We start from the raw sequence: 60948 nt of genomic DNA on the forward strand, positions 1-60948 counted from the left end.
ACTTCTGCTCTACAGTTGTGCTTAGGAGAGGATCTATTTGCTCTGAGAACTATGACCGCCTTTATTACTTGTTAAGTCCTTAGTAAATCATTATAAGGTGCAATGTGGAACCATAAAAGTACATTCATATATGGATCAGTCACTGATCATCACTCAGCACCTACTAGGTGCCAGGCACTTTACATACACTATTTAATTTACTTCTTAGAACAAACTTATTACCCCCATTTTACTGAACAGGGACTTGAACAGTTGGATAATTTGTGAAAGGTTAAACTCAAGTCTGACAATTCCAAAGCCTGGCCTCTTTCCACCATATCTAGAGTGAGAAACTAGAAGACGTTTCTGCTCCCAGCAGCTTCAAATCTAGGGCAACGAGAGGATCTTAAATAATTTGAAGTGAAGAAAAGTGGGGAGGTCACAGACCCTTGGAGGATATGAGTTCTCCTTCAGGGAAAAAAAAAAATGTGCATTTATACACAAACACACAAATTCTTATATACAGTTTCATGGGTTTACAGATCTCTTGTTTTGTAGACAAGAAAGGGAACATTGAGACCAAAAAAAAGGAGACAAAAATTTTTTTAAGCCAAATCATAAACATGTTCACAAACAGTTGAAATCGTTTGGAGGGAAAAAGAATTTATAAAATAAGCAGAGATGATTGGAGTAAAGGGGAAAAGGTCACAAAGGTCTGGTTTCAGAATATTGTATCCAGTTAAGTAATTCTTTAGTGTTTTGAAAGAAAAAGGAGACTTGATTGTTTCTTCAGTCCACTCCACCACTACTAAGAATTCAATAGCTTGGCTAGATTTTTAAAATATGGATTATTTCATGACCACTAAGCAGCCTGTGGCAGAGAGAACAAGGGCAAATAGAGAAAGCAATCAAAGGTGGGGTTTAGCGGCAACTCCCAAAAACTTACATGGCTAAGGCCGAAATTGAAATTCCAGCCTTTATGTGAAGGGCACATGCAGAGGCCAGGGTCATCCAGCATCACGGTTCCCATTTCACCTCCATGAATACATGTCCCCTAGATATCCTACCACTTGCAAATTCATCTCAATTTACGCACAGAACAAACAGTGTTATAATTGCTACTCAGTTTCTACAAAATCAGACAGAGACAGACAGGCGCTGAGAGCAGATACACCTTTGCATATCTTAGATACATACAGACTTAAAAGATATTTAGAGCTTAAAATCCAATATTCTGGTGCAATTTTATTCTTGGTGGCATTAAATTCAGCGAGAGGAGGTGGCTAAGAAATACAGGGTTATTTGGCCCGAGAGGAAGGACATGACATCTCGCCTGTCCTGGAAGAACAGCACCCTCTGGAACCACTGGATGAACTGATATGCACAATCATACCAAGTAGGAACCAGATTTTAGCATGAAATTCAAACATTCCTAATTTTTAAATGCCAACATTAAAGTAAATAAACATCACCACTACAAATGTTTTCTCTCATGAAGCCATAAGAGAACAGGAGAATCCAAGTGCAGTAAGAAAACAAAGCTGGCTCTTGTCAATGAAAAGTATAATTGTCCCATTTATTTGGAAGTGAAATCTTTATTATGGAGAGTCAGATTTTTAAAAAATTCCATATCGTAACCCCTTCAGTGAATTTCTCAACTCCTATTTTCATGAGGTTGTATTGTCATGAAGAGCTGAGAGTTCATTTGTCATTTTGCCTATCTCTTCAAAAATGCTGAATCCCCAGTGACTAAACTATATTTGACTTCAAAAAGAATACTATGTCCTGATAGCCGTATGTAATTCTAATCAAATCAAGTCACTGAGTTGTCCATGAATATAACATTTCGGTTAATTTTAATTATATATTAAATGTATATTAATTAAATAAATTAAAACACATAGTGGCCTGACTGTTGATGATGTTCAGTGATTTATGACAATAGAAAATAGTTAATTTTCACCTTTGTTGTCTAAACATCTTTGTATAAACAAAGTTTCTATACTTGAAAAGCCCCAAATTCATCAAGGAAAGCATCTTCTAAATCTTACTGCTGTAAGCTCATTTTCCTGAACTGTTATTATACATAATAAGAGCCTTGATTTAACAGCTCCTATAATAACACATTATAAATTTTACATTGGATGTGTTTTTTTACCTAAACTCTTGTGATGGCAAAACCATTTTTCTCAAAGCTGATTGGTTGTGCAGGTCTACACCAGTGCTTAAATGTGACCTTGCTATTCCAAGCCTTCTGACAAGAAGGAGTCTTTTTATTTTAAGCCTTTTTGGTACTGAACATGACATCTACATGAAGAACTTTTGTTTTATTATTAAGAAATAAATGTCTTGCTCCTTGAGATCTCCCTGGCTTCAGAAATTTGTAGTCATTTCCACTTTAGACCATTAAGAATATATTTCAAAGACAGGCTAACAAAGTTCAGGTAAAAGTTATTTTTTATGTATTGGAGCTTCTAACTGGCATTGGGTGAGTATTAGAGATTGTCAACATAAATAATGCAGTGCCAAATAGTGAACTTAATTCAGAGATGTTGGTTGACCTCCTTGTGGCATTTTTGATGTTGGTTGAATAATCATTATTTGAAGGCTGATCTTCTGCAAACTTTAAACTCCTTGGTTTACTTGGCGTATTTGTTTTTCTTAGATGTTTTCTTCCAACGTACTTAGATATCATTTAATACTGTGCTTTTGTACATTCCCCGCAGAGCAGCCAAGTTTTGTCAACCTTGCACTAGAAGTATCTCAAAATACAGTGCCTGGGTCATTTTCTCTCTGATGTAGCTCAGCCTGCTCTTAAAGCAACAAGAGAGAAGGCTTGACTTTGAAGACCCTTTAAGGAGGGTATGAATGGATAAAGTAATTAACATGACATATGCTGCCTTAAAGCTGAAGTTTTGCTATTCGTTTCACTTATTTGTTTCATTTCTATAGTTGAGTTTTTTCTCATGCCAAATCTGTATTTTTCTTAAAGGCTTATGAAAATTTTGGTGAAAAAATGTTGCTGCTTCCGTGCAGGCATGGAGCCTCTTTTCCTAAACTAGATAACTTGGTGAGTATTTTCATTCATATTTCCTAGTACATACAGGTCACATTTCAAACTAAATATTGTCAGAAAAACACTTGAGATGATAAAACACTATTTAAATATGTCGGAAGAAACACAGAGCATCGAGTTCATGAATGGGACGGAAGAACTAAGAACTTAGTCATTGTACTCCACAGCAATCGTTATGAGAGTTATTTTCAGTACAAAAAAATAACTAATTGTAGACTTTCATCCAATTATGAACTTTTAGAGATGGAAGGAATCTTAAAAGTCATCCAACATGATATATTAATTTCATAAAGGATAAAATGAGTGGCATTTTATAGTTGCAAAATAAAAGACCACATTACACCCTCCTACATAGGTGTGTAACATTAACAAGAATCTCAGTGATACATACTATAGATATTTAATGGATGATTAAGCAAGGGAGAAATTAGATGTCCAAAAGTTCCCCAAAATCTTGGGCCATAATCTTAGAAAGTAGATTTAGAAAGGAAAGCATTCACCAATATTCTCTTTATTAGCTTTCTTGTGTTGTTGTAGCCTATAATAAACACACAAGTTTAGTTGTTTTTCTTAATTCTCTACAATATTATGATTCTGAAAATCTTTAATTAGTAGGAAAGCCGTTTACATATTACTGCTTCTTTTGTTTAGTTACCCTCTCCCAATTTCTCTGATATATGAAAGGTAATTGATTACACCTACAATTTAGGGAAGTGCTGAAATGTCCTTTAGTTATATTGCTCCTACAGGAAACAAGCAGAAGGAAGAGCGTTGGCTCAAATCACTGCTAGATGCATTTCATGCCCAGAAAAAGGAAGAAGGAACAAAAGAAATGAGCAACTACTGGTGTCTGTGTGCTGGTTACTATGCCAGGAATTGTGTTGTATCTGACATACCATGAAAATAAATCATTCTGCTTAAAATCTTTATTTTCCTCCATTGTAAATGCAAATAGAATGGAGTGTTCTTAAGGAATTACCCAAGTAAATACTTCAGAATAAACCTTGTCCAAAGATGTAAATAAAAGCCTTAATTATACAAAGCTTGCATAATTAACTAGAGTGGGATAAATGAAACCCATGAAAACAATCTCCAAACTTTATATATGTCTTTAGTTTCAATATTTTCCTCAATATGTTTAATCAAAGTATCTAACAAAGAGATAAATTTATAAACAGATAAACAGTTTTCCTGTTTCTCTGACCAGCCCTTGAGCAGAAGTGATTTTTAAAAGAGATAAAATAATAATAATAACGATAATAATAAACAACAATAGAGGAAAGAAGAAAAGGATAGGATTTGGAATATTCCAGTTTAATTAGCCTCTATATAATGAAATGTCGTGTACAGCATCTTAGAAAGTAGCTCAAAGTACTGATTTTGGAGCGTGCTCTCACTGAAACTGAGATTATTCTGAATGGTGAATATAGTCAGACATTACTATGCTTTTCTAAATGAGCCTAGCAACCATCAGTATTCATATTTTTTGGGTAAACTCCTAATTTCTAATTTCCACATTCCAGTGCTATGCACCATCTTCCATCTTCTCAAGCACCAATGTTCTTTCTTTCTCTCACTCTCTCTCTATCTGATTTTTCTCTTCACTTTTTAATCTGACTCTTTTCGCCACTTAGAACAGTATCAGGTAGGGGCCGGCCCGGTGGCGCAAGCAGTTGAGGGCACGCTCCACTGCGGCGGCCCAGGGTTCACTGGTTCGGATCCCAGGCGCGCACCGACGCACTGCTTTGGCAGGCCATGCTGTGGCGGCGTCCCATGTAAGGTGGAGGAATATGGGCATGGATGTTAGCCCAGGGCCAGTCTTTCTCAGCAAAAAAGGAGGATTGGCAGATGTTAGCACAGAGCCGATCTCCTCACAAAAAAAATAAAGAACAGTACCAGGTAATAACTATCCAATAGTTTCTTAATGTAAAATAAAAATGACAGCAGAGGACCCATCACTGTCTATTTCTGTACGCTCCTTGACAAACAGGTGGGCCAGTGCCTAGATAAGTGCTGAGTGCCCTAAGCATAATTATTTCACAGTCCAAAATTAAATCCAGTTTTGTATTCCAGGTACCAAGTGGAAAAATGAAGATTCTCCTGGTCTTTCTAGGTCTGCTTGGTAATTCCATTGCTATGCCAGTGAGTACTAAAAAAATTTTTAGGACTTTTCTTTGTGTTCTATTGTTGCCTGGTTTGAAGACATTATTGGGCTTATTTCAATTGATGTTCTGAATTTGTCACTGATATTCTTTTCCTTCCAGATGCAAATACCCCGAATGCCTGGATTTAGCAGTAAAAGTGAGGAGGTATGTATGTTCAGTCTTTGGGGAGAAGTTTTCCGGAGCCCTGTCCTGAGAGTTCATAAAAAAAGTATAATATTGGAAAACTTTCTGATATATAAAATTTCTTAGGAAAGAGGTAGAGGGAGGAAGATTTGAAAGACTTAAATTCTCAAATCAAGGCAAAGTAGTAATTTCCCCAGCGTAATCCTACCTATGTACTACCGTAGTCCTTTTCAAGGTAAATGTAAATTTCTGTTAAAGTATAGTTAATGTTGTCTTCTTTGGTAAGTTTCCAAGCTAGAAAAGGTAGCCATTTGTACCAAGGTTGTCAGAAGGTAGACACTTAGGCATATAAATATCTTTTACATGATTCATACCCAGGAACATTAGCCAAATTCAATACACATCAGAAAGGAGAATCATTTTTTCACAGAATTATCACATTCTCAAACCTTGAACTTCGAAAGAGTAGGGTAGGGCCGGCCCCGTGGCTTAGCGGTTAAGTGCGCGCGCTCCGCTACTGGCGGCCCAGGTTCGGATCCTGGGTGCGCACCGACGCACTGCTTCTCCAGCCGTGCTGAGGCCGTGTCCCACATAACAGCAACTAGAAGGATGTGCAGCTATGACATACAACTATCTACTGGGGCTTTGGGGGGGCGGGGGGAATAAATAAATAAAATCTTAAAAAAAAAAAAAGAGTAGGGTAGAACATTCAAAAACTTCAAAGTACACAAGATCTTTATGGTCTATTTTGTGTTGATTCTTCTCAAAATAAAATTCTGACTTAGTTAAAGTGCTATAGAAGTTTTTTCAATTTCATACTTCTTTAAATTCATTCATAACTACTAAAAGACATTATGGCTATTGTACCTTAAAAATAAGAAATTCAACTTGTTTTTTATGGTTTGTGGATTGATTGAATAACAAATTTTTACTTTGTGTCACATTAATGGATTCCTTTGGTCACAGATGATGCGGTATGGTCAATTCAACTTTATGCACACAGCACATGTAAGTTCCACTTTATATTATTTCTGATGATTTCTTGTTTATATACGGATAATTACATTATAAGATTTGTCTTAGCTAATAGATGCCAATAGCTATCCACATGTTTTAATTACAATATAATCATTATAAGAGTTTCAAGGGAGAAAAATCATTTATTCTGTCCCCTTACACTGACTTTTCTTCTCATTCATTATTATTGTTATTTCATGTAAATAAAAATTATTTGTTTTTTTATAGACATTCTTTATATCCAAGAGAAATTGGTTCTGGGAAAATATTACACAAAACATATTGACAAATAACGAGAACAAAAATTAAGCATAGTAAATACTTGGGGGAGGGGGTAAATTTTATTTGGATTATCTTGAAAGATAATACAAAAATTATGAAATAAATTTTTCTCTTATTTAAATAAATTTACGTTATACTTACCACTATGTGCAATCCTTAGAACTAACTAATAATGAATCAAGTATCAGTTGGGTCTTTTGGCATAATTTTTCTGACAACATTGTGTGATAGTACAATAATGCTATATGTCACTTTTGACTTTTGTGATGTGATCGTGAGAACAATTTTGGGGGAAAAAATCAAGGACTTTATCAATTTTCTCTTAATCTTTTTCATTCAAGTCACTCTCTTTTAAAGCCTTTCACCCAAAATCATCATTATTGCCAATTTTCTCTTCTTCAACTATTGATTGGCCCAACTCTTTCAAACTCGCACTCTCGGTTTTAGTGACTTTGCCTGAGATTTGAAATTTTCACCAACTTAATTGTCATGAAACCCTGCATCTTAATGCAAGATTTGCAATTTCACCTTCTGTCGATCCACATGGCATTTACACTGTATTGTGTGTACATCATCCAAGAGACAGCAAGAGACTGATTAATGATGACTGAAGATAGACCAGTGTTAAACCAGAGAAGTTTGAATGGGAGCTGATGTTGTAAGCGGTCAATTCATAAATTAGCATTTTCAGATTACACCTACTTTTGCTTCCCTGACAACCTTGTAACTATGGAGATTCTGATAATAAAAATGGAATTAATGAGGACTCACCTGTAATCAAGAAGCACGGGCACCATGTAGGGTGTTTACACACACAGAATTTTTGCTCTTGCTCTCTCTCTTTTTTGTCTTGTGTTTTTTTAACACCTCACTCCCTTTGTCTTTTTTTTTTTTTTTTTTTTCTTTTTCTCCTGCTCATCCGGCCTGTAACAAGTCACGGGAATTTTGAATTTGACATCAACTCCTCTGCAACTTGACTTGTACACTTCTTACCTGAGTCAGGGCTGCAGAATTAGAAAATCATCAGCCAAATTCTTAAACTGAAATTTCTCACTTAATTCAGAGTTTTTCTTTGTTTGTGTGGTTTTCTAGAAGACTGAAATTTATTTCTATAAGACAACATTTAAAGAAATGCTAGATATTGAAGCTAAAGATCTTGAAGCTTTCATTGCTGAGTTAAGTTCCATAGGATTTTTAAGATCCTGGGCTGAGTTTTGGAGACTGACACTAGAGGGTGGGGAGAGCCAGAATCTCAGCCCTCATGTGATTTTACTGCTGTTTGCTGCCCTCACAGATGGCACAACTGGGACCCATGTATGGAAATGGCATGCAATTCCCTCAGCTCTTCCCACAGTACCAGATGCCCATGTGGCCTCAGCCACCACCCAACACAAGGCGCTGGAAGAAATCCTCATCTCCCTCAGGACAAAAACACCAGAGCAAGACTGATCCAGCCCCAGAGACCCAGAAACCCGACCAGCCTCAACCAGAAGAGTCACCACCAAAGCAGCATTTAAAGCAGCCTGCCGCAACTAAGCACGAAGAGGAAGCCCGGCCGCCTCCGGTGAGGATGCCCAGCAAAATTCCAAACCAGAGTCATAAATGGCCTCAGAGGGATTAGAAGTGCCATGCTACCGCCACATACACACGCACTTCCTCCACTTCCTCAATATGGGTACCTCTATGTACGAAATAGAATCTTTAGTTTTGACACTTTCTTCCAAGGTGATGTTGTCATCACCTATCCAAAACTGCCTGGTGACTCAATTCTTGCCTTGGTTTTTTTAAAAATTACCCAAATACTGTTGCCTTAAAGACGCTCCTTTTAAAATACAGAGGCAACATGGCATAGTAACAGGAGCACTAATGGAAGAGTCAGGGAACAAAGATTTAAGTTCTACCGCCAGCTCTTCTTAGTTGTATGATCTGGAGCAAGTCACTTTGCCTTTCTAGACTCCAGGTTCCCTGTGAGGAAACAAAGTGATCTCTAAGTCCCTTCCAGATCTATGCCTTAATGATCTAAAATATTGCCCTGAAAGGTAACACTGCTTCTAGTATTTCAGGATGACATAAGTGTAGTCCTGACTTAAAGCAAAAAGATGTGCAAATGGTTTCCCAAGATCTCATCCAGTGTGGAGCTTCTAAAATACATCCTTTTAGTTGATTAACATTTATTATTAGACGCTATTATAGATGCAGAGAATACAAAAGTGAGTGAAAAGACACTCCTGGATTTGAATGCTGGCTTCCATCATTTACCAGCTATGAGATTTTGGGCAAGTGACTTAACGTCACTGCACCTCAAAATCTTAAGTGAAGCAGGAATAATAGGAGCACATATCTTCTACAGTACATGAGGATTAAATGACTTTACCAATAGAAAATGCTCAGCACAGTACCTAGAACTTAAGTGTTCAATAATACTAATACTTTTTAATATTCTTATTATTATCATCTCTGCCCTAAAAAAAATCACAGTTTAATGCAAAGGAAGATGTAGACTCCAAGTTTCAAATAATTGTATTTAATAGGTTTGTTTCATTTTTCATTTATTCTTCTCACTTCACATCATCCTGATTCTTTCTTTCTCTCTAGGCATTCCCATCATTTGGCAATGGACTATTTCCCTATCAACAACCTCTGTGGCAAGTTCCACACGTGAGTTTTTTTTCTTTATGCTAGGAATGAAAAATAGTATTAGCATGTATATCTCAAACTAATATAAGTTCATACACTCTAAATGAAATGCCATATGCCAATCAGTAGAGAGTATGAAGCCAAGTCACCACATCAGTAATCATGTAGGATAAAAAGAATTTTTTAAATGAATTTTTAGTCAAGTTGGTGACATGAATGCAGTCTAAGTCACCAAACAACTACTAATAACTTAGTTAATGAATTGTTGTTAGAGGGTTGTGCTACTTCATTATTATTCCCCACTTCCCTAAGAGATTAGAGAACACACAGATTATCCTCATTCAATGTAATGGGGAAATTGGAACAAAATGGAGCTTGAAACTCATAAGATAAACTATGATTAGACTAAGATCTTTCAATCATATCTTATTATTTCCACCACAAATATTTGATTGTAAAGAATCATGCAAAAATAATATTTACAAGAATCCTTTAAAGTTTAAAATCATTAAAATAAAACATAATACAGTCATGCATGGCTTAGCGATGGGGACACATTCTGAGAAATGCATCGTTAGGCAATTTCATTGTTGTGTGAACATCATAGAGCATAGTTACACAAACCCAGATGGTACAGCCTGCTACACACCTAGGCTGTATGGTACTAATCCTATGGGACCGTGCAACAGGCAGTCCCTTGTTGACCAGAACGTCATCATTCAGCACATGACTGTATTGAAAAATTGCATCATAGGCATTAAAAATATGAATCGGAAAATAAGCTATTTGAACTAAAGAAAGATTAAAGACCAATTGCTGTTAAACTAACAAAAACAACAACAAGGAATATTTGATGACTCTGCATTCAGCTATGGCATTGGTTTTTCTTGTCTGCAACTCTATAACCAAGAAGGCTTCTTATCAACAAGGAACAATTCACTTCAAGAAGTAAGAGTTCCTCACCTTTATTTTCCCTTAAGAGCAACTTCCTTTTACTGGCCATATTGAACTAACGAAACTAAGGCAGTACCAGGTGAAGATTTAAAAAGCCGATAAGCAGGGCCGGCCCCGTGGCTTAGCGGTTAAGTGCAAGTGCTCCGCTACTGGCGACCCAGGTTCCGATCCCCGGCACACATTGAAGCACCACTTGTCCAGCCATGCTGAGGCGGCATCCCACATACAGCAACTAGAAGGATGTGCAACTATAACATACAACTATCTACTGGGGCTTTGGGGAATAAAAGGAGGAGGATTGGCAATAGATGTTAGCTCAGGGCTGGTCTTCCTCAGCAAAAAGTGGAGGATTGGCATGGGTGTTAGCTCAGGGCTGATCTTCCTCACACACACACACAAAAAATAAATAAACTGTTCTTTAAAAAAAAAGCCGATAAGCATAATTCTCATGCTGAAGTAACTGTTAATCTCATCTACATAGAACATCTTGAAGGTCTGTGAGAGTTGAACTGCTTTTCTAAACCCTCCCCTGAGCAGAAACTCAGCCTCCAAGTTTGAGTAGGAAAATGATCCTTGGTCAAACAAAAATGTTATAGTAATAATCCAGGATGTTTGGATCCTAATAGCTCTCTCTCTCTCTCTCTCTTTCCCTCTCTGTGTCTATATGTGTGTTACAGATAACAGGGGGTGGGGGTAATTGCTAGGAGATGCAGCTATCCATGGTATTTTGAGTAGGATAATCTAGGATCCGGCTGAAGCTTTTGTGTTTTCCAGTATTCACTGATGGATTATAATTATAGTCATAATTATTAATAGCTAGATTGTTAGAGCTAATGACTCAGAAGCTAAAAGCTAACAGTTCTAACACCCAGTCACTGACTTGAACTATTTTAAGACCACCTTCAGTCTTACAAACAAATAGCAGCATAGAAAGTGTCTTTCTCTTGTATTTACTGTGTTTTTCATCTTTCAGAGGCTACCACCAGGTTACGGACGTCCACCAGCCAGCAATGAAGAAGGCGGGGTAAGTAAAAGTAAAGCTACATTCTCCATTAGGAATTACAATCCGTTAGTCTCTGCTTTTTTTCATCCCTATCTAATAAAAAAGTTAATCCAACACATGAACCTGTAGCACCAGCACCCGTGATATAAGGGGGAAAAAAGTGAAACAAATCAAGCCGGAAACCTAAAATAAAATAAATGTGATACATCATTTCTCCTCTACATGTATTGAAATCGCTCTCTCTCTCTCGCTCTCAGAAGGCTAACCTAATAACCTTTGCTCCAGGTTGGTGCTGGACTCTAGACAGTGAGGGAGCAACTAGTAAAGAGAGGAGGAAGTAAAAGTATCTTAGAATGTTATCCCTAGAAGGAAATTAAGTAATCATCTAATTTCTTCATTGTGCAAATAAATTGAAGCCCAGAGAAGATAAATTACTATTCAATTTCACCTACTGAGTTAGTGGATAAACTAGACCCAGAAACCAAGTCTTCTGACACCCTGTCCAATGGCTTTTTTACCACACCACACTAGGAGAAGAGCCAAATGCATGTCACAGAGTGGTCTACTGTTAAAATATTCTAGCATGGTGTCATCAAAAAAGTCACAGCACCCCACCCCTGGAGCTTACTTCCTTTTTGTCCCTAAATATGTGATATGTCCTCAGTGAAATGTGGAAACCTGATAGCTCTGGAGGGCAAGGTGGCAGAAGAGGATAAGGAGGGAGTTAAAATAATGACGTTGAAAATTACTGTGTCAGTAACGGCATAAGGTACTTTCAAAAATATCATTGTGAAATAATCCCAAATAAAAATGATTCAGATAATTGTATGCAATTTAGAAACTGGCACTTCAAATTTTCACAAACATAACATAAGAAAGTGAAGCAGAATGACCCAGACAGTCAGCATAGGCATTAAGAAGTCTGTTTTCCACCTCCTGGGGACACTGCCTGATTTCCTGCATGATGTGGGAGACATCTCCTCACCCACTTGTCTTATCATCTCCATCCACAAATGGGGATAAAAATACTTTTTCTCGGGGCTGGCCCGGTGGCATAGTGGTCAAGTTCGTGCGCTCTGCTTCAGTGGCCTGGGGTTCACAGGTTCGGGGGATCCCAGGCGTGGACCTACGCACTGCTTATCAAGCCATGCTGCGGCAGGCATCCTGCATATAAAGTAGAGGAAAATGGGCACGGGTGTTAGCCCAGGGGGGCCAATCTTCCTCAGCAAAAAGAGGAGGATTGGCAACAGATGTTAGTTCAGGGCTAATCTTCCTCACCAAAACAAAACAAAACAAAAACACTTTTTCTCTAGGTTGTATTTGTGTTAAAAGAAAAAGTAAATGACCTAAATGCCACACAAATGCCTAACAAACATACTAACAGAGCTCATGATGATTAAATCATTTATTAAACAAAAATTTATTAAGCACTTCCCACTGTGTTAGGTACAGAGAAAACAAAGATGAAAAGAATGTTTTCACTCAAAACTTCATAGGGGAGAATCAAGTGGGAGAATCTCAGGAAAATAGGCAACTGAAATTCAATGGGATAATTGTTATAGCAGAAGTCTGTCCTGCTGTGGCCGCCTGTGAGTAGAGCCTAATTCTGCCCATGGAAGTCAGGACAGAGAAGAGAGTGTCCAAGCTGAATCCTGAAGGATGGCTCAAATTTGCCAGGAGGAATAAACGTGTAGGTGAGGAGAAAGTTCAATATGAAGAAGCCATGTGCAGAGGCACAAAAGCAGAGAAAGAACGGAGTACTCAGAGAACTAGTTACAGTTGTGATTTTTTTAAATTTTTGTTTTGTTATGATAAGAACACGTAACATGAGATCTACCATCTTAACAAATTTTGAAGTGTACAATACAGCATTGTTGACCATAGGTACAGTATCGTACAATAGATCTCTAAAGCTTATTCATCTTGTTTAACTGAAACTTTATGCCCATTGATTAGTAACTCCCCATTTGCCACTCCTCCCAGCCCCTGGCAATCACCATTCCACTCCTTGATTCTATGTGTTTGACTATTTTAGATACTTCATATAAGTGGAATCATGCAGTATTTGTCTTTCTGTGACTGGCTTATTTCACTTAGCATAATGTCCTCGAGGTTCATCTATGTTGGCACATATTGCAGAGTTTCCTTCTTTTTTAAGGCTGAATAATATTCCATTGTATGTCTATACCACATTTTTCTTAGCCATTCATTTGTTGATGGACATTTAGGTTGTTTCCCTGTCTTGGCTGCTATGACTAGTGCTGCAAGTAGTAGTTGTGATATACAACTGCATAAAGTACAAGCCGGGGAGGAAATGAGGCTGGATGTAATAGTTATGGACCAGATGATTATTAAAAATTATTATTATTATTATCATCATTATATAATGTATAACACTTGTTAGGTACTTACTAGGTACCAAGCACTGAACTTTACATATGTTATCTCATTTGACCCTCATGACAACCTATGAGGTAGATATTATTTTATTACCTCCATTGTACAAATGAATAGACTGAGGTTAGCCCAGAGTCATACTACTAATACCGGTGGAACAGGGATTTTAACCCATATTTATCTAGAGCCACACTCTTTAGCACCATGCTGTACTGCTTTATATGTTATGCTATGGGGTTTAGTTTATACTGTATGGTAAAGGCAGCTTTAAATAATATTTAAAAAGGAAAGTGACAGAACTTTCCCACACACCAACCCCCAACCTCCACTACTCTGATGGCCATGGAGAGGCAAGATTAGAGGAAAGAAAAATTATATCCAGAGTAACCGGTAAGAAAACTATTACATAGTTCAGGGGTACTGTAGATAAAGGAGGAGGGGACAGGGATGAAAGTTTAGATTTTGTAGGATTTGATCACTAATTGTCTGAGGAAAACAAAGGAGAGAGCAGAAATTTGGGAAACTGCGTAAATAGCAGTGAATATTGGAGAAGGAGGTTTTGGGGGAAATGAGTCCAGTCTGGGTACATTCAGTTGGAGGTACTCATGAGATCTTTAGTGAAGCAGTCTTGCTCTCTCAACCTCAGGAGACAGTATCATGGGCTAGAGTTACAGCTTTGGGAGTCATAGGCATGGATCCGTACTGAAAGAATTGGCCTGCAATAGATTGCTCAAGGCAGGTGTGTAAAATGAGAACACAAGCATGAGGAGGACAGAGAATAGAATCCTTAAAAAAAAGACAACTCTGTCACTGGCTTATTTCACTTAGCATAATGTCCTCAACTTTCATCTATGTTGGCACATATTGCAGAGTTTCCTCTGCAAATCTCTCCACATTTTAGAATCCAGACCCAGGAAGAGAAAGCTGAGAAGTAATGGTCAGAAAGTTAGAGTACCAGAAGAGAGAATCAAAAGGGAGTAGGGTCATGGAAACCAAGGAGGAATTAAATTTCAAGAAATAAAGCAAAACCAGTGATGTTAAAAGAAGCATGTGGTTAGTAAGATTTCCCTACCACATAAAAATTGCTAGCAGCACCATGGTGGGAAACGAGTAATTATCAATTTCCATCTTCTTCTCTACAGAATCCTTACTTTGGATATTTTGGATATCATGGATTTGGGGGTCGTCCTCCTTATTATTCAGAAGAGATGTTTGAACAAGATTTTGAAAAACCCAAAGAAGAAGATCCTCCTAAAGCAGAGAGTCCAGCCACCGAACCCTCATCTAATTCAACAGTTCCTGAGACTAATTCTACCCAACCAAATGCAGCCAATCCCAAAGGGAGTCAGGGTGGGAATGACACCAGCCCAACAGGAAACAGTGGCCATGGGCCAAACACTGGGAGCAACCCTACAATTCAAAATGGGGTCATCCCACCCCCTATAGTTAATAATTCAGGCCAGGGAGTACCAAGACGTCAAATCCCATGGAGACCAAGTCAGCCAAATATTCATGGAAATTATCCAAATCCTAACATCCGAAATTTTCCTGCAAGAAGACAATGGCGTCCCACTGGTACTGCCATGGGCAACAGACAGAATGGGCCTTTTTACCGAAATCAACAAGTCCAAAGGGGTCCTCGGTGGAACTCTGTTGCTTTCGAAGGCAAACAATCAGTTCGCCCAGGAAATCCAATTTATCACAAAGGTTACATTTCCACTACAAGAGGCAATTCTCCCAGTCATGCAGGAAATCCAGCAAATTTCAGAAGAAAGCCTCAGGAGCCAACTAAACCCCCGATGGGAACCAATGTTCCTCTGGGCCCAAAACATGATACTGTTGGCCAAAACGATAATGTCCAAAATCCAAGAGAGAAACCACCAAGTCAAAAAGAAACAACAGTCATTCCTACAAGAGATCCAACTGACCCCTGGAGAAACTCTCAAGATTATGGAATTAACAAACCAGACTATAAACTGCCTCACTCTGAAGGTAACACACTAGTCCCAAATTTTAATTCTATTGATCAACGTGAAAACTCTTATTACCCAAGAGGAGATTCCAGAAGAGCCCCAAATTCTGATGGACAAACCCAAAGCCAGAATTTTCCCAAAGGGATTATTTTAGAGCCAAGAAGAATCCCATATGAAGCAGAAACTAATCAGCCAGAATTAAAGCACAGTACATATCAGCCTGTATACACTCAGGAAACCCCTTTCCCTGCAGGAGAACATTTTCCTGCTGAAAGAAATACTTGGAATCACCAAGAAATCTCTCCACATTTTAAGGAAGATCCTGGGAGGCAGGAAGAACACTTACCTCACCCTTCCCTTGGCTCTAGAGGAGGTGTTTACTACCCTGACTATTACCCCTATGATCCCAGGGAAAACTCACCATACCTTAAAGGCAATGCATGGGATGAGAGAAATGATCCTCCCAATAATATGGGGCAACCTGAAAATCCACTGTACCCCAGGAATATTCCAGACCCAAAAGAGACAATCCTTTATAATGAAGAGGACCCAATTGATCCAACTGGAGATGAACAATTCCCAGGACAAAGTAGATGGGGTGTGGAAGAGTCGAGCTTTAAAGAAGGCCCAACAGTTAGGCACTACGAGGGGGAGCAATCTACCTCAAATCAACCAAAAGAATACTTTCCCTATTACTTAGATAATCCAGCGAAACCCAGGGAGGATTTTCCTTATGGTGATTTTTACCCCTGGAGCCCAGATGAGAATTTCCTACCATATGATACAACTCCCACTGTATCACCACCTGTGGAGAGCACGGGCTATTATATTAATGATGTTATTGGACAAGAAGAAAGCGCTCCATTTCCTTCTTGGAACTCCTGGGACCACAGGATTCAAGCCCAAGGGCAGAAAGAAAGAAGGCCATATTTTAACAGAAATTTCTGGGATCAGCCAACAAATTTACACAAAGCCCCTGCTAGCCCACCATACCAGATAGAGAACCAGCCCTATCCTAACTCCCCAGCTGGGCTTCAGAAAAATCCAACATGGCATGAAGATGAGAATTTGGATTATGGCATGCAAACTACTAGGTTAAATTCACCAGAGGGAGAACGTGTGGCTTTCCCAGACTTAATTCTTCAGAGTTACCCAGCAGGTCAAAAAGAAGCACATTTATTTCACCTAAGCCAGAGGGGAACTTGCTGTGCTGCTGGCTCCACAGGGACTAAGGACAATCCACTTCCTCTACAAGATTACACTCCATCCTTTGGTCTTGCACCAGTGGAGAACGAAGACACCACCCCTCTCTATGCAGAAGATAGTCACACTATGCATGCAAGAGATAGCATCTCCCCAACAAGCATGCCCCCTGGCCAAGGAAACAGCTCAGAGAAAAGACTGCCTGGAGAAAGTGAAAACCCAAGTCCTTTTAGAGATGATGTGTCCCCTCTGAGGAGGAACACACCATGTTCTATAAAGAATCAACTGGGCCAAAGGGGAATTATGCCCGTTCCTGAAGCCAGTTCCCTTCAATCAAAGAACGCACCTTGTCTCAAAAGTGATCTTGGAGGAGATGGGAACAATGTTTTGGAGCAAATATTTGAAGACAACCAGCTTAACGAAAGAACTGTTGACCTTACTCCTGAGCAGCTTGTTATTGATACACCTGATGAAGGCCCCAAGCCAGAAGGAATCCAAAGTGAAGTGCAAGCAAATGAGAGTGAAAGGCTACATCAAAGGCCACCTAGCATCCTACAGTTACCATGCTTTGGCTCCAATTTAGCAAAGTATCACTCCGCCAGCACTGGAACTCCATCTAGCATTGGAAGGCCAGGCCCATTTGATGGGGATCCAATTATGCCTACTGAAATTCCTAATTCATTGGCTGGGTTAGCTACTGGGGCAGAGTTTCAGAGTATAAATGTAGACCCACTTAATGCAAAGGAACACACTCCATTTGATTACATTCAAATAGGGACTGATCCACAGGACCAGGTGCAAGACTGCCTACTTCTTCAGGCCTAGGGGTTATCTCAACCAAGCATTCTTTGGAGAAGGAAATACCTGATATTCTACACCTGATATTCTACAGAGGTTCCCAAAGTTTTTTCCCCAAGATTTGATTCAATATCTGACCCCCTTGGTGATCTTTAAGTTTTTCCCCATTCCAGCAACAGGAGTAGTGGCCCAGGTGATGCTGATGAGGTTGGGCCTCTGGGAGCTGCTAGATCCAGTGCTGTCACTGATTAGCACAGACCTAAAAACAAAGCAGGAAGGCTATGACCACTGCTGCCTTGAAACTTGGAAGCCACCTGTCTGGGTTAGTTCCCCTTTGCTTGCTGATTCTTCCATTTTCTCTCAGTTCCATACTTGCAAAATTGTCTGGTTTTGCAAGATAGAAAGGCAGATGAACTTTCCATTTTATGTATGGAGATCTATTCATCAGAATAATCCTGATGCATTGTACATTTTTTTCTTGTGTTGGTCTTTGTCAGTTTTTTTCCTAGCTAGTATTCTCCTTTGGCATTTTTTTCTTTCACTACCTCTCTCTTTTCCTTTATCTTTTCCTTTCTTTCTTCCTTCTTTCTCTCTCAACCATTCTATATTTAGCTTTCAATCTTTTCTTCTCCATCTTTCTCTCTCTCTATCACTTCTTACACACTAAGCTGTCTTTAACCATCACTAGTCTTTACATCTACCTTCTCCATTATGGCTTCCTCCGTTCCCACCTTTCTGTTCTGTCTCCTAATGTATCACCTGTCAATCAATCCCTTTCTTCTCTGACTCCTTTCTTCCCTTCCATTTATCTTTTTCCCTGTGACACCATTTTTATATTTTAAGACGGCATGTCTCTCTCCCTTTTTGTGTCTACTCTCTAAATTCTATCCTTCTATCCTAATTTCTTTCTTGACCCAGCCTAACCATACTGTAGAATATATTTCAGAAATAGTAGGCACTGATACCCACTTTTGTTTTTTAAATTTCTTATGGCCTTTACCAGGTAGACACAGCTCAACCAGAGGAACATATTCAAGGAGAAGTATGGGGGAAGACAGGCTAGTTACCCAGAACCAGCAGCCTAGGGACAAGGCTTAGGAAGGGAGGGAGGAAGGGAAGGACTGCTACTCTGTAACTGAGTATCCAGATATAAAGAGCAGGACTTGCCACACCCCATCACCAACTTGTCATCTGCAGGATCTGGACAGTACATTTTGGGAAACACTGTCCTAGTCAAATAAGAGAAACACTCAATGGTTAGTTTTCTTAAATAGTACAGTATAAGTGATTCTACTGGTATATGCTACTACTAACAAAAAGACTTATTCTTCATGTCCTGGTAGAATTATTTGCAGACATACTTTCTTCATATCTTGCTTAAATAGTGTAAATTATTTTGTAAAGTAGATATTTCTATATTGCCTTGCTTAAAATATATCTAGGTGTTTTGTTTTGTTTTTATCAATGGGCTTTTGGCCTGCTGTCTGTATATTCATTCCTGAAGAGAAAGAATTCTCAGAATACCTAGAAAGTTACCTTCTAACTCTAAGGAGTTTCTTAGGAGAAAATTTCCTGGGACAGATTTCATAAGAAGATCTCAGAAATTTTGGAAAATATAATGCTGAAAACTTCCTGAGGAAAGGAATCTTGTCCTTTGAGTCTCCTAAAGCTCCTGGTACAATGTCTTGCACATAGTAGATACTCAATAAATATTTATTGATTGACTAATTTTAAAACAGCTTTTAAAGCTCCCATGAAAATACCACAGTGTGCTTTTCCTGCAGGTAAAGCCTCTGGGACGCTGAATGAGCCACCACACTCTGTAGCTTCACATATTCAGCAACATTTGCATTGTGGAATCCCAGGCTGAGAAGGGATTTTAGAGGTAGATTGTCTAGGCCATCCACTAGTTGCTTAAATCCACCACCATCAGTTTTATATTTTAATCACACATTGAAAAATCATTAACTTATTCTGTATAACACTGTCTCCTAAGAATTATCCTCTTGAAATAAAACTACATTGTTATGTTTCACTACTTTTTTTACAAATGATTTTTAATCTAGATATGAATACTTTCATTGTAAAATACTCATTCACTTCAATATTTCACCAAAATGTATGGATCATGTATTTGTTCTGGCAGATATGTTGACACATCTTCATCTATGAGGCATCGCCGCTTAATTTATGATCTGATGATAAATTACATTGCATAATGCAATGTAAAATGTAAAAGTACAGTGGTACAAAAACATCTATTGAATTTGAGAATACAGACTGAAAAAAAAGAAGTGAAAATGTCCCTGTAGAAAATGACTCTTCATCTCATCACCATCGGTATCTTTCTGCAAACCTGGATACCAGGCCTGAGTTCCTTATAGTAAAAAAATTATTCTGTGTGACCCTGCTAAGTTTTATAAAGCTTTTAATGTCAGCTCTAAGATTAAGGTGCACACAGTGGGGATGGCATGCTCTGACAGTGGTTCCCTCTTGTCTCTACACCCCTATCCCACCACCAGGGCCCCATTTCTACGGTGAGTTCCTACATCTGGTGGCCATCATATGCTGATTCCAAAATGTCTGGATATATCCTGGTGATATCTTTAATTGATAAAGTAAATAAAGTTGATAAAAATAATACCTGAGGATGACAAACACAGGACATAATTCAGCAAGGCTAACACACATGCCTTCTAAGCTTTTCTCTCTCACAGCCTATAACAGATTTCTCTAGAGGAGAGTTGGGCATTGATCTAGTTGGCTGGAGAAAATCTTGTACTTTTTCACTTTAAGTAGGAAGAAAAGTAGGAAATGAAATGTAGGGTCCAGCCACCTCTGAAAATTCAGCCTAGTAGCTGTTATCATGGAGATTCTTCCTCTGGCTTTTTGGATCCCCTGAACATGTTTTACTTTAGTCACTTACATCAGAGTCTTAACTTTATACACCTTTAAAGAAAATTCACCGGACCTTTGAGTTATTTTTTTTACTTGTTTTGACATATCTCTGCCCTCACTTACCCTAGTATCCTTCAGTTATGACTGTCAGGACCCTAAAGAAAATTCATCTAGCCCTCAGGAAACCAAACTTCATTTCTAAAAACCAAAAAGGGAACCAGAAAAGTTGGACTTAAAATCAACAGCTCTGTCTCTCCTTCACAAAACCTCAAAGGTTTCACTGACTCAGACCAACTGCCCAATTAAAATTCAGAAGAAAACTGCACTTGATGGAAAATAGACAATCACCGTTTCACATGGAATATAGCTTTTGGTTTTATCCACCTGTTCTTCCTTGCCTCTGCACCTCACCCCTAGCCCAATAACATCAGCTACTGAACCTTTTTCTTCCACTTTGAATTCATAGCCAATAAGATTTAGAAACAGGATTCGGCTGGTAACAAACAAAATTCCATGCTGGCAGAGCAGAATTCTTCAAATAAAGAAGCAAGGAGGAAGCCGAGCTGTAATCTGACACAGCCATAACTGTGAAATAGATGAAGCTGCCCTCAATGCCCCATCACCTCCCAATCAAGGACTTCTGCTCTTATAGTGTCCTGTTTCATCTGCCTGAGGACCCTGCACCCTCCATTTCTGTGCTTCATCAGAACTTAGACAGTAATTACCTCTGACTTATCCAAATAATCATGCCACATTCCTTTCCGCACTGTGTAAAGCAGGTATTGCTGTGATTAACCTGGTGAAAAGATTCCTTCTCAAGTGTTGGCTAATAAGTAGTCCTCCCAAATCATCCCTCATGCCCTTAAAGAGTGAGTCTAATCATGGCATATTTAGAGAAAGGTAATGGTAGAATATTTCGTTTGGGAGAACCTTGTCAGTCTCTCAGCTATTAAACCATGCTGGCAGCTGCCTCCTTTACCTAGGATTCAGAGTGTTTCTGACAGTGTTGCATGCTATACAGCATTTCTCAAGCTTTCATGTGCACATAAATCTTGTTAAAATGCAGATTTTGAGTCCGTGATCTGGAGTGGAGCCTGCAATTCTGTATTATGAACATGCTCCCAGGTGATGACGAATCAGACAGTTGGGGACCAAAGTTGGAGTGGCGAAGTGCTAGGCTGTTTCCTGCAAATAAGGGACAACTGCACACTCACTAGGGAAGGAATTAAATGGTCTTGATCATTGAAAAAACTAAATATCACTAATTTGAGGGAATGTGTATAATTTGAGGGGATGTGTATAAATGAAGCATGTAAGTGAAAAGTTTGATAGAAAACAGAGAGAAGAGCAGGCCAATCCTGTCTCTGTTCCTACATTTATGTTATGCTTCTTCCTATCTCTTTGCCTGGCTCATGTAGTTCTAGAAAGTTCTAGAAAGGCCCTGTTCCATTAATATCTCTTCCAAAATCACCCCAGCCCTAACATCCCTAGCTGCCTTGAAAGCTCACAGCACATCATCTTTTACACTTAATTATATATTGTCTTATATCATGTGCTAATTTTTTCCTGTTAGTTCTGCTTATAGAAGGAGGAAGAAAACTCCTAAAAAATGAGGCCCAGTTCTCGTTCTTCTTATGTATCCCTCATAGCAACTGGCACTGTGCTGAGCACAGAGGGGATGCTAAATAAACATCACTTTTTCTTTAAATACATTTTGTAAATGAATAGAAATTTATAATTTTCCAAATTTTAATATAATTCATTAAAATTTTTAATTAATAATGATTAATATTTTTATAATTATAAAATACACACATAGACTATTTGGTAAATACTGAAAAGTAAAAGGAAACAAAAATAACACATAATCCCACCATCCAATGTTAATATTTTGGACTGTTTTCCCTTATATGTATGTATTGGGGGCGGATCTTAAAGCAATTCTTTTATGAAATATCCTACATTTCTTTCTTCACATTATACAAGCAATTTCCACAAAATTAAAAATACGTGAAACTTCATTTTCGTTGTCTATATATTGTGAAGTATGCTTTTATTATCATTCCCTTTGATGAAGGACTTAAAATTTGTTATGAGTTTTCACTATCATAGTGTTGTGATAAATATTTTTATGCCTCTTTCTCCATATTTCTGATTATTTCTCCAGAAGTGCAATTACAGGGGGAAATGGTCTGAAAACGTATTTTAGACAGGATAATAATGAGTGAGAGCATTGGCTTTGGAGTCTGAAAGTCTTGGATCCAGTTATCAGTTCTCCATATACTACTTGTAAAACCTTGAGCAGATAAGTTCATCTCTTTGCATCTTAGTTTCACCATTTGCAAAATGAAGATAGTACGTATTTTGCTCAGCAGTTATGAGGATTAAATGAAAGCGTGTTAAAAGCATGTATGTTGCTAATTTCATAAATAAACCACTAGGTGGAAGTGGACGTTGAGAATTCTAAAACAGTGGCTCTGAAGAAATTCCCAAGCAGCAGCTGCACCTGGGAATTTTTTGAGACATGCAGTTTCTCCAGCTGCACCCCAGAACTACCTAATCAGTATCTCTGGGGATGGGGCTTAATCTGTTCCAACGAGTCCTCTAGGTGAGTTTCATGTACCCTAAAGTTTGAAAATCACTATCTAACACATATTTACATTTTTCTCTTATTTGTTGTGTGGACAGAAAGAAGAGCCAAAAGACACTTAACACACAATAACAACTGCAACTTATAGAGGGTTTAAGAGGGTTACTGAATGCTACAACAGCTCTACTAAGCGATATACACACATTATGGCATGTATCCTTATTTTTACAAAACTTCAAGATATTTTTACTCAATTTTTTCAAATGAGGAAACAATCTTACATTAAATGAACTTGCCCAATGTCATTTAGTCACTAAATAAAGAGTCTGTGTTCCAACCTAGGCCATGGATTTACCCATTTTACTACACTGCCACCCCAAAGGCAAGACCTGGAAAGTCCATTGAAGGATAATTTTCCTATCCCACTGCTCCCAGGTCAGGAAGTCTGTGCATATCTGGTTATGAGTGTGTATACATCTGTGTATTTGTGATGGTAGAAGTGTGATTATTTTTCATTTTGAATATCAAGTTATATAAAATCATTAAAAATGGCTTAAACCATTAAAATTTGCCTTAAAGTGAAAACTGAATCTTGGCTTGGGTCTATTAATTTCTAAGGGCCTGGCACACAGAAGCATGACTCTTATTGTTAATAAACATCATTTTTCTCTGGCTGGTGCTGAGTGTGCTCACTTAGGCAAATGGCTAACTTGTCAAGAACTATGCAGAAGGAAAACATCACCACTAGTACCCACTTATGCTTGTCTTTTTAAAATATCCATTTAACTCAAATTTAAAAGGGAGACAAAAAGTACAAAAATAATTGACTTATGACAGGTCAATGAATTGGTCACATTAACTTCACAATGCCACATGAGCTGTAAGAAAATGTTATAGTGGGCATAAATGATTGCTAAAGAGCCTCTATTGATCTTTGTTAAGGCTATAGCAGAGTGATTCAGAGTTTTCATTGCCATTTACTAGACGAGTGAACCAGTCAAACTGTTAATTACCCAAGGAATTGGTTTTCTCATTTACAATATAAAAGTAATACCCAAAGATTTATTGTGAGGATCAAGAGATGACACAGGTGAATCACCTGGCCTGTGAAGAATGCTCAATATCATCATCATCATCATCATCATTATATCAGATACCCCATAATTGGCTACTATGTTAATTCAGGCCCTGCAGAAGCAGAATCCAAGATGAGAGTAAAGGTGAAGAGATTAGGGAAAACACCTGTAAGAGAAAAATGGCGAGGGAGCCCAAGAATACTGGGAGAGCCATTGGACTCGGATGTGGGTCTGACCTCTGTGGAGGAAAGATGATAGGAAGGCAGGTTGGGTAGGTAATACCTGATAAGAAATTTTCAGCAAAGCTGATGGGGAGTCCTCAAATCAGTCACTCATCAGAGGAGTCCTGTGTCTCCCAGGAACTGGCCTGTCTTGGTATCCTTGCCACACTCAGTCTTCACTGGCTGGGATCAGCCCATGGACCTCACACACACACAGTGATGCATACCAGAGCCATAGGTCAAATAGGCTCCCTGCAAAGAAGCAAGGGGCTCTTTTCACAGCTGCCTCATCTACATTGACTTCTTAGTGTTGCCCTACTAAATTGTCCACTAATACAAGCAAATGTATGAATGACAGTAACAGGAAGGCTTCAATTTTTCTTCAGTAACTCTCATTTAAGAGCCACCAGCTACTCTGGACTTATATTGAATGAGCTAATGCTTAAGCAAACACTTAGATTGGTGCCTAGCACATAGTAAGTGCTAAATTGTTATTAATATGATAATCTTTGAGTTTAACTGAACCTCTGAAAGAAGGAAGACCTGCAGGACTATAAGTTTGCAGTCCTCTGCAGCTGGCATTTAATGAGGCAATAATGCCGGATTAGGGGTCTTTCCTACAAGAATCTGCAATGTGATAACACAAACTTTTTCTATTGGGTATGCAGAGAAAGTTAGGCAAGATGAGGAGAGTAGAGGAGGCTCTTCAGAAAGTCTCCCCCTAAAAGTTCTCATCACAAGGAAAAAAAATTTTTGGTAACTACATGAGGTGATGGATGTTAACTAAATTTATTGTGGTAATTATTTCACAATATATATGTACGTCAAGTCATTATGCTGTACACCTTAAACTTACACAGTGTTGTATGCCAATTATATTTCAATAAAACTGGAATAAATAAAAGAAAATCTCCCATAAATTCTCTTAACACTTTGGAACCTATTTCTTTGCCTTTATGACATTCTGCCAAGTGATTGTAATTACTTATGCATACGTCTTGTCTCCTCAACCAAGCTGTACTCATGTTCATTCATTCAACAAATATTTATTGAGTGCTTCTACATGCCAGGCACCATTGTCAGTCCTGGGGACACATCAATGGGCAAAACAAAAATGGGTGCCCTTGTGGAGCTTAGGTGCTGGCAGAGGGAGACAGACCATAAATAAGTAAGTTATATACTCTGCTAGAGGGTGATAAGTACGTGGGAGGAAATAAACCAAGATAAGGGAATGGAGTTCGCAGTTTTTTAAAAATGGTCAGAGTAAGCCTCATAGAGAAGAGGACAACTGAGCAGAGTCCTAGGGAGGGAGTGGTAATAGTGACTAACAGCTTAATTACCAAAAATCAAGGACAGTTCCTTGCATGTGGTAAATATTCAATAAATATTTACTGATTAAATAAAATCCAAAGACTTGGCTAAAACCACATACTAGATTGAAGATTAGTCAAGAATGACTTATCTTTTGCATGTCAAAACTATGATTCCTGCTGAAGTACCAGAGTGTCCTAGCCTTCTCCCTAAAAAAAACTGAATAATCGGTATGAACACAGTGGGAGTTATTAAAAATGACTATTACCTTCAAAAAAAAAAAAAAAGAAAACATGGCCTCTTCAAGAAACTGACTTTTACTAATCAGCCTCCCATTATTTTAAATCCACAGTCAGCATTTACTTTCCATAGTACCCTTAGATATGTATGTTAATTGGCCATGGCTTTCTGCCATAAAGAAGTTTTATGTGCCATGATAAACACTGTGTTTATCAAGAGGGACTTTGCCTTTTTAGGTATAAAATGACAAACTACCTCAAATAGGTACATGTATGAATTCAGTGATTTACTTACAAATTGTTTATCAGTAATAAATTATATTTTAACTTATATACAACAAAGTTAACATAAACATTTTTCCAATAAATTATTTCACACAGGTATATGCTTAAGAATCTATTTAATTGTTCAAGCTGTGCTAGAGAATACAAATTTTGGCATACATATTTCTTAAGATTCAGTTACAACAGAGATGATTTCCAACGGGAATTTCTTACACTATCCCGATTATTAAAAAAAAAATTTTACCTAAAAAAAGAAAAATCTTTACCATCTGCTACCAAATCTGTTAGATCAAAATATATTTTTTAATTATGCATTTAATTATGTCACTTTTGGCTAACTGGTTTGATAAACATTAGAGATCCCATTTTAAATGATTTTTATAAATATTTGTAAAACGTTTTCCAATTATTTTTCTAATGAAAACATATATTGACTTATGTTTAGATATAAATTTCCTCTGCACAGTGAAAAAGAAAATATTATGGAAAGTGCAAAAGCTCTGGCTCTCTAAAGCATAGCAAAAAAAAAAGATAAAATTTAATTATGCCTCCTGATTTTTACTCTTTGAGTTTTATTTTCTCCCCTTGTCTATTTTTTTAAATACTAGAAATTATATTCTTAAGGATGTATACCCCTTCAGGCAAGTGATAGATTCGATACTTAGAGTGTGAACATACAATTGAGAAGTAATTACCTGATAAAAATAACAATGTTACTATTTCAATTATTTGGCGGGAGAAGTTAGTTTTATATTATCCAAAAGAAAAAAAAAGTCATGGTTTCAAATTCATCGGTAGTAAATATATTAACTAACTGGATCAAAATGGAGAGCCTGTCAAGATAAGGAGTTGTGCAGTCAGCAATGATTTAAATTAGTCAGGATAGCAGGAATCTGGGGTCAATGCTGTTTCCACCACTTTGGTCTCACCACCATAGGTAAGTGGGACCCTATTTGTGTAGCACTTGTTTCTGTCATAAGCATAGCAGATCTCACTGTCTTCATCACAGATATTGCTCTGGGTGGCAGTAACTACTTGATTATCCAGCTCCACTTCTGTAGGGTCACATTTTTTACAGCTGAAAAACAAACACACGCATTAGACAACCCCCATCAAATGGTGTCTCAGAATCTGAGTGACTATACATTTCTATCCAAAATCAATTGGTTCTGGGCCGGCCTCCATGGCTTAGTGGTTGGGTGCACGTGCTCCGCTGCTGGCGGCCCGGGGTTTGGATCCCGGGCGTGCACCGACGCACCGCTTCTCTGGCCATGCTGAGGCCGAGTCCCACATACAGCAACTAGAAGGATGTGCAGCTATGACATACAACTATCTACTGGGGCTTTGGGGGGAAAAATAAATAAATAAAGTTCAAAATCAATTGGTTCTTGCGGCTCTGACCTGACAACTGACAAAGGGTGACTCCTTTCAGAGCTCAGTTGCTCTACAATATGGAGTAGTTCATGAGATTTTTCAACCTTTAATATATAAAAATTAGTTGAACATACACAATATAATTACCAAAAGATATGATAATATGATTGTTTTGTCTACACCATAAAGCAACTTCTACTCTGTTAGGCTTATTCTCAACTGTATACTAGGATTTAAGGAGTTATTTATAGTGACAAGGAAGGAAGAATTTTTAACTAATTGTTTGATGTTGGATTCTATAGTTTCCAAAGAAATACCTGCATGTCAATGTGTCCAAAATCCAATTAGTGAACTATCAAGACAAATTGGCTCTTCCTGTACTAATGGCAATAATTTCTTCTTTAGAATAAATTTATAGCTAATTTTTATCTATGATAAAGTGTTATGAATTTATGATACCTAATAATTAACATAAGAATTAAGGTATTCAAAAGTTCAAATTATACTGCTATATGTTTATATTCCAACATATTTTCAAAAACATTCTTACTACCAAGTTTAATTAAAAGTTATTAACTTCCATATCTATATTAGTATGAAGGAAAATCTCTTACAGGTCGGACAAATGGTACACAAATTGGGTTCTCAGTGGTGAAGTGGGATCAGAGATATTCTCTCTGTTGTTCAGAGGAACACTAAAAAAAGAAAGAAAACAAAAATAATGAAACTAGCAGATATTGCTATTTTTGGTAATAGGTATATTGCTAGGACATTTCATTGGATAGGTATATACATTCACTCATAGGTATATTTCATTCGGATATTTAGGACATTCAGTACTCTATAAGCACTCTTTAGTAATACTATCACTCAGATTTCCCAGTAATTTGCTATATTTTAAACATTTCCCATTCAAAATAAACCTCACAGCAACTCCTCTGTCAACTATCTTTGCTTACTTGGCAAATTCCTGCTTTTCCTTTAAAAATAAGCTCAAGTTTTACCTTCTCTGTGATGATTACCTTGACCCCATCCCCATCCCTCAATAAACCCCTTCCTCTGTAGTCTCATTAAAGTTCATATATCTTTATTATAACAAATGCCATATCGTACTTCTCGCCCACAGAGTAGCTGCTTCCCTACACTATATAAATTCCTTGAAGCAAAAACATTTACATACTCCCAGTGCCTTGCATGTGGAATATGTTCAATATTTGTGGAATGAATGGACAGATATTATTATTCACATTTTAGAGATGCAGTAATTATAAATCAGAGAGGTTAGTGACCTACCCAAGTTCACACAACTACTAAGTAGTAAAGCTGGACCTGGAATCCAGATCTGATTTGGTGATGTTCCATGAAAAATTAGATAACACTTATCAACTAGTTCAGGTTATTTCATTAACGTTTACATTTTTTCATCTATGTCATCATTCCTCCTCATATGCACCCTTCCCTACCAAAAGACACAAACAAAGAAAAACTTGTGTTTCCTAACTCAGTATTCAGCTACACCATCCACGTAGATATTCAAGCCAAAATCTTGGATACAATCCCTGAGTCCTCCCTCTCTGTCATGACCTAGAACTAACCCATCTCACAGGTCAATTGATTCTAATTTTTAGATCTGTGAAATCCATCCCCTTGGTTCAGGAACCACCATTTCTCTCCTAGATCATAGCAGTACCCTCCTTCAGTCTTGACCCCTCCTTTGCATTAACCACATATTGCCAAAATGGCCTTTCTAAAATACAAGGCTAATTTCCTTCTCTGCTTAAAACTTACAGTGTCTCCCCACACATAACAGGATCTCCTTAAGATGGTATAGAAGGCACTTCACTATATACCTCTACCTCTCTAGCCTCATCTCTCACCATGCCACCCTCTTTACAATACACGCCAGCTGTAAACAGCTGCTTGCAATTCCGCAAATTTAACATGCTTTTCTCATTTCCAAGTGTCAACAATAATGAAAACAATAACAGTTCTAACATTTACTAAGTACTTACAGTGTGCCTGGTACCATGCTAAACATGTTGCATGATGATCTCATATAATCCTCACAGCAACTGTCTCCTTTTCCTGGAATGATCTGCCCCACCTATCAACCCTGTCATTGCCCGCACACGTTTACCCAGTTAACTCCCATTCAGCCAGCTGACAGCCATCATCCACTCCCACCACTTACTCCAAACACCCTTTCCTGCCTCTCACTGCCACTCACCCCTAGCCCCCCAGGATTGGATCGGGTGCCCCTCTATTCCTGTCACAACATTTACAACACTGTAGTGTAATTACCTTTTTAATTGTTTAAAGTTCTCTACTAGACTATAAGTTCTTTGATGGCATGGACTGTGTTTTATATAAATTGTTGTATCCCCAGCTCCAGTCCTCAGTGGCATTCAGTAGTACTCAGTAAATGCCAAATGAATGGATGTATTTTTTATTAGAGTCTAAAGGCTCTAGTAATATCAGAAAAGACTTTAAATAATGAGAAAGAGGGGCTGGCCCGGTGGCGTAGTGGTTAAAGTTCGGTGCGCTCTGCTTCGGCAGCCCAGTGTTCACGGGTTTGGATCCCAGGTGCAGACATACACCACTCATGAAGCCATGCTGTGGTGGCAACTCACGTATAAAATAGAGGAAGATTGGCACAGATGTTAGCCCAGGGCCAATCCTCCTCAAGTAAAAAGAGGAGGATTGGCAACAGATGTTAGCTCATGGCCAATCTTCCTCACCAAAAATAAATAAATAAATAAATAATGATTCTAATATATAAATAAATAAAAAGAAAGATAAGGAAATAAACAAGTAAACAGTGTCTACTGTGGGCCAGACACCATTCTAGATGCTTTTATACATTATCATATTCAATCCTCACAACCCTACAAAGTATATGTGTGTGTGTGTGTGTATATATATATGTATGTATATATATATGTATGTATATATACATACATATACAATTATCCCTTTTTTACAGTTTAGAAACAGGCTCAAAATAGTTAAGCACTGCCCAAAGTCACCTTGTTAGTAAGTGATGGAGTTGGGAATAATGCCATAATGACACAGCAATAATAACAGAACTTTCAGAAATGAGATCAGGGAACCATTGATACACATCAGGCAAAGTGACATAAAGTAACTGAATTATCTGATTTCAGAAAACAATATAGTATCATAAAAAGAATCATGTTATAGAATAAAATGATGAATTGGAGAATCAAGGAGTGCCATTTAAAAATCTCCCCCCATGGGCCGGCCCGGTGGCTTGGCGGTTAAGTGCGTGCACTCCGCTACTGGCAGCCCGGGTTCGGATCCCAGGCATGCACTGACGCACCGCTTGTCCGGCCATGCTGAGGCTGCGTCCCACATACAGCAACTAGAATGATGTGCAACTATGACATACAACCATCTACTGGGGCTTTGGGGAAAAAAAGGGAGGAGGATTGGCAATGGATGTTAGCTCAGAGCTGGTCTTCCTCAGCGAAAAAAAAAAAGAGGAGGATTAGCACGGATGTTAGCTCAGGGCTGATCTTCCTCACAAAAAAAATTAAAAATAAATAAATAAAAATCTCCCCCCTGGTGATTTAAACATAAGACAGACATTCCTCTTCAACATGATTTAGATGCCAATGTCATGGATGCCATCCCTTCAAGTAACATGCTTCTCCAATTGTTCTCTCTCTCACAGGGAGCAATGTGGTATAGAGTCTGAATGGTCAAAGAAAACCTGCTAGAGGAATTAATATCTAAGGTAAAACATGCAGGTTGAGGAGGAGTTAACCAGGCTAAGAGGGTTGAGAGAAAGAGTTCTTCAAGGAGGGGAACTAACATAAGCAAAAACAGGAAAGGAAGAAAGCACTATGAGTGTGAGGAAATAAAGGCTCTAAAATGTTGCTGGAGTTTCAAACACAAGGCAAAAAAAAAGTGGCAATGGAAGAGCTTGAGAGTTTCACCGAGTGTTGCAGGTTAGGCCAAGACATTTGTAATTTATCCTAATAACAACGCTGGGGAAACCGCCAAAGGGATTTTAAGAAGGGTAGTGACATAATGATAACTGGCACATAGGTTAGGTAAAGTAACAGCAAATATTTTCTGAAAATGTGCCAGGAACTACAAGTCTCTAAAAGGAATAGATCTCAATTTATCTTCACAATAACCCTATGAGATACATATTATTTCCCCCTATTTAAAGTCAAAGTTTAGAGTGGACAAGTAACTTGCATACAAGAGCACACAGCAATTAAGCGACCTAGCTAGAACTGGGAACAGGTTATAAACACATTATACTTCTCCCGTTGATTAAATGAGACTGAAAGTTATGTTCTTTTTCAATAACAGGTACTTGATTGCGGGAAAACTATTCAAGGTAGGAGTGGTTCACAAGGAAGACATTACTGATTGAATCCAACAGGAATCTCATTTCTTAAATATCATTAGCATTTCTGCTATTGAATAAGACTCTCATAGCTTATAACTTTGACTATGTGTGAAATGGAATGAATATCTGAATTCAATATACAAATGAAGACTAAACCAAATTAGTCAATACCTTTAACCTTTAAACAGATGGTTGAGTATGTGTAAAATACTCTGTAGTCCATACATGGTACGAAATAAGATTTTTAGTGTTAACTCAAGTTTCAGTTTGAACTGATCAAAGGCAACTAAAAGTTCTGATTCAAACTGAAATAATTCCATATAAACAGGGCATGTTGATGACTAGATCTGAACCCTCCGCTACAATTTGATCTAGCTGACTGGTCTTAGATTGCCTGAAACCTTTGTTCCTGCTCCCAACTTCTACATAATTGGCTCAAGCCCATTAACTAGATTCAACCTCATGTAAGGTGCTACACATCAAAAAGAGGAATAAAGATATAGGCATTACATTCACACAATGGCTAATATCAGAAAGTATCTCTGTTAACAACACGAAAAATGAAATAACACGTACACAATTCTGATGTGTCTCTCCACAATGTCTTCATTAGGATCTTCGGGAGAGGGGATGATCCTGGAAGTAATTCGGACACACTTACATTTGTTGTCAACAAGAATCCTTTCATCTTCATCTTGGGCTTGAAAGAGAAAACACATTAAGAAGAAAAGGAAATGAAAGTCTATTTATATACTTTGTATTGAGTTAAATTTTTTTTTGCATAAAAATTAAGTCTTATGGTTGATAAGTTTCACCTTTCTCCATTTGTTCTCTTTCCTAATCTAAAATAGCTAAGTGGAATCTCACAGCATAGTGAAGGAAATCCAAATGTACTCCAAAACGAATTTTCTCTTTTTCCCTTGGACCAGTCTATGGGAATCTGAGCTGAATGAATTCTGGTTTTAATCTAATGCTTTTAATAAAGACACAGCTCTCCGAACGATGTAGCCTTGTAAAAATTAGTGCCAAATGCCAAAATGAGAGAGAAAACAAAAATCTAGACTGGATTTCTCTCAGACCAAAGCAATTCATTCAACAGTGAACAAAAAGTAACATTAGCCTTTATAAACCCAGTCTGAAGTGTCACATACTTCCTGAACTCCCATTTATACTTTTTTTTTTTTCACTTAGATTGCACTAGAGCTAAGGACAAGCTATTTTCCCCAAGATAACCTTATTTTGTAAGATTTAAATATTCTCCACTACAATTTGCCTAAACTTAATTATATTCTTCTTTTTCATAATAACAATCAGGTTATCATGGTATAATGATTCAATCAAATAAAATAATAGGTGCTATTTATTAATATTTCTTATAAGAATTATTTTAAAAGATATAGTATATATACATGTAAAGTGCTATAAATTTTCAAAAACAATTTAGAAAATATTGTGAGGTACAAGCTCTATTTAATATAAGTCTGTGTGCAGAAAAAAATTAATGAATGAATGAATACACAGATGACCATTAAAGCCTTAACTCTGAGTGACAACATTTATTATAGAATCTGAATCTTAGACAAAGAGGTCTGGTAAGTGTTGCAAAGAATAAACAAAGAAAATTTCTTATTATCTGGACTTAGATCAATTAACAGATATTTGAAGAGTTAATAACAGCTTTATTCAATAGTGCTAATTAAACAATAATAATGATATTGAATATCTTTTTTATTTCTATAATTTTAGCTAAATGACCTTTATAATTTCCTATCAAGGCTCAACTTAAAAAAAAAAAAAACTAAGATTTAGCACATGAATTAAAGTTATAAAGGTTAAATGACCAGGATAGATATAATTGTAACTCGAAGTCTAATTATTCTAGAGACGATTCCAGAGCAGAGAGGACCTAATTGCAGTATTTCAGCCCTAATGATAACAGTCATTACAAAACATTTTAAGACCACTGTTACTGTACTTATAATTGTTTGAAGTACTTTATAATGCATTATTATGCCATTATTCATAACTTCTTAATAAATCTTCTGATAAAAGCCTGTATGATACTGGAGAAGAAACATGACGAAGTCCATTTAAAATAATGATGTAACTCTAATTAATGTTTTGAAAAGAGTAAGATGACTTAAATGGTGTCTTCTTTACTCCTGTATTCATAACTCTTAAATGTTTTTCTCAGTAAAATACAAATGAGCATGTAATGCCTGACCAAAAATACAGATTGAGTCAAGTATGTGACTTGACTATTAAGTCTTAAATAGAAAATGTCTATATTTATGGCATATGATTAATTTTCTTGCCAGAAACCTAGTAAAAAGCTATAATTACTGTTTTTATATAAAAATATTAGGCAGCCTAATATACCTACCAGAAAATGTACAAATACTTTCAATTCACCAAGATTTATAAATTCTAACATTCTCTCTCACTGACAGGCAGTATTTTTCTTAATTAACCTGTTGTTATAGACTGTGCCTTACTTTATTCCAAGAGCACCTGAGACATAGTAGGTGCTCAATAAATATTTGTTAAATTTAATTTAATTCAGTTCAAACAAATAAGCAAATAGACTTAACAATAAATACTATATATGAGCAAAATGAGTTTACTAAAAGGTGATTCTCATATACAGGTAGAATAGGATAGTAGCTAGGAGTGGGGGCTATAGGGTTACATGGCCTGGGCTCTACCTACTTACCTACGTACCACATGCTTGCTGTGTGACTTAGGTAAGTTATTTCACCTCTCTAAATCTCAAGAGCTCAATTATATGTCAGAAACAATAACAGTACCTATCCGCAAATGATTACTGTGAGAATTAATTGGAATAGTATATGTAAAGCAGTTAGCATAATGCCTAGAACACAGTATGTACTCAATAAATAATAGCTCTTATATATATATAGCTAGATATGTTTTACATATACGTTTATAGGTATATAAACAGGTTCATAAACATATATTTATATATATATGTATAGATATACTGTACATGTTTTAGTACTATCTTTATATTTTAAATATTATTAGAAATTCACTATGCTTAACACTAAATTAGTGTAAAAATATATGTAAAATGACTATTAATTACACCATACTCTGTCTTGAAATAAGAATAATAAGCTCACTAAGTGTTAGAAACTATCCAAATTATATCATTTCTAATTCATGTGCCCTTCTATAAGAAAATTATTAAATACTGCACTTCTATTTTCTTTAGTAGTTTGAAATGTTAATACACAAAATAACCAAACTTCAGCCATCAAGTTATAGGCAGCCTGTATAACATTAAACATTGTTAAAGGGTCATAACAAATCTGTAGGCTCAGATCTGGGAAAGTTGTTAGAACTAATACCAGTCTTTCTGGGGAAATAAAATCCTAATGCATTCTATATTGTATTTACAGTAGTTATTACTTCATTTCTCCAGAATATTAATTTAAGACCTCAAGAAAGGATTACTGATTTTCAGGATTCAATATGGATATAAGTATAGCTATCAATACATATACAGAAATATACATTTTCTTATTCTCTAGGTTATAGTAGACAAACAAATGAGAAGAGAAAAAAAGAATAAAAAGAATTACAGAGAGTCTTGTCTGCCTAAAGATCACTGCCCATATAAAGATTAAGGCATGTTAGAAAAAGTAACCAGCTAGCTGGCCAAGCAAAGCACAAACATAAATGTTCAAATCTGAAGAATAGATCTGTGCTATATTTTTCCTTTTATCTGGGTTTATTTTCAAAGTACCACCTACCTGTCACAAGAACAGCCTTAACAAAAATGGCCAGGACTCCCCAGAAAAACAAATGGTTCTTCATCTTGACTTCAGTGCTTTTGAAAAACTGGAGCTAAAATGTCAGGGTTAAGGTGTGTGACCTACAAGGAGTGTGCAAATGACGGTGCTTCTCCTTTCTTAAAATAACACTCCAGGCAGCTAACAAACTAAAAACAATCACAACTGTGGTTGAAGTCTGAAATTTAAATGCTGCACTGGAAAGAAATCTATGGCTCAGATTTACGTAGTTTCTTCTAAAGTATCCCCCAAAAGCCATGTTTTGATGCAACCATTTTTTATTTTACATTTACTCTATATAACTAAACCAGAAGAGCAATAATAATTTCAAGGCAGGAGTCCATTAAGAATGTTTAAATAGGGGTTCTCAACTTTATTACCTAGGTATAAAGTTTCCAAATCAAATATATGACATTTGTTGTACCTGGAACAATAAATGAAGGGAAGAGAATGAGGAGGAACTAAATAAAGCCCTTTAAGATCCCAATTGTATCTTATGTCAACTTTTTCTTTTGGTCTTTATGTAAGCTACCAGATTTAAATATATATATTATATATCATATAATATGCACATATTGAGATTACTTCCAGTTATTTTATAAGCTCAAACACAGAATTGGAATTAGAAACAGATGGATACTAGATGTATCAGTTGCCATGTTTTATTTTGACAGCATTAAGGCAGAGCTTGTGTTTGCTCATCTAGTAACACCTCTCAGCATTGTAAACCCATGAAATGATTTTCATTTGAGATGCCATGCCCCAACAGAAAACTGAATCATTGCAGTATTTCCTGTAAACTGTTTTCATTAATTAGTGTAAAAAAAAAAAAAAAAAAAAACTGAGCTTTTGGACAGGGCATCCCCCTACCCTCCACCTCAACATGCTAGAATTTCCTGTCTCTTAGGCAAGGTTGGTTCCAAGAATATGTTGGTTATATTTATATGCAACTTCAAATCTTGTTACTTTTGGTTCTCACTTCTCTCATTTTTTAAGGGTCTCCCAGAATTTTGAGAGGTACTAAAGAAATACTTCACAATAATAAGTAAGCAAGCAGATTTCATAGCTAGCAGCAGAAAATGGCAGAATGAAAGCTATTAAAGTCTAGCACATAATTAATATGTATTGAAAGTTTAGCAAGAACAAAGTGCCAGGCACTAGAACACACAATATTACTATACTGTCAAACTTGACTCTCATTTTAACTTCTACTATCATAGATCTTAGAAACTATTTAGAGTTAAGAAAAATATACTGGATTCGCATAAGCAATTATATCTATTAGAAAAAGAAAGAGATCTGAAAGGACATTATTTTAGTGTGTGGTCAGGTTGTCAAAACAAATATCAGCTACTTAAGAGCTCCTCAGCTCTAACTGTAGTTTCTACAGTTAGAGAACCGATTTATTCTCTCACTGTAGAGAGAGAGATAAAACCGATTTATTCTATCACTCCAAAAAAGAGTAATTAGAAGTTAGCTGTATACCTTTTTTTAAGTCATTACTTGCTTGAAAATAAACTCAAAGCTAGTTGGATAAATCCCAGGGGACAAACTGAAGCTTCCCCAAAGGCTTATTTTTTATAAAAGCAAAGATTATTTGATTCATAGTTACAAAGCTAAAGAAAAGCTCTATATTTGGTGTTTCTATTCTTTCAGTCTTGTAGTTTTGTATCTCTATTTTGTAAACTATGCATCTAAAAGAAATTATTTTAATAAAAATAAGGTGTGGAGATCCAAGTGGCACCTTTGACACCAGAAGAAAGTTACCTATGCCGGCAATATAGGATCAGGACCAGTGTTTTGCCAAGTGTGGTCCAGGTATCATCTTCCCTATACTCACTTGGAGCACTAGTGAAAATATGGATTTCCTGGCTACACCCAATCAGAATTTGTGGAGACGTGAACTTGGAATATGTATTTTTAAAAAGCCTTCCAGTTGATTCTGTTGTACACTAAAATTTGAAAACTGACAGACTAGAAGCCTGTGGGGGGAGGAAATAACTAGCAGCATAACTATCTATGGAAGTGCAAGATGTTAATAAAGGTAGTTATTTTTAAACAAATAGGCTTACATTGAAAACAACTTAGCTGAGGCTTCTGTTTATTTTTATAATTTTGTGCTACAGGTGAATTGTTTCATAATCTTTTTAGCACTAACCAAACATATATATATATATATATATATATATATATATATATATATATGTACACATATACATACATACATACATACATACATACATATAATAGGTCCCGGTTTATTTTTTAAACCATTTCATCTCCAGTTTTAGTTATGTTCTTCCTACTAAAAAATGTAAAATGTGAATAGTAGAACCATTTTCATGCAAGTGAGTTAAGTAATTAAGAGCTCAGCTGTACGTTCTAAGTTCTTCACCAAAAATGGTTTATTTTTCTACATTCACATATATGATTCTTATAGTAAGAGGTTCAGTGACAGACTCATCTGGATAAAAGAGATCTTAAGGTAATTTAGTCTCACCTTCTTGACTCCCACTCAAGTTCTGTTTCAATCTCCTATACAGCAGACATCAGCATTTATTTAAAAACCATCTGAAATAGGTTGCCCTTCACTTCCTCTGAACATAGCTAATTATATTTGGGATACTCAAATCATGACAAAGACTTTATTCTCTTGGGACACAGAGAATACACCCCTTGTTTTCCTCCTATCTCACTGGTGACTCCTTCTCAGTCTCTTGCTGAATTTTCCCGTGAATATCGAGGCTTGATCTTCAGCCTTCTCCTTTCTCCCATACTCTCCCTAATTAATTTTATCTGATCCCAAGGCTTTGAATATAGGACATGCTGTGATTTTCAAATGTATAACTCTAGACTTTACTTGCCCATTGAGCTCCAAATGCCTATATCCAAGTATCTATTTGATATCTTCCGTTGGCTGTCTAGCAGGCACCTAAAACTTAACCAGGCAAACTACACTTGATCAAGACCAAGTCACCCTCACACTCCCATTCCAATCTCTTTCTGTCTCCAGTCTTCCTCATCTCAGTAAATGGCACCTCCATCCACCTAGTTACTCAAGCCAAAATCCTCTCCTTTGATTCCTTTCTTTTCTTCTCCCCCACATTCAATTTACCACCATGTCCTGTTGGTTTTATTTCCAAAATATATCCCAAATTTATCTTATTCTCTCCATTTTCACTGCCTCCCTAGTCCAAGCCTCCATCTCTTTCCTAGACTACTACAACAGCCTCAGTAATAAAAAGCATTTTTTTCCTTTGCCCCAGCATTGGCAAGTAGGGCTCACAGCTGACAAGAATGGCTAAGTGCCCCAAATACTGCAGAGAGGCAGACGCTTCCTCCAAGGCTTAACAAGAGGAAGCAGAGCTCAACTTACTGCCATCAACCACCACCCCACCACGCCCAAGCTCCCTCCTCCAGTCTTTAGAGGACTTTGGCGGGAAAAGGGGAAAGCCATCAGAGGAGCTGTTGGCCTTGTGGAAATAGTAGTGTTTGTGGTAAAAGACTTTTCTCCCTTTACTCTTGACAGAGAGAAGGACAGGGTGCTCTTCTCTCCCCAAAGTCAACTAAGGGAGAGATTCAAGAAAATAATTCAAAGAGATGAGGGACCCTGCAAGAAGGGGAAATTGAGAAGCAATATAGTATAATAGTTAAGAGAAAAGATTCTGAGTCTGACTGCTTGGATTTATCTCCCAATCCACCACTTACTAGCTGTGTGACATTGGGCAAACTTTGGACAAATCATCTAACCTCTATGTTTCAATTCCCCTATCTGTAAGATAGGGATAATAACAATACATATTTCATAGAATTGTTGTCAGGCTTAACATGTATTACTATATATAAAGAAGTTAGAACAGATCTTGGCATATGGTAAGTGCTCTATAAGTACTAGTGATTATTATCATCATAACCATTATCATCATCATCATTATGTTGGTCACTCCTTGTTGAGGTGCAGAAAATGCAAACTCAACCTGGGGCTATCAACTGCAATGAAGTTTGAGGAAAGCATTCCTGGGAGAGCTTGACATCTCCCCTTGGGTTACGTCATATAGGACGCATAGGAACATAGAAACTGATACGTGCTAATGCCAAACGACTCTTACAAAGTATGAATGAAAATATCCAACAAAGCTATAGTAATCAAAACAGTATGGTACTGACATAAAAACAGACACACAGACCAATGGAACAGAATTGAGAGCCCAGAAATAAATCTATGCATACACGGTCAACAAATATTTGACAGGGAGACAAGAATACTCAGTGGAGAAAGGATAGTCTCTTCAATAAATGGTGCTGGGAAAACTGGATATTCATGTGCAAAAGAATGAAATTAGACCCCACCACTCACAAAAATTAACTTGAAATGGATTAAGTACTTAAACGTAAAACTTGAAACCATAAAACTCCTAGAAGAAAAAATACGGGAAAAGCTCCTTGACATCAGTCTTGGTAATGAATTTTTGGATATGACACCCAAAGCACAAGCAACAGAAGCAAAAATCAACAACTGGGACTATATCAAAATAAAACTTCTGCACAGCAAAAGAAACAATCAACAAAATGGAAATGCAACTTATGAAATGGGAGAAAATATATGCAAACCACATATCTGATAAGAGGTTAATATATAAAATATATAAGGAACTCATACAACTAAATATCAAAAAAAACCCAATCTGATTAAAAAATGGGTAGAGGACTTGAATAGAAATTCCTCCAAAGAAGACATACAAAGGGCCAACAAGCATATGAAAAGGTGCTCCACATCGCTAATCATCAGGCAAATACAAATCAAAACCACCATAGATACCACCTCATACCTGTTAGAATGGCTAATCAAAAAGACGAGATAAATGCTGGTGATGATGTGGAGAAAAGGGAACACTTGTGCACTGTTGGTGGGAATGTAAACTGGTGGAGCCACTATGGAGAACAGTATGGAGGTTCTTCAAAATATCAAAAATAGAACTATCATATGATCCAGCAATCCCACTTGTGGGTATATATCCAAAGGAAATTAAATCACTATCTCAGAGAGATATCTGCACTTCTGTGTTCACTGCAGCATTATTGGAATGGAAACAACCTAAGTGTCCATTAGACAGATGAATGGATATAGAAAAGGTGGGGTATATACATATATACATACATACATACATACATACACAATGTAATATTTTTCAGCCATAAAAAAGAAGGAAATTCTGCCATTTGTGACAATGTGAATGGACTCTGAAGGCATTGTGCTAAGTGAAATAAGTCAGACAGAGAAAGACAAATACTATATGATCTCACATGTGGAATCTAATGAGTTTAGAAGTATTCCCTCCTCTCCAATTTTCTGGATGAGTTTGTGTAGAATTAGTATTAGTTTTTTTTTAAGGTGTGGCAGGGGCCAGCCCAGTGGTTAAGTGCGTGCACTCCGCTCAGTGGCCTGGGGTTCACAGGTTCAGATCCCGGGCGCACACCGACGTACCACTTGGCAAGCCATGATGTGGCAGCGTCCCATATAAAGTAGAGGAAGATGGGCACGGATGTTAGCCCAAGGCCGATCTTCTTCAGCAAAAAAGAGGAGGATTGGCATCGGATGTTAGCTCAAGGCTGATCTTCCTCACAAAAAAAAAAAAAAAAAGAATAAAGGTTTGGCAGATTTCACCAGTGAAGCCATGGCCTGGAAACTCTCTCCAGACACCAAGCTGGGGCAATTGCAGGGGTCTCCTCATTTGTTTTCCATCTCTCAGAGACCACTGTCCTTCGTTGCCTAATGTCCAATGTCTTAAAAATCATTGTTTCATAAGTTTTGTCAGGTATTTTTAGTTGTTTCAGGTGGCAGGGTAAATCTGGTCTCTGATATTCCATCTTGTTTCGAATTGGATTTTGGAGACTTGAAATTAAAAGTGAGTTTGAGATACAAGTTTTTAGACTGAACTAGACTACTTTTTAGAGCAGTTTTAGGTTCACAGCAAATAAACTAGACATATAACAACAGAAAATTACTAAAAATATTGAATCTTCTTAAAACATTGTCAAGGGAAGGCAAAGGAAAGTTTAATTACAGTAATTTGGAAGCAATGATTGTGAGAAAAAATAGTTTCATGTTTATAACTCATTAAACTATTGACTGTCAAAACTCTTCTCTACATCCAGTCTTACCCCAATAATTCATTGTCCACTCAGCAGATAGTGATCTTCTCAAAAAGTAAATCTGATTATATTTAACTTCAAACCCTCTACTTGCTTCTAATTACACTTAGAATAAATTCAAACTCATCATCTTGCCTGATTTCCCACAACTCTCCCTTTCACTCATCACTCTCCAGCTACTTCTGCTCAGGGCCTTTGTACTTTCTAGTCCTTCTGCACGAAACACTTTCCGTATTCTTGCACGGCTGGCTCCTCATCATCATTCAAGTCTCAAGTCAAATGTTACTGCCTCAGAGAGAATTTCCCTGGTTGCCAATCATCTTAACCAATCACCAGTCACTATTACTCTATTTTATTTTCTTTATAGTATTTATCATTGTTTGAAATTCTTATTTAGTTTATTTAGTATGTGTCTTCTCCTTATTAGAATAAAAGCTCCTTGAGAACAGCATTGTCTTATTGCTCACCTCGGTTTCCAAGAACCAAGCACAGGACGCCTAAAATACATTGACTGAATAAAGGGTGAATGGAGAACATTTTCACAAGGAGTTGAAAACTGTCTCTAATTTTAAGTCCTCTAACAATATTGTCTCTTTTTACAGGCTCCATATTGTCATTGTCACTTTTTTAAGTGTAGCATTCAGATATGTATACGATAGCCCGAGTGTTATCTGACCAAGTACAAAACACAGCAGAACACAGTAACATTTTTCAATAAATGCCAACTTAAGATGACAGAACCTCTTTTTTGGAATCTATGTTACACTGTTGGCTTCTATCAAGTGTACAGTCAACTAAAATCCCCTTTCTAAAAATGTGTTTCTGTAAAGTAATGACTTCCCCACATTTAATACTTAAACAGCTGGGGTTTGGGTATGAGATTTAGCATTGGTGCCTAAGTTTCACCTTGCTAAACTCAAAGTAACATTACAACCTGGTAGATTCTTTTTGAGTCCAGATTCTGAAACCTAGACATTAGTTATTTCTCTCAGCTTCACAGCATCTACAAACTTAATACACATGCCATCAGAATCCTCATTTAAGTCATTAAGAAAAATGTTCAATGGGACAGTGTTGAAAATGGACTTCTCTGGCGTATATCTAAAGTCCCACCTCTAAGCTAACACCAAACCATTAATAAGCACATTTTGGGTATAGTAGTTCATTTCAAGTTAACTCATATAATACTATCACACAGACTGTAATTCTCCACTTTGTCCAAGGATAGCACGAATACTTATCATAAGTAATCAATCTCTCCTTAGCCTCTACCTTTAATATCAGGCGATTTCTTCTCCCTTGCAAGTCTTCCATAATATAAAAGGATCCTTGACATCCCGGCATCTTGCCACTTAAACACTTAAAAAGGATGATAATATTTTTTAATAGCCTTCCTGGCTTTAAATCCAAGATATAGCTAACTTTCTTGATTTTCATTTTAATGGATTAAATTCTGCATTTAGTGTAACAATTAATTGTTCCCATTTGTTTTTGAACTTTATATGAAAAACAAGTTTTGGTAATGAATGGTATTGCCCAAATCAGCTCCAAAAACACAGCTTCTAAAATACGTTACAGGGTCATCAGGAACACAGCTTTTACACCTTCTCCATATATATCTCTACCTCCCATACCTTCCAGACACTAGACAATACAAAAGTAACTTTTGAATCAACCCAGAAAAATAAACTGAGGGAAGATCCTATGACCCCTGGAGGAAAGATCTTCTACCAAGAGAAGCTAACAGCAAAAATGATCTCCAAGAAAAGTGAGGCAAGATAAAATATTCAAAAGTGGAAAATTCTTTATGTGTACATATATACAATATAACGAAGATATAATTGTTACCAGTTTAATTTTAAACATCCTAAAAGTCCCAAAACATCCTATAGTCACTCAAAGTTCACAAATCTGTTGTACACAAAGTTACTCACAAAGATTAAAGAGGGAGTTTTTCTATGACAAAAGTCAGCTAAAGTCCTTGATCTGAATGGCAATCTATTCCTCCCTAAAAAGGTCCTGGCTGGGTTGCTCTGGACTTCCCAAAACTCCTGTAGAGCGCTCTCTCTCCAATTCCACAAGAGCAGACGTAACTCACCAAGAATCATTATCAACAACAGTTGAAAGGTATGGTTAATAATGTTAAGGAGAATACAAGCAATTACAACTGTATTTATAATGGTTTATTTCTTAAACCGAGTAGTAGTATATGGGTGTTTGCTATACTATACTTTACAACTTATATATTCATAATAAATTAAAAACAATTAAAGTCATCAAAAAAAAGGCCAATTATCACTCCAAACAATGCATGCCTATCCCTTCCCTTTCAGAATCTTAATCCTGGATCTGTTTTGTAGATAAAGAATTAAATAATGGCTCCACATTTTGTATAGTATCATAGGTTAAGCAAATGCTTAGTATTAAGTGCAGAATTAAGAACACTAAACTTTATTTCCAAAATAACTTTTAATTTTTTTTTTTTTGTAAGGAAGATCAGCCCTGAGCTAACATCCATGCCAATCCTCCTCTTTTTGCCGAGGAAGACTGGCCCTGAGCTAACATCTGTGCCCATCTTCCCCCACTTTATGTGGGACGCCGCCACAGTATGGCCTGACAAGCGGTGCGTCAGTGTGCACCTGGGATCCGAACCCGGGCCGCCAGCAGCAGAGTGCGCGCATTTAACCACTACACCATGGGGCTGGCCCCTCCAAAATAACTTCTAATTTTTAAAAGACTATATAAATGCATTTTACACAATCATACTTTTGTGCAAATTACTTTGTGTTCCTTTCTGTTACTTGTATATTTTATATACCAATTTCCAAAAATTGGTATAGAACACATTTTAACCTTTGAAATAGTTATGTAATATTCCATCATGTTGATATACCATAGTTTGCCATAAAGTCTCTACTACCCCAACTGGGGTTACCCCATTTACTATTATATCAAAAACTATATTTCAACAAATTTATGTTGCAGACCTAATGTGTCTGACATGTTGTGCCCTTGATGACCATGACCAAACAGGCCCTGCCTTCTCAGAGATTATACTCTAATGGAGAAGACAGATAAGAAAAATAAATAAAATAATCACAGTTTGTGATAAATGCCATGAAAGAAATAAGCAAAGTAGTGTGACAGGGAGCATCTGGGGTATGGTTGAGGTAGTCTACTTTAGAAGACATACCTGGGAAAGGCCTCTCTGAGGAGGTAACATCTAGGCTGAAACAAGAGCAAATGAGAAGGAGCCTGCACTGGCGCCATTACAAGTTACCACAAATCGAGTGGTTTAAACCAACACAGAGGTATTATCTCACAGTTCTATAACTTGGAAGTCTGGGTAGGCTAAGCTAATTCCTCTGCTCCAGTTGCACAACGTGGAAACCAAGGTGTCAGCCAGCCTCGCTCATATCTTGAGGCTCTGGCAGAGAATCTACTTCCAAGGTCATTCAGTTTGCTGGCAGAATTCAGTCCCTTGCACTTTTAGGGCTGAGGTCCCCAGTGCCTTGTCTGCTGTCAGCTGGAGGTTGTTCTCAGCTTCTACGTGCTAACAGCATTCTCTGGCTAGTGGCCCCTTTGATCTTCAAACCTAACGGTGGGTCAAGTCCTTCTCATGCTTCAAATCTCCCTAATCTCTGCTTTTGCCTCATTTTTCCCGCTTCCAGCTAGAGAAAGTTCTCTGCTTTTAAGGGTTCATGTGATTACTTTGGCCTATCCAGATACTCGAGGTTAATCTCTCCATTTTAAGACCCAAACCCTAATCACCAAAGTCTCTGCTGCTACATAATGTTAACATATTCACAGGTTTTAGGAATTGGGGCACGCACATTTTGCGGGGCACAATATTCTGCTTACCACAGAGTCAGACAAAATGTGTTCCAAGAAGAAACCCAACAGCAAGGAAAAGGCCCAAGATGGAAAAGAGATTGGTCTGCACAGGACTGCAGCAGAGGGAAGGGGAGAACCACAGTAGATGACACCGTGCACTTCTTTATAAGAGTAACTTTTTTTCCCATTTGAATTGCACAAGATTCATATCTCTTTTGAATTTCAGAATCAATTTTAGTTATTCTAAAGGTAAACGTGGAGCATAGGCCTCCTAATTTCCAGTCCATTTTACCTCCTACAATACCAAAAGCCATTAATATTATTTTTTTCACATCTATATGGAGAAAGTTCTTCTAATTGTTATTTTTTAACCCTAAACATTTTGGTTCTTGCATGTAGAATTTCTTCAAATATCGATTTTGTATCCAATCACAGTATATGTAAAATTATATTTAGATATCAAAAGCAAAAGCTAAATTTAAAAAGAACTCAAAACATGAGGAAGAAATTGCATCCCAAATTCTTCTTAAAAATTAAAAAATTAAGACACACAGAAACCTGAATTCTTTTTTTTCCCAACAGCTTTCCACGTAGACTTTTAGGGTAGCGTCTTGTGGTTAAATGTTTATGAGGAGAACTGCACCTGTGTTGCGGTCTGTTTTTAAATAAACTTGCACCTGCAAGGGCTTTTCATAGAACTGCTATTGGGATAGCGCGCGTCAGTCATTTGACCATCGTGCGGAGCTCTTTCCCCTCACCACACCACCTTCTGTGCAGGTCCTAATTCACAAACAGCCTATTTCCAAAAATTCATTTGAAAAACAACTGTTTAGATTTCACGATAATTTCTCTAGAGACACCATAGTAATCAAGGATCCCAGGAAACCCCTCAAACAACAATATGCTCCTTTCAATTCATTAACTCCGATAGTCTGCTCCTTCACTGCTTTAAGAAAATTCGAATCTATTTTCAGGGGGAGGCTTCTGCTCCGGTCAAATATGTCTGCTTTCCTTTTCCTGTATATGGTTTGCTAATTCCTGTTTCAGAATCTTTTTTACTGTGTCATTTTCCTCATCATAAATTTTTTTCCTTCCCGCCAATCCTTGTCAAAAATCCTAAAATCTTTAAAACCAATTCTAGTAAGTCTTCCCTGCTTAATGTCATCCCATTCTATTCACTCCAATACTCTGTGTCTTCATTGCTAATAAATTCATCTTATATCTCTGTATATCATTTTACATGAATTGGCATATTACTTTACATTTTTATCACTTTTCTTCATAGGTGTATAATTTATCTCTGATACTAAATTAATGCTTTCTGGATGCAGGGGGGTGGTTCATAAACAGCAGCATCAATTGGCACCCAAAAAAAGATATGAGAAAACACCAAAGGGGAACTATAAATAGTTAGGAAAATGGATGAGAAAACAAAATTTTTCTCACTCTAACTCTTCTATTTAGAGTTTTTACATCATATGTAAGTGCCATACTAACTCTGTTTTCCCTAATAACAAGGAGAAAGAATAAATCCATAGTTGAGAATATCCAATTACTTTTAAAATATTTTATGCATTCTTTCAAGACAATCATAGTAATTCTTCTGTATCTCTTTTCAGGGTTTCAAATAAGTTATTTTGACTCAAAAGATGTGCAATAATCGCTTATTTCCCAACTAACTTTGCAACATTATAGTTATAAATGTATCTTAGAGTCTAATAATTTACAATACATAAAACAACACACTGTAAAGATATGTCTTGAGAGACATCTACTCCATCTACCATCTTCCTACTGAACGAAAAGCAAAGGCTCTGGAGTCAGATTGCCTGAGTTCAAATGGGATTTTGGTAAATTATTGAACCTTTCTTTTCCTTAGTTTCATCTATAAAATGAGCATGACTATAGTACATACTTCTTAAGACTGATGAGAATTGATAAATGTAAAGCACCTAGAACATGGCTGCAACATATAAACACTCAATAATTTTATCATGTTACGATCATTCTTTTAAACATTGAGAAAGATAGCATCTTCTTTCATACTGACATAAATACTAGCTAAGCTATTACGGTAGGCAGAATAGTAGCCCATCAAAGATGGCCATGTCCTAATTCTCAGAACCTGTGAAGATGTTACATTACACAGCAAGGAGGAATGTAGGTTGCAGATGGAATTAAGGTTGCTAATCAGCTGACCTTCAGGTGGGGAGATAATCCTGGATCATCCAGTGGGTCCAATGTAATCACAGGGTCCTTAGAAGGAAGGAGGCAGGAGAGTCAGTGTAAGAGTGAGAGAGAGGTTTGAAGATCCTGCACTGCTGGCTTTGAAGTTAAAGGAAAAGACCATGAGTCAGGGAATGCAGGCAGCACTTGGAAGCTAGAAAAGTCAAGGAAATGGATTCTCCTCTAGAGCCTCCAGGAGCACAGCCCTGCTGACACTTTGATTTTAGCCCAATGTCAGACTTCTACCAAACTGTAAGGATTAATAAGTTTGTATTGTTATAAGCCAATAAGCTTGTGGTAATTTATTACAGCATCCATAGGAAATTAACGCAGTTAATTTTTTGACTCATAATTTTCTTGTACAAGTGAGGCAACCACGTGTTTTTATTTAAAAGAATTTCTCGGGGCCAGCTCGTGGCTTAGCGGTTAAGTGTGCGCGCTCCGCTACTGGTGGCCCAGGTTCAGACCCCGGGTGCACACCGACGCACCGCTTCTCCGGCCAAGCTGAGGCCGTGTCCCACATACAGCAACTAGAAGGATGTACAACTATGACATACAACTATCCACTGGGGCTTTGGGGAAAAAAAGGAGGAGGATTGGCAATAGATGTTAGCTCAGAGCCAGTCTTCCTCAGCAATAAGAGGAGGATTAGCATGGATGTTAGCTCAGGGCTGATCTTCCTCACAAAAAAAAAAAAAAAAAGAACTTCTCTTTAAGACACTGCAATAAAGTTGCCATTATGTATATATGGTTTATAAGGCTAATGCTGCTTACCTGGCCCTTAATTCAAATGGTCATTCATTCATTTATTCTTTCTTTCAACAAATATCTACTGGCATCTACTTGATGTGGCTGGGGTACAAGTGAACAAGATAGGTGTGACCTTTGATCAGACAGGTTTACAGTCTATAAGGTAATGATAACATATAGTTACATGATGACAAAGTACAATGTGCCACAGGAGCACAGATGTGTGTGTGGGTGGGGGGTGGCGGATAGGCAGGGTCAAGGAAAGCTTCCCAGGGGAAGGAATGTCTATGCTGACATTGAAAGAAGAGTAGAAGTCAGGCAAAAAAAGGGACAAATATGGTCTAGGAGAGAATGTAATATCAACAATTTGGAGTTGAGAGAAAACATGACTATTTGAGGAAGTGCAAGTTCAACACTGCAATATAAGTCCAGAGACCATATATTTTATGTTTCAACACAACTACCCTTAAGCACCTAGTACAGTGTTGTGTGCTGTGCAAAATTAAAATATTTTACATGGATGTAAATTCGGCATTGTTATACGATGCGGTTGTAGGTTATTGATTTTGTATAGATAACTATTATACTTGATTATTAAACATCTTCATTCAGTCCAGTTCCTTAGCAACACGAAACAAGTTTTCAAATATAATATCAGAATATTACCAGTGATTTACATTTATATTAAAGAAAACACTTAAGTAATGTGTTCATTGTTGTTTTAAATATGGTAAATCAGAACATTAATGGTAGTAGTTAGTAATCACAGTGTGAAGTAATGCTCTGATATGCCAATCAGGGTAGACAAAAATAAGTTGAAAGAAAATAAATAGTAAATAGACAGTTTACCAAAATCACAGAAGAAAAAAAAGAATAAATCTGCCCAAAATTAGTCAATGAAGGAACAATAGACCAATCTCTGAATGATATCCTCTCATTATACTTTATGATTATTTGCTCATACTCTGAACATACCTACTGCATTCATGCTTTCTCAAGCCCTAAAACAAAACTGGAGAGATGCAACACGGCTGACGCCTCCTGATCCTCCTATTTTCCTACCCTTATATTGGTTGAAATTGATACCATATCTCTGAGTAATCATAGTCCATCAATCTGATGCTCCAAGTATTTTCCAATACACTCTGAAGCAGAAATGCATGTCTCTGGGCCCTACAAGTTTTTCATTAGTGATAAAACATAGACTATGAAACAGTATAATACAATGGTTCAGAAAACCAACTTCACAGTAAGACAGACTTGGGTTTAACCACCAGTTATATAACCTTGGGCAAATTACTTCACATTTCTGAGCCTCATCTGTGAAAGGAGGATAACAACAGCACCTGTCTCATAGACATACTGTGAGAATTAAATAAGATAATGTACTTAAAATACCTAGCACAGTGCTGATACATAATTAGTATCTCTCAATATATTCAATGTTATTGACAATAGCAAGTAGAGAAAGCCTAGACATGATAAAAATGTAAGTCGAGCACACATGGAGCACACATATAGCTCATTTATCAATCCAAACCTTTTAAATTTGACTCTTGATGACAGATAGTCCTATAACTGTAGTGGCAGGCAGGCAGTATGTCCTTTCTGGTCTACCAGTTCATGTGTGCTAGCTGCTTAAGTAAAAACAATCCAAAATCTTATTTTGTTTGTTTTTAGTTAAATATCAAATACAGTCCCATGTTCTGACTGAATGTGGAAGACCCCCAAATCTCTTTCTCTAGTTCAAATTTTTCTGCCAAGCTTCAGACCCACATATCCTACTGTCTAGAAGACATAAGGCACTTGAACCTCTTCAAAGACACCTGAAATGCAGCATGTTCAAAACTTATTTTCCCCTGTTTCCTGCACCCTGCTAACCTCTTTCCTCCTGAGTTTTCTCTCTTAGTGGAGGTACCATCCTCCACTCAGTTGACCAAAAACACCCGAGAATCACTGTAACTCCTCACCCCTCATACTTAATCAGACACTAAGTCCTCTAATACCATCTTCTAAATAGCTCTTAATCTGTCTACTTTTTATATCCTTATTCCCAGGGCCCTAGTATAAACACTAAAATTCATCACCTAGATGACTGTTACAGCCTCACACTAGTTTCCTATGTGTAATCTTATCTCTTTCCATCAATTCTCTAATCTTGCCCTGTTTAAAATTCTCCAATGGTTCCCCTTTGCTCTTAGCATAAAATCTAAGTTATCTCTTAACACCAAAAATAGATATAGATCAATCTCGCATTTGCAGACAGCTTATTAAATTCTTAGGTTGTTTTTATTAACTTCTAATACCTTGTTGAAATTTAACGGAGCTTAATTTAACTCTCATTATTTGATTAGCTATTTATCATTGCTTACTATGTATAAGTGACTGTATTAGATATTATAAGGGCTACAGAGATGCATAGTAATATATCTGGCCGAAAAGACAAGTATATAAATAGTCAACACAATAGAGAAAATGTCTAAACATAGGAAGAGTTAATGTCTTAACACAGGAAGAGTTAAAGGGCTATTAGATGCCGACGGAAGGAAGCATATCAGAGAATACAGCCTGGAGAAGATACGATTTTAGCTGGTCCTTGAAGGCTATCTAAGAATTCAGATGTGGCCCAGCCTAAGCAAAGGCCAAGAGAAAGAAATCTCAAAAAAAGAAAAAAAACAATGAGTATTTTAGTTTGACTAGAATGTAGGATTCCTCAACGAAAGTTGTAGGAAAGCAGCTGGAAAAATAAGTTGGGGCAAGATAAAGGCAGGCCCCAAATATAGGCCAAGATCTAAGGATTTTATGCTACAGAGAATGAGGGATGAGTGAAGAAAAAAATTGTACATGAACTGTGTTTCAAAAGACCTTCACCATCAAAGCTATAATTATCATTGAATCAACAGTTAATATATAAATAATTGTATCTACATGGTTCCTCATGACAAGAAAAAATCAAAAGGAATTAAAATAATGTTCAGAAAATAATTACAGTATTTAGTTGGATTAGAGTTTGGAAGTGAAAGCAGTGTTACAATGTCATTAAATTCTTCATTTCGTAATTAAAGCTACCAAACCAAGTCATTTTTAATTAAAAGCCATATTTCAGTAGAAGTTCTATATTTTACTTCTAAACCACTTTTAGGATTTCTGTGTCTTTAAATAGACACAGACCTTAGTTGCAAAAAGAATCTGTAACCTACTGGTTTCAGAGTAAGTGGTTTCCGACAGTAATGAAAGCAGATGGCAACTCTACTTCATCTCTTCCATTTTCCTTCTTACATCTAAAAATAATCCTTTCTTTTCTTGCACCTAAAAATAGTTCAAGGAGTTTCTGTGATTATATTAAATTATCTAAATAAGTTGATAGCTACTAACACCAAGAATATATTTTCCCATTATTACTCTCACATCAAATTGTTTTCACTATGACTACTTCTCTGAGCGTAAAGGAAAAAAGCTGCTGCTTTGACAACTTCACTCGTCACAATCTAGTCTGTGACGCTGGGATGAAAAGTAAGCATGCATTTAACTATTGGCTTAAGTTCACAAAAGCCATTTATTAAATATTTCATCTTTTAAATGTTACTTTCAAATTAAAAAAAAGAAAAAAAACCTGTGCTGATGAATAGAGCAGCACAGAAGACATTGCAATTCATTGTTAAAGGCTACTATTTTGCTATGCTGACACTGAGTATAGAAACATATTTACTCAAGTACTGACCTAGATTCTAGGGAATTAAAAAATGACTACTTGGATCCAGACTTAATGGTGCTCCTAGACTTAATGAAGGGAAAGCAGTAAGTACAAATAGTGATACGTATGAAACATCATGGAAACACAAAAGAAGTTCTTCACCCTGTCTGAGGAGGCCAGGAAAGGCTTTTTTTTTTTTTTTTTTTTTTTTTTTAAAGATTTTATTTATTTTTATTTTTTCCCCCCAAAGCCCCTAGGAAAGGCTTTTAAGGCGACATTTAAAATTAGTCTTAAAGAATGAATGAGTTCTCTAGAAAGTAGAGAAGAAACAACATGTGCAAAGGAAAGGAGGCAAGAAAGAGCATAGCCTGCACAAGGTTCATGAGGAAGCTTGTAGATACAATTATTTATATGTTAACTACTGATTCAATGATAATTATAGCCTTGATGGTGAAGGTCTTTTGAAACAGTTCATGTAAAATTTCTTTAGTCAGCTCTCATTCTCTGTAGAATAAAGGCTTTAGCTCTTAGCCTAATATATTTTATACATATGTACCTATACATATGTATACATATGTGTATATATACCCATGTGTGTGTGTGTGTGTGTATATACAAGGCTACGCTACACATGGTGGCAGTGAGACTGTGGTAAGATGTAAAATTTAAGATGTGTGTGGGAGTCAGGTCATAAGGAACATGAACTTGATTCTATAGAACCTGGGAAGCTTTTAAAAGACTTTAAGTTAGGGATCTATATGGTCATTTTTTGCCTGCTTATTTGCTTTTCAATTGAACCTCAGATGCCAACACTTAATTATTCTCCTCAGTTCCTGGCACATTACCATTATTGGTTCATGGAAAGTTCTCTCCTATTCCTTCTCATCTCCAAGCTTCACCTCATTCTTTGCCCCTCCATAAGCAACTTTCTTTTGTATTTAATACACATTATTTCATTTGTATATGTTCTTACAAAAAGCCTATTGTTGTATTGTTGTGCATGCATTTCTAATTTATGTAAATGGTATTGTATTACATATCCCATTTTTTTACTTTTTTCCCTAAGCACATTGTTCTTAAGATTCATTCATGCTGCTATGTGGATATATAATCCACTGTTTTCAATTACTGCGTAGTTAAGATGACCATATAATTTATCATCTAAATCATTAGAGTAAAAGGGGGTGCTATTAATGATTACACTAAAAGAACAGGTTAAATAGGGCTGTACTAGGCAAACCAAGATGTATGGTCACTCTCTGCTCCTAAATTCATGCTGTTCATACATGACATTTTACTGATCTGCTTTTCCAGGGATGGCATCCAGGTTGTCTCCAACTTCCTGCTATTAATAATAGCTTTTCAAACAGCCTCATACAGGGCCCACTATGGACCTGTGTGAGAATTTTTCTGTTAGCCAAAAAGATGTCCGTAATGACTTGTAAATTTCTGACATAAGTAATTATAAGAACACTGAAAAGATGAGCAAAGAGACAGAGGACATTGCAAAGCAATGTTTGGAGAATAAAGAGTGGCAGAGCACTTAAGTTAGAATGGACGGTTTTAGTAGGGGGGTAATGAAAGGTGTGCCTGAAAAGGTTGCTTTGAGGCAAAACTGTGGGAGGTGATGTATGTTGTGAATTTTATCTTGATAGCAACTTCACTGAAAGTCACTGCCAGTTTTTGAATGAGGGTGTGAGATGATGGAAATGGTATTCTAGGAAGATGTATCTGATGATACTGAATGCTGGAAATGAGAGGACCTATTAAGGGAATATTTGAAAGCCAGTATAGTATAGTAGTTAGCTTTAGTAGAATGTGGATTCTGAAGCCAGACTATCTGGGTTCAAATCTAGTTCTACCATTTACAAGCCTTATGACCTCACTTAAGCTCCATGTGCCTCAGTTTCCTAAATTAGACATTATGATGTCTATTATGTCTAAATTAGAGGGTTGAATGTCAAGAGCTTATAACAGTACTTGGTACACAATAACTGCTCTCAGTGTTAACCATTATTATTATTGCTGCAATAGTCCAGGAAGAAATTGAGATGAGTTTATGCTAATCTAGTGGTAGAATAACTTCAACACCCAGAACTCATGCCCCAAAGAATGTATCCTAATATCACTTAGTGTGTCATTCACAAACCCCCATATTCCACAGTAAGAAAATCTCACAAAGGGCTTAGAATAAGGCAAAAAGAGTATTTTTTTTAAAAAAACCTGTTGGTCCTCATTATGTGTAGCTTGCTAACTCCCGAGCCAGGCATCACAACAATGTAATGAAGATTCAAGTTGATGACAAATTATACTCGCCACAAATATAATGGTTAAATGTCAAATGTTATTTAATATTTGTTCCTTTTCTCTGGGGACTCAGTGTTTTTCTTTTTAATTGGCATAGGTTTATAATACAATAAAGCCATTAATCTGTCTTTTTAGCAATACAAATTTTTAAGAAAAAAATTTCCTCACCTAATTCTAAGATTAGGCTATGGGAGCTGCTGGAATCGAAGAAATGACTTCTGAAATATTCTTTATCGAAAAGATATGTTAGAGTGCCGGCCCTGTGGCTTAGCGGTTAAGTGCGCGCGCTCTGCTGCTGGCGGCCCCGGTTCGGATCCCGGGCGCCCACCGACACACTGCTTCTCTGGCCATGCTGAGGCCATGTCCCACATACAGCAACTAGAAGGATGTGCAGCTATGACATACAACTATCTAGTGGGGCTTTGGGGGAAAAAATAAACAAATAAAAATTAAAAAAAAAAAAGATATGTTAGAATGTTAGAACACAACACTCTCTGAATATGCACTGGATATTGCAACGCTATTCTAAATAGTTCAGAAATGTAATGTTTAGTATAAACTACTATTATAGCCGTGTGATCATTCCCATTAAAAACATCCAAAATATTTTTCTAAATTCTCTACAAAAATATGTGCATTTTGGTCCTTAAGTATAAGTTCTAAAATAATTTGCAATAAAAATGAAAAGAAAAATTGGGATTTATGTGCCTAAATAAAACAATGTTTAGATATGATGAAAATTTAATACATTTAAAGCAATGGTATAATTACAGTCCCAGCTTAGATGCAACATTCTTTAAGCAGTATTTTCAGAATAACAATCCAGAAGCGATCTCTCACCCCTCTGATCTCTCACAGCACTGGGTTTACATCACACACTGGCCAGTATTTTAGTAATCTGTATGCATATGTTCTTTTCTACCCAATTACAAGCTCCTTAAGGGAAGAGACTGTGGCTAGTTCACCTTTGGATCTGCAACAGTTAATAAGCAATTAATATCTGCAGAATGACAAAAATCTATTAAAATCTACATTAAAAAAAATGAATTCTGTTCTTAACATCAGGAAAGATTTTTATCCACACCTTTTTTATTCATTAAATTGTATTTCCTAAAATCTTCTAAAGGTTTTTAAATGCTTAAGATAACTTTTAGCACTCTGAAAATATTTAGTTCAAAATATCACTTTTCTAAAAATTTGTATTATTTTTCTTAATCTAACGACTCTATACTTTCCGCAAAGAAATTGTAACTCACAATTAAAATTTTAGCAACATATTAAAAGTTCAGCTTCCAACTACTTACATTTGAAGATGTCATAATACCTATCATATGTAATGTAATATGAAAACTTAAACCTTGAATTACTCTAAGACTGTAGGACAGTCCTTTCACACTTATAGCCCTAGTAATACTTCTAAAGACAAGTTTGACTAGTTCTTCCCTTATTACCACCCTCTTCCTCAAATACTTTAATCCCTGCCCTGGTTTCTTTCATCCACCCAGCATAACCTACTCTCTGGAAAAGGTCTGAAACTCATTCACACAGAAGCAGCAAAGGATTGATAAAGCTGAATGTGAAAGCCTGGTGCGGGAGCCCTGTCCCTGGTTTCTATGCCAGATTTGCTAATGTCATCTCCCGAGTCCCATTTCCACATGTATAAAGTGAAAGTAGTTGGAATTAACGATTCCTAAAATCCATTCCAGCTTAGGTTATCTCCTTTAGGGATGTCTGCAGTCTTATGTATCATTCATTCACGCCGTTTATGCAGCACTTGAGATAAACAAGTAAAACTGTTAAGTTCAATACTTATTCATTAAACAAATATTGATTGAACACTTATTCTGTGCCAGTTACTGTACTGGGTGCGTGCAATACCAGTCTTTGTCCAGATCTACTAGGTGATACAGAACTGAGAAAAAGACAGCTAAGGGAGTTAAAGAGATCAAAGAGGTGATGCTGAGGCTGTCTCTTCAACACAGTAGAAATTTCCCAAGTTGGGGCAGGAGTACTAAACCCTTTTTAACTAAGGGGGATGGCGTGTACAAAGAGAGCGATGTAAAAGGCATGTTGGGTGTTTTCAGCAGCTGAAGGCTGGGTAACACAGGACAAGTGTTCACAGTACGTCTCCCAATTATAATCTGGCACGTTTGGGTGATTACTTGATTAACGCCTGTCCCTCCCTAAACCACAAGTTACACGAGTTGCGGGTACCGCGCCTGCTTCTGCCCACCATTGTTCTCCCAGAGCCTAACACGCTGCCTCGTGCTTATTAAATGTAAAATAATTAATAAAGGGCCTCTGAGAGTTAAAATGTGTCATTTCCACAATACCTTGAAGAATGAGCCTTTTCCACTAAAACCAAGAGAAATCGCGGTGCCTTCTGCAGCCAACTTGAGTTCCTCGGAAAGAGTCAAACCCGGGAGCGGGGCTCTACCTTCCCACCGTCGCCCCTCGGGGACACAAACACCCGTGGAGTCACCGAGCCCCGAGGTCAGGGAGCCGGAGACGAGCGGACACCGCCCCGAGGCCCGCCCTGCCCTCCCGCTCGGACGCCGACGCCAGGATTCCCGAGGCCAGCGACACCGCCGCCCTCTCAGGCTGTGGTGCTCAGAAATGTATTATTTGGACGCTGCGGAGAGAAAAGCAATCTGTTTCGACTTCCGAACTGATAGGCGAAGAAGATAAAAACAATGCCGTAACCAGGACAATCTACACACCCGGACTCGGATCCCGGTCGGAAGCGCCCAGGACATGCGCAGTACAGCTCACAGGACCGCCCCCGTGCCTCTCCTACGCGTAGAGGTAGAGCGCCCTCTACTGGCCCCCGCGACCTCGCCTCGCAGCCACGCCCCGGCTCGCGAGAGTAAGAACAGACGTCTCTTTACAGGCCACTGCGGAACGGAACTGCCTATACCTATTGTTTCTACACGGAGAGGTTTTTCATTCACCGGAACCGATTGGCGTTAAAGGGCAAAGCGCAAAGAGAGGCGCTCTTAACGTGACTAGGCCTACGGGACCGAGCGGAAGTCCTGGGTCGCACGCCACACGGAGAGCATCTTGGGGGCCGGAAGGAGGTGGAAACTCGTGCGGCGGAGCGGAGCACCCGCGAACTCGCGTGGTGGGAAAGCGCGCGGCTGTCTAAAGAGGCTGTGGTGGAGCGCGTGGCTCTTGCGCGGAGGTCAGGGGCGGCCGGAAGCCGGACGTCGGTGTAGAACCTGAGGCCGCGCGTGATGGTGGGGAGGTCCCGGCGGCGCGGAGCGGCCAAGTGGGCAGCCGTGCGAGCCAAGGCAGGCCGTGGCCCAGCGGACGACAATGAGGACGATTTAGAATTGCCACCCTCTCCCGGGGACTCCAGCTACTACCAGGATAAGGTAGATGATTTCCATGAGGCCCGATCTCGGGCCGTCTTGGCTAAGGGCTGGAGCGAAGTGGAGAGTGGGGACGAGGAGGAGGACGGCGAGGAGGAGGAGGAGGTGCTAGCCCTAGATATTGCCGAGGAGGACGACGAAGATGGAGAGAGTGCGGGGGATGAGGAGGATGACGATGGTGGCAGCTCCGTGCAGAGTGAGGCCGAGGACTCTCTGGATCCCAGTCTGTCGTGGGGTCAGAGGAAAAAACTTTACTATGACACGGACTATGGTTCCAAGTCCCGAGGCCGGCAGAGTCAACAGGAAGTAGAAGAGGAGGAAAGAGAGGAGGAAGAGGAGGCCCAGCTCATTCAGCGGCGCCTCGCCCAGGCCCTGCAGGAGGACGATTTTGGCGTCACCTGGGTGGAGGCCTTTGCAAAACCGGCGCCTCAGGTAGATGCGGCTGAGACACGGGTTGTGAAGGATTTGGCGAAAGTTTCGGTGAAAGAGAAGCTGAAGATGCTGCGGAAGGAATCACCAGAGCTCTTGGAGCTGATAGAAGACCTGAAAGTCAAGTTGACAGAGGTGAAGGATGAGCTGGAGCCGTTGCTACAGTTGGTGGAGCAAGGGATCATTCCACCTGGAAAAGGAAGCCAGTACCTCAGGACCAAGTACAACCTCTATTTGAACTACTGCTCCAACATCAGTTTTTATTTGATCCTGAAAGCTAGGAGAGTCCCTGCACAAGGACATCCTGTCATAGAAAGGCTTGTTACCTACCGAAATTTGATCAACAAGCTGTCAGTTGTGGATCAGAAGCTGTCCTCCGAGATTCGTCATCTACTCACACTGAAGGATGACGCTGGAAAGAAAGAACTGAATCCAAAAGCAAAATCCACCAAGGCCAAACCAAAATCTGTTTCAGAGTCTGCTGCTGCTGGCTCTGCTGTTACAGAGCTTTCTGATGATTCTGATTCTGATGAAGAAGCTGCACTGAAATACTATAAAGAAATGGAAGACAGGCAGAAGTTGAAGAGAAAGAAAGAAGAAAGTAGTACTGAAGAACAGGCTCTTGAAGATCAAAATGCAAAGAGAGCCATTACCTATCAGATTGCTAAAAATAGGGGACTTACACCTAGGAGAAAGAAGATTGATCGCAATCCCAGAGTGAAACACCGGGAGAAGTTCAGAAGAGCCAAAATTCGCAGAAGAGGCCAGGTTCGTGAAGTTCGTAGAGAAGAGCAGCGTTATAGTGGTGAACTATCTGGCATTCGCGCAGGAGTTAAAAAGAGCATTAAGCTTAAATAGTTTTTGCTTAGCTTAAATTTTTTGACAATAATTTTAGATCAATAAATTTTTATTTTTAACTGGCGAAGTGATTGTATTAATATATATTACCTAACCTTAAATTTTAAAAATTCTTGTCAAAAGGGAAATTTGTTTGGGTTATTGATCTATTTGTCCTTTATGTTAAGGTCCTAGTAAGAACTGTGGGAGCAATATGAAGGTGCTTGGGAAAAGAGATGGTGTTGAAAAAAGTTCTCCGATATTCTGTCAAGTAGTAGCCTAGGAAAATTTCACAGCTAGTTGTGGAACAACAGTCAAACTTAGAACACTTTTATAATTTTTCACGTGAAGAGAATGTACCTTTGGCAATCATTTTATTTTTAAGACAGCCTTAAAATAGTTCTGACATTTCGTTTACCAAAGTATAATTCTTGAGCAGGATACTTGTTAACAAATAGGTTTAATGTTAACTCAAGGATTTTGTACATTCTATGTGGTAAAAGGTTGGGAATGAAGAGGACCATTGGTTAAAAGTAGAAAGAGATATGCCTTAATTACATTAATCGTGAATACTTTCTAATTCCTTAAGGTGGTAAATAAGGAAAAAATTCCACTTCCCCTTCTGTACTAGTGATTTGTAGCAGTTTCTGTTTGTATGCTCCATTTGCTGAAAATTTGGTATTACTACTACTAGGTAAGTGACAACTTCAAATAGTAACAAAGTTTAGTTACTCTTGTCTTTACAGTAGGAGAGGGATGTTGAGATGGTGAACTTCAAAATACTTAGGATGATGCCAGGGAAGAAAATTAGAGGACTAGTGAAAGAAAGCACAAAAGACGTCTTAACTGTTGTCACTGTTTATTAAACATTGTGCTAGCTGCTAGAGGTGCAGAGGTGATCAGCGGGTAATATTTATTAAACAATTGCCATCTACCAGTTGTGCATCACCTCATTTAATCCTTACAATAATTTTGTGATGTGGCACTGTTCTCTCTCTATCACTAATGAGGATGCTGAAATTCTGGGAGGTTAACTTTCTAAAGCACACGTGCTTGGGATTTGGACCCAAGCCAGCTTAATTTTTTAATTTTATTTTTATTTTTTCCCCCAAAGCCCCAGTAGATAGTTGTATGTCATAGATGCACATCCTTCTAGTTGCTGTACGTGGGACGCGGCCTCCGCATGGCCAGGGAAGCGGTGCGTCGGTGCGCGCCCGGGATCCGAACCCGGGCCGCCAGCAGCGGAGCGCGCGCACTTAACCACTAAGTCACGGGGCCGGCCCAAGCCAGCTTAATTTGAGCTTCATTCTCTTAACCTCTGGCTTACAGCTGCTTCCTCAGAGTAGCACACACATCAAATTATTTTATCTTTTGTTTTCTTATAAACAAAAGAGGTAGGTTGAAAATAAAATTAACACTTACTGAGTGCTTAGGTACTTTTGTAAGCACTTTATTCGTACTAATTTCCTTATTCCTCACAACTCTTGTGTGATAAGCTCTATTATCCATATTTTAAAGATGAGGAAGCTGACAAGTTATATGTAACT

General features: G+C 37.7%; 3 protein-coding genes across 3 annotated transcripts; 2 read left to right on the forward strand and 1 right to left on the reverse strand.

The window, feature by feature from the left end:
- The first annotated feature begins 2995 nt into the window (after positions 1-2995).
- Positions 2996-17634, forward strand: ENAM (enamelin). Its single transcript, XM_004419144.1, has 8 exons — positions 2996-3049; positions 5129-5197; positions 5320-5364; positions 6310-6351; positions 7937-8206; positions 9238-9300; positions 11207-11257; positions 14776-17634. Exons 1-8 carry the CDS (start codon positions 2996-2998, stop codon positions 17632-17634), a joined length of 3453 nt encoding a protein of 1150 aa, XP_004419201.1.
- Positions 17635-26326: 8692 nt separating this feature from the next.
- JCHAIN (joining chain of multimeric IgA and IgM) lies at positions 26327-35951 on the reverse strand. The gene is made up of 4 exons (XM_004419145.3): positions 35762-35951; positions 32562-32685; positions 28216-28296; positions 26327-27305 (listed from the first exon to the last, which is right to left on the reverse strand). The coding sequence occupies exons 1-4, from the start codon at positions 35823-35825 to the stop codon at positions 27101-27103; spliced, it is 474 nt and encodes a 157-aa protein (XP_004419202.1). The 5' UTR covers positions 35826-35951; the 3' UTR covers positions 26327-27100.
- A 21781-nt stretch (positions 35952-57732) lies between these two features.
- UTP3 (UTP3 small subunit processome component) lies at positions 57733-59485 on the forward strand. Its single transcript, XM_004419146.3, has one exon. It carries the CDS (start codon positions 57998-58000, stop codon positions 59420-59422), a length of 1425 nt encoding a protein of 474 aa, XP_004419203.2. The 5' UTR covers positions 57733-57997; the 3' UTR covers positions 59423-59485.
- The last annotated feature ends 1463 nt before the right edge of the window (positions 59486-60948 follow it).

The sequence above is a fragment of the Ceratotherium simum genome, chromosome 8 (genome assembly GCF_057802395.1).
Source record: "Ceratotherium simum simum isolate JZ-2026a chromosome 8, ASM5780239v1, whole genome shotgun sequence".
Lineage (NCBI taxonomy): Eukaryota > Metazoa > Chordata > Mammalia > Perissodactyla > Rhinocerotidae > Ceratotherium > Ceratotherium simum.

Coding starts and splice junctions, on each gene's coding strand:
- ENAM (XM_004419144.1), top strand. CDS start 2,996: ATGTTGCTGCTTCCGTGCAGGCATGGAGCCTCTTTTCCTAAACTAGAT. Junction 5,365..6,309: donor TTAGCAGTAAAAGTGAGGAG/GTATGTATGTTC, acceptor CTTTGGTCACAG/ATGATGCGGTATGGTCAATT. Junction 6,352..7,936: donor ACTTTATGCACACAGCACAT/GTAAGTTCCACT, acceptor CTGCCCTCACAG/ATGGCACAACTGGGACCCAT.
- JCHAIN (XM_004419145.3), bottom strand. CDS start 35,825: ATGAAGAACCATTTGTTTTTCTGGGGAGTCCTGGCCATTTTTGTTAAG. Junction 28,297..32,561: donor GAGAGACACATCAGAATTGT/GTACGTGTTATT, acceptor TTCTTTTTTTAG/TGTTCCTCTGAACAACAGAG. Junction 27,306..28,215: donor GTGTACCATTTGTCCGACCT/GTAAGAGATTTT, acceptor TTTGTTTTTCAG/CTGTAAAAAATGTGACCCTA.
- UTP3 (XM_004419146.3), top strand. CDS start 57,998: ATGGTGGGGAGGTCCCGGCGGCGCGGAGCGGCCAAGTGGGCAGCCGTG.